The sequence below is a fragment of the Neomonachus schauinslandi genome, chromosome 2 (assembly GCF_002201575.2).
Source record: "Neomonachus schauinslandi chromosome 2, ASM220157v2, whole genome shotgun sequence".
NCBI classification, from domain to species: Eukaryota; Metazoa; Chordata; class Mammalia; order Carnivora; family Phocidae; genus Neomonachus; species Neomonachus schauinslandi.
The window spans coordinates 167,479,085-167,551,173 of NC_058404.1; the positions used below are offsets into that span (position 1 = coordinate 167,479,085).

Genomic DNA, 72,089 nt, shown 5'->3' on the forward strand with positions numbered 1-72,089 from the left:
CTCCAGAACCTCCCAGACCTTCCTTATGCATCTGTTCATCTGGCTTTCATCTGTTTCCTTTATCATATCCTTTAATAATCTGATAAATATAAGTGTTTCCCTGAGTTCTGTGAGCCTCTCTGGCAAATAGTTGACTCCAAGGGGGAGGTCATGCGAACCTCTAATTTGTAGCCAAGTCAGACAAAAGTTGTGGGTAACCAGGGACCTACTACTCTTGATTGGCATCAGAAGTGGGGGGAAGTCTTGTGGGACTGAGCCCTTAACCTGTGGGATCTGACACTCTCTCCAAGTGGGCAGTGTCAAAACTGAGTTCAGTTGTAGGACTCTCAGCTGGTGTCAGAGAATTTCTTGGCTAGGGAAGGCTCCCATATACTTGGTGACCAGAGTGTCAGAAGTGAAGTATTCTGTGTAAAAGTAAAGGAGAAAGACACAGGACGAAGACCGAGGTTTTTTTCTAACTCAGGAAGAGATTACTGAAATTTTCTAACTCAATAAAGGAGCATATTAGTTCTCAATTGCAGTTTTAACAAATTACCCTAAAATTAGTGGCATGCAGCATATTCTCTTAGCGTTCTGCAGGTTAGAAATCTAACTTAGGTCTCACTGGGCTAAGCCAAGGAGTTGACAGGCTGCATTCCTTTCTGTAGGCTCTGGATAGGATCTATTTCCTTGTCTTTTCCAGATTCCAGCACCCGCACTCCTTGGATCATGGCCCAATTTCATCCATCTTCAAAGCCAGCAACATCAGGCCAAATCCTTTTCACATAATACCACTCTGAATGCCTCTTCTGACACCTTCTTCCAGGCTTATTCTTATGATTAAATTGGGCAATCACAGATAATCCAGGATAATTTCTCTACTTTAAGGTCAGCTGATTAGTGACCTTAATTCCATCAGCAATATTATTTCCTGTTTTGTATTTCATAACAATTTCATGAATTCCAGGGATTAGAGTATGGACATCATTGGATGACCATTATTCTACATACTACAGGGAAGACGGTTTTATATAGTGTGTGTGTGTGTGTGTGTGTGTGTGTGTGTGTGTTATTTCTTCTATTTATATCCTTTACTTTGAGATGTTTCTCTTTTTTATTGATTTGCCACTGATGATATGATATTTGCATGTAAAATCATCTTAAAATTTGATACCTAGTATGAAATTAATTCCTATCAAATAAAATATATAGTCTGAACACCTTGAAATAATATCCAGTGTTAGTGAAACAGAAGTACCTTTCCAAACCAAACATTCACTGTGTGTGCATGTGTTTAATTCAATTTAACCCTCTAAGCTCAGAAGGAGGCAGTGCAGTAAAGTTTAGAATTAACTCAGTTCTCATTTACCATGTGATTAGATGTCTTTATAGATTCTTTACAGATTCAAGCACATAGACCATATTACATCTTCTTTTAATTTTTATTGTATTTAGGATAATTGGTTAGTTAGTTGATTATGACATGTATTTTCTCAGTGTAAACTACTTATTTGATTCTGTCACTCTAACTACTGGTTAGCCACCAAGATGGCCCCAACTATCTGAGTCTCCTGGAATTCACACCTTTGGGTAGTCCCTTCCCATATTTTACAAGAGTTGGTTTGTGCAATCAACAGAAAATGGCAAAAGTGATTGTCACTTTTTTTAAAAAAAGATTTATTTTATTTTATTTTATTTTATTTTAGAGAGAGAGAAAGAGCACAAGAGTGGGTGGAGGAGCAGAGGGACAGAATCTTCAATCAGACTCCCTGTTGAGTGCGGAGCTAGACATGGGGCTGGATCCCACCACCCATGAGATCATGACCTGTTGCAAAGCCAAGAGTCCCACACTCAACCAGCTGAGCCACACAGGTACCCCTGTATGTCACTTTTGAGATTAGGTTACAGATACTACTTTGGTTTCTGTCACTCTTTCATATTTTTTCTCTCTTTCAGATCACTTTCTCTGAAGGAAACCAGCTGCTCTACCTTGAGGACACTTGGACGTAACTGTGGAAAGACCCACATGATAAGAAACTAAAGCTTCCAGCCAAAAGCAAGCAAGGAATTGAACTCTTGGTAATAGCTATGTGAGAGGACCTTCTTTTTTTTTTTTTTTTTTTAAGATTTTTTTTATTTATTTGAGAGAGAGAGTGAGAGAAAGAGCACAAGAGGGGGGAGGGTCAGAGGGAGAAGCAGACTCCCTGCTGAGCAGGGAGCCCGATGCGGGACTCGGTCCTGGGACTCCAGGATCATGACCTGAGCCGAAGGCAGTCGCTTAACCAACTGAGCCACCCAGGCGCCCCGAGAGGACCTTCTTGAAGGTAGATTCTCAAACCTCAGCCACAACCTTAGCTAATGCAACCTAGTTGAAAAGTTGACTTCAATCTCAGGAGACACTCTCAAAAAGACCCACTTGGCTAAATTACTCCAGGATTCTGACTCTCAGAAACAGAGATGATAAATGATTATTGTTTTTAGCCATTAAGTCCTGGAATAATTTATTGTACAGCAATAGATGACTACCACAATCACTGTCATTATAAAGTAACAATCACCATGGACTGTGTTTTTAATCTTTAAAATGGGAATGATAGAACCAGGCAATACAGTATTTGAAGATCAATAGACCTTTTTAATTAGAATATATATATATTTTAATTTCAGCCCACACTGTTTGCTTACTTTATTAGCATCCAGTATATTTCAAAAATATTAAAGGAAGAATTTGAACCAAAAGTTACTTGACTAAATGATTTGCATTTTTTAAGTTTTGGGGTATATTTTGATCATTTGACCTCCTTATACTTACTGGCATAAGAGATCAGCCTGTGGCAAGTCCACAAAATATTATCTTTTGCTGTCACCCCAAGAGTCTGGCAGGTCAGGCTACTGAAGTCATCTTGGGAAGTTCCCAGCACAGATCGGTGATAACACGACTTTTCCATTTCTGTATTTTCTCGATCTTACCACTGTCATATCAGTCTCTTTATTGTTTGCCTTCACCAACTTTAAGTACTATTCCGGTTTGTGCTGGGGCTCAGACAGGTTTTAACTGTCTTCTACATTTTGTTGATTTATCATTGGTTGAGTGTTCCGACCTCTGTAGTATCAGAATGAAATCCAGGTTCATACATTTATTGACCATAAAGACCCTCTTTCATATAACAACCCCTACAGTTGTTGTTTTTTTCCTAATGATCTTTATATGCATAAGATCCAACTCCTAAAATTCATTTTCAAAGACTAGCAAACAGATGGAAAAATACCATGTTGGGTGATAGTAATTGAGTAATCCAGATTTAGTCTAAAAAAACTCACCTAGTTAAATTTTGGGTCTGTAGCCAAACTAATAATTTGACAATCTTTAAATTTTGTGTCTGTAAGTGGTGAGTGACTTTGTCACTGAAGCTGTAAAGCATAGCTTTCAAATTTCACCATCCTCTATCCTCTGAGTTTGGTTATGCATTTATATTACCATAAACCTCTAGGATTTAGGAGTGATCTTTGGGGTTAATCTAAATTCATAGTGATTAATTTACTATATTATTTATCTTCATATTCAAGAGAATGCACAAGATCCATGGGTTTATCAACAGCTTTGTATGTACAAGTACCTAATTCTGTCAGAGGAGATTTTTGAGAAAAAATATAAAGGAAATTTAGAAACACAAAGCCATTCACTATGCTCCAGCGGCTGTATATAGGAATTTAAAATTAGGCTGCAATGTACCCTTCAATGTCAAAAATTCATTTGTTTATAAGTTTTGTCTCTCAGAGACCTTTGATCTGAATCCTATTTTCCATCTTGCAACTTCAATATGTACAATGTTGATTCATTATTTTCTGACATTTTGCTTCCTAGTGAGCAGGTAGAATTCTAAAATGGCATATAAAAGCAATTTCTAATGGTGTTTCCAACACGTAAGAGGCAATCAGATTTTCAGTGGCTCATTTGAATGAAGAATCTCAGGTTTTGAGGCTCTGAATTGAAGTTTTCAGAAAAATGTACATATTTTTTTACCTTACCACTCAAAAGGGCTTTCCTGATTTAAAAAAAGATCTAAGTGTGTGTATGTACATTTTTACTATGAGAATTGGAAGCTATACATAAATAATCATGTTAGCTGACATGAAGTTTGGGAAACCACTACTGTTACCCTAAGCATGTTTATTACTTTATAGTAAACAATCCTGAATTTTTTTATAATATTGTCCATATTTCACTGATTGCAGAGAATATGAAATATATGGCAAATCACACTTGATTCAATATAAAATTAAAAATATTGATTATTATTTAATATGGTTAAGAAAAAAAATACTTAGAACTTGGAAATAATGAAAGGGATAGCAGCATGTACTTCTAATGTCATACTGGGGGGTCCTTGTTTATCAGGTCTCACTAAAGGCTTATTCAGCTTTCTGGGGTAATGTATCTGTATTTGATTTAGCCATTTACTCCTGGCTAGAGCTCTGTGGAATTATAAGCTAATTTGTACATTTTTGTCTGATAGTTATGCAAATGGTTTCTTTCTGATAGAAATAATAACCTCAAAGGTTATGGTTATGAATTTATTGCCTTGTAGGTTATTAACTAGTTTTATATATAATGTACCAATTTTATCCTTGTGTTTATTTTTCACTGCTTATAAATTACTCATTTCAGCAAATAATATTTGAATAAGCTTTACCATCTTACTGGTTTCATACATAAATTAAATAAATTTTTGACAGGTTTATGAATTAAGTTCAGCGTGATTCACTAAAAATTTATAGACATTCTTCAGATCATGCTACATTTATATAAGAATCTTAAAAAATTTTTTTTTGAAAATTATAATTGGCATTTTCAATCACATTCCAGTAATTAAATCTGTTTGAATTTGATGCAGCCTTTCAGAACTTATTTCACTATGGAAACTTTTCATGTAATATGCATGAAATTCCATAGTATTAGTAGTGTAAAAATTGCCTGGAATACAGCTGAAAATGGCAGCCTCTTGGCTCTACAATCTTTGTGACATCATTGTCACCATGATGACTAAATGCCTTGGTAGTCACAATTATTTCCTAATGCCTTGTTCACAACCTGCCCTCATCCAATGCCATCCTACTAATAATTGTTATAATTGTTCCTCCACGTGCAAGGATTCAGTGCCTCATTTTCTTCTGGAAGCAAGTTTCAAGCAATCTTCAAATATGTAAGGTTGCTAGAAATTACTGGAAATATTTAGTACTCCTGGTATTAATTACTTTTTTAAGTTTCCTAGCAGGGAAAAGATAGATGTTTAAATGAGATAATAAGGAGAGAGAAAATTAATTGACTATTTGCAGAAGTATAATCAGAATTAAAGGAAACCAGTAAGGACTGTTGAAGCACTCCAGGATTGGCAATAGCAGGAGCCATTACCAATCCTGGGCCTGAAAGAACAGTGACCGTGTGCACCTGGAGAGAGCTAAAGCTGTAGCTAAAAGGACTAACCTGTGGCTTTTGATAGAAAAACACAGGGATTGTCCACCACCTAAAGCCCAGTAGTGAGGAAGGCAGGGAGGTGAACCCCTATTTCCTCCTGGTGCCTCCTACTGGAAGTCAAAAGTCAAGAAGACCCAGTTGATGCAGCCCATAGAGGTCAGCTTCATAGGACATGGAAAAGTGTACAGCGTGGAGCTCTAAGGACAAATGGAATATCCAGGACGATTCTCTATTACCTAAAATTTGCACAAATTTCCCTTGTCAGACACCAGGTCTTAACTTTTATGTCAGATCATCATTACTAGAGAAGACCATTGAAGCTAAAGCTACAATTTGATATCCCTGACATTTGAACTATGACTCCATGATTCACAAGCATCCTGTCAATTCCAGGATGAATAATATAGGCATATCTTAATTAAGGCTCTTTTGGTAATATATAATAGAAAGCCATTCCAGCTATTTGTTTTTTACAGCTTTATTAAAGTATTTATGAAGTACCTACCATAAACCTCCTCCATTGTAAGGTACAATTGACTATGTTTCAGTAAATTTATAGGGCTCTGCCATCCTCACTGCAATCAGTTTTATAACATTTCTATCATCCCCACAACATTTCTAAGAGCTCTTTTACAGTTAATCCTCACTCCCAATCCAGGCTCCTGGCAATTGCTGATTTGATTTCGGTCTCCATCAATTTGTATCTCCTGGATATTTCTTATCAGTGGGCTCCTTTTTATCTGGTTTCTTTCACTTCACATACTGTTTTTGAGGCTCATCCATATGGAAGCACGCATCACTATCTCATTACTTTTTAATTGCATTTTAGTGGTTCATTCTCATGAACAGGGAAATGAGCTATAATTTCCCCAGTCTTAAAAAACACACAAGCAAAACTCTCTCTTGATACCACATTCTGTTGAACTACTGTTCTCCTCACACAAGTCTTCAAAAGAGTTATCTATACCATCACCTCCACTTTTCCTTTTTTTCTCTTGAAACACTTCCAATGAGACTGTTCCACCTGTCTAAAAAACTGCTGTTTCCACAGTCCACGATGAGTTAAATCTCAATTTTTACTTTATTTTACAAGTCTATTCTCAGTATAGCAACTAGGGGGAAAAAAAGCTTTTTAAATGTAAGTTTGATCTCTTCACTCCTCTACTTAAATTCCCCCAATTCTTTACCACTCTGCTCAGAATAAAAGTCAAAACCCTCATGATGGCCTACAATGTCCCATCTGGTATGATGAGCTTGTGTTAGCTCTCTGTTCCCACCCCCTCCTCCTGGCCCCTTTGAGCAGCCATAAGAGCCACAATGGTCTTCTTGCAACTTTTGGAGGACATCATTAATACTTCCACTTTTCAACTTTCTATTTCTTCTTTCTGGAAAAAAAAAAAAATCATAGAGATACTCTTATGGCTTACTCCTCTCTTTCTTTTTATCTATGAAGATTTCCCTGAATGCATACTTAAAATAGTTCATCAACACCTTCTTCATTTTTCTCTTTAGCACTTATCTGATTATATATTTTACTTATTTATGTCTTGTTCTTTGCCGGACTCACCCTTAGAATGAACATTCTATGTTGGAACATATTACTAGGTATTTAATGAACACACATTGATTGAACAACTAAATTCAATCACTTTCTTTCTTTCCCAGTAAAAAGGTATTATTGAGGAAGAAAAGAAGAAATTAAAATCCTGTGGGAAAATAATAATAGGACTGTGGAAGATTGTTTTCATTAATGACATTGATTTTTCATGTTTTCCCATATCTTCTCCCTTTGGTGGTTGCCATGCTGAGGTGATTTTGTGCTTTGCCATGTGAGTAGCTCTGGCTGATGGGATAGCAGACCACTTGGTATAAGAAGATACTAGAAAAGTGTTTTCATGCTCCCATCTTTTCTCTTGTTCCATTGCTTTCTCCACCAGAATATCCTCAGGCTAGTCTATTGGAAGATTAAATATAGAAAGCAGAGCCAAGTTGCCTCAAAAGATCCAACTAAGGCAACAGAGTTGTGACAGAGCCCAGCAAGTTCTACAAATCGATCTAGTCAAACAGCACCTGACAGCAATTGCATGAGTGAGCCAAACTGAGCCCAATTCAGATACAAACACCTGGCCAGACAATCCACAGATTGAGGAGTAAAGATAAACATTTATTGTCATGTTTACTCTACCCTAGGGCTTAATGATTGTTTGTTACACATCACTATAATGGCAACAGATAACTGATACAAGAATAATTTTATACTAGAGTACTTGAGCTGTAACTGGATACACCAAATACTGATGTAATGATGCTGACTCACTACATATGAGGATGTAAAGAATAGAAATAAAATTAAGTTGAAACATATAAAGCACAACACTTAAAGCTTTGAGGGCCATGTGCTGATAAAGTAGGAACACACTGTAGCATGATCTTTAAAACTCAAATTTAAAAACTGAAGTATCGGGTACGTGCACCCCGATGTTTATAGCAGCAATGTCTCCAATAGCCAAACTGTGGAAAGAGCCAAGATGTCCATCAACAGATGAATGGATAAAGAAGATGTGGTATATATATACAATGGAATATTATGCAGCCATCAAAAGGAATGAGATCTTGCCATTGCAACGACGTGGATGGAACTGGAGGGTATTATGTTGAGTGAAATAAGTCAAACAGAGAAAGACATGTATCATATGATCTCACTGATATGAGGAATTCTTAATCGCAGGAAACAAACTGAGGGTTGCTGGAGTGGGGGGTGGGGTGGGAAGGATGGGGTGACTGGGTGATAGACACTGGGGAGGGTATGTGCTCTGGTAAGCGCTGTGAATTGTGCAAGACTGTTGAATCTCAGATCTGTACCTCTGAAACAAATAATGCAATATATGTTAAGAAAAAAAAAAAGAAGAAGAAGAAGGTAGAGGGAGGGGAAGAATGAAGCGGGGGAAATCGGAGGGGTAGACGAACCATGAGAGACGATGGACTCTGAAAAACAAACAGGGTTCTAGAGGGGAGGGGGGTGGGAAGATGGGTTAGCCTGGTGGTGGGTTTTGAGGAGGGCACATTCTGCATGGAGCACTGGGTGTTATGCACAAACAATGAATCATGGAACACTTCATCTAAAACTAATGATGTAATGTATGGGGATTAACATAAGAATAAAAATAAAATAAAAAAATAAAAACTGAAGTATCTATCTTTGAACATAATTTGTCCCAAACTGTGTGTGCATGTGTGTGTGTGTGTGTGTGTGTATAATGCTAGGAGATATATAATAGATGTGAAATTGACTACAATGTTAATATATCAAATTAACAACACAAATACATTTTTCTTCAAAAAAACAAACAGGTATCCAGACTTCAATTTAAGCATTTTTCATACTATTTATATATTTTTTAAAGATTTTATTAATTTATTTGAGAGAGAGAAAAAGAGAGAGAGAGCTTAAGCAGGGTGAGGGGCAGAGGGAAAAGCAGGCTCTGCACTGAGCAGGGGGCCTAACGTGGGGCCGGATTCCAGAACCCTGGGATCAGGACCTGAGCCGAAGGCAGACCCTTAACCAACTGAGCCACCCAAGTGCCCCTTTTTCATACTATTTAATATTAAGAATAAAAACTGAGAAATTTCTTTATAAAACAAAGGAAAACTGCAACAGATAATAGGACTTTAAACTTGAATTGCTGATGGATTTCTTAGTTGAGGAAAATGCATATATCCAATTCCAAATGTTTTAAAACAGTAACACAAATAGAGAATTGTGAACATAATAGTGACATATGGGTAATGTCTTAACTAGAAATACCTGCCAACAGAATCCTAATCTATACCAAAATGGCCAGATAATGAGCCATCAACCATGGAGAGAAAAACACAAACTTGTGCTTTAGTTGATTAACCTTTTTCACATGTAAAGAAAAAGAACCTCAAGCTAATCAAGTACATTTCTGTTTAATAGAATAGATTACTCATTTTTCATAGCAGTATCCTGCTAATGGATGACAAGAGATGAATGCTTATCCATGACCTAACCCAACATGTTAGCTAAATTAGAAAGATATCACAATTAGTATGATTTGATCTCCATATGAAAGTTAAATAACACAGGAGACAAATGAGGAAGAAATACAGAAATTTGGATCTGTGGAGTTGCTTTGAAGTCTGCTCACTAGCTCATTATCTTTTTGTCAATAAAGCCTTTACAGTTGAAGATTCAGGAAACTGTGTGAAACCAAGATCTTCAGAGCAGCAGGTAGGCATAGTTTTCTGCTTTTATGGCTTTGGCATCCGCTTCCTTAATTGTAATGTCTATGACTCATACTTAGCATTAAGTATCAGAACACATTAAAAAATCCATGAAGGTCCTATATTTTGATCAATTTACCATTTCCAATCAAAATGGTGATATAGGTAAGATTTGCCTGTAGGACTCATTTAGAGTTCTCCAACTCTTCCTTGGTATAGCTTTTGTTTTTCTATTTTTATCTCCATAATAGTTATTTTATGACCTTTTTTTTAATGTCCTATACATTTCAATAGCCTGATTTAAAAAAAAATGAGGGGCATCTGGGTGGCTCAGTCATTAAACTTCTGCCTTCAGCTCAGGTCATGATCCTAGGGTTCTGGGATCGAGCACCACATTGGACTCACTGCTCCACGGGAAGCCTGCTTCTCTCTCTCCCACTCCCCCTGCTTGTGTTCCCTCTCTCGCTGTGTCTCTCTCTGTCAAATAAATAAATAAATCTTTAAAAAAATAAATAAATAAAAATTGAAACTAGTATGTTCAGGGTTGACAAAGGACAAGCATGGTACTTTTCTAGATGGTTATTTTTCTTTTTAATATATTTGCATTTTGTTATTGGGCTCTGATGGATTAACCTGAAGCATAAGTATTTTGGAACATATAGGTACTTTGGTGAGGATAACCACTTGGTGGCTGGGGGATGTTTTTTGTCCACTAATTAGAATGAGTAGCCATTTTGGAGATTGGGTGATTCTAGGCAATAGACTAGCAGCTGTAACTCATTCCCAGTAAACAATGTAATGCCTTATATGAAGAAAGTGCTTTAGAAGTAAGAATAGCACTGTTATAATAATAACATCATTCTAATACTTTTAGAAAACAACAAATGATATTTAACTTGTCCTTCCTTCATTTTTTTAATTTCAATTTCCCCCTTATTAAATTCACATTTATTTCACTTATTAACTTTAATCATTTTGCTTAGGAGAGAAATATTTTAATATCTAACTTTTAATATATTTTTAATACAAGCTCTTAGAGTTGCCATAACTTCCATGTAACTAAATCATTTTATTACCAAAATAAAATCATTTCCAATATATACCACTTATTTCAGAGGTTGCTATTTAAAAAATAACCCCTCCCTCCACAAAATAAAAAATAAACCCCCAGAACAAATTTGGATATATAAACAGTAAAACATAAATAAATAAATAATGAACTGATGAATATACCTATATATATATATACATATATATATAAGTGTATATATATATGTATATATATATGTCAGTCAATAGAAAACTTATTGAGATTTGTAATTTACTTATTTTTGCATAATGAAAAACACTCTGGTGATCTAAAAATGTATGGTAGTTTATAAGCATGAATTATGATTTATAAATACATAATTATGATATTGTGTCTACATATAGCACATTATTAAAACTGATATTCATTTCTGGGTTTCTACATAATATGATGCAATCAACATTTTTTAAAAAGATTTATTTATTTATTTTAGAAAGAGAGAGATAGAGAGTGTGGTGGGAGGGGCAGAAAGAGAGGGAGAAAATATCTCAAGCAGACTCCCCTGGAGCTCAGAGCCCACGTGGGGCTTGAACCCATGACCCTGAGATTATGACCTGAGCCAAAATCAAGAGTCGGATACTCAACTGACTGAGCCACCCAGGCACCCCACGATCAACTTTTTATAATTCAGCACAATGTGCTTATGTAGATTCTTTTTTTTTAATTTAATCCTTTTTCTTTTTTTTTAAATTTATATAGTGTAGTATTGGTTTCAGGAGTAAAATTTAGTGATTCGTCACATACATATAACACCCCGTGCTCATCCCAAGTGTTCTTCTTAATGTTCATCACCCATTTAGCTCATCTCCCCTCCCACCTCCCCACAACAACCCTCAGTTTGTTCTCTATAGTTAAGAGTCTCTTATGGTTTGTTTCCCTCTCTCTTTTTATCTTATTTTTCCTTCCCTTCCACTATGTTCATCTGTTTTGTTTCTTAAATTCCACAATAAGTGAAATCAGATGGTATTCGTCTTTCTCTGACTGACTTATTTCGCTTAACATAATACCCTCTAGTTCCAACCACGTTGTTGCAAATGGCAAGATTTCATTCTTTTTTTTTTAAAAGATTTTATTTATTTATTTGACAGAAAGACACACAGCGAGACAGGGAACACAAGCAGGAGGAGTGGGAGAGGGAGAAGCAGGCTTCCCGCTGAGCAGGGAGCCCAATGCGGGGCTTGATCCCAGGACCCCGGGATCACGACCTGAGCGGAAGGCAGACGCCTAATGACTGAGCCACCCAGGTGCCCCAATATACCACATCTTCTTTATCCATTCATCAGTCGATGGACATTTGGACTCTTTCCATAGTTTGGCTATAGTTGATAGGGCTGCCATAATCATAGGGGTGCATGTGCTCCTTTGAATCAGCATTTTTTTATCCTTTGGGTAAATACCTAGTAGTGCAATTGCTGACTCATAGGGTAACTCTATTTTTAACTTTTTGAGGAACCCCCATACTGTTTTCCAGAGTGGCTGCACCAGTTTGCATTCTCACCAACAGTGTGATAGGGTTCCCCTTTCTCCACATATTTGCCAACATCTGTTGTTTCCTGAGTTGTTAATTTTAGCCATTCTGACAAGTGTGAGGTGGTATCTCATTGTGGTTTTGATTTTTATTTCCCTGATGATGAGTGATGCTGAGCGTTTTTTCATGTGTCTGTTGGCCATTTGTATGTTTTCTTCGCAGAAATGTCTGTTCATGTCTTCTGCCATTTCTTAACTGGATTATTGAGACATTATGTCTACATATAACACATTATTGAAACTGATGTTCATTTCTCGAATTCTGCATAATATGATGCAATCAACTTTTTATAATTCATCACAATGTGCTTACATAGATTCTTAAAATGGATAATGTCTTACAGAAAAAAATAATCTTAATAAAATGGAGATGTTCATATAATAAAAAGTTGTTTTGCAGTACCTTCACTACTGTTTAGAAGATTGTATCTTACCACTTCTTTAAAACTTTCTCCCAACATTCTTCATTTTTAATAAGTAAACTCTCATTTTTGAAGTAATTAAAATACATCAGTTTGTGTGAATGTATATTTAAAAACTTAGAAATATGTCCCCCAAGTCAGCCACTTTTAAAGATAATTTCTATAGTTACTTCAGCCATACAAGTAAGTGCACACTTACTTAAACTCACTGTTGGAATGTTCCAGAAGTACAGAGTATACATAAATTAAATGGAAATATGTTCTAATCTGAAAGTATAAAAAAAAGGGAATTCCTTCTGTCAAGAGAAATTAATATTTTAACCCACTTTTTAAAAAAATATTTATTTATTTATTTTAGAGAGAGGAGTGTGTGGAGTGAAAGGGAGAGAGAGAAGCTCAAGCAGGCTCCACACTGAGTTTGGAGCCTGACATGGGTCTGAATCCCACGACCCTGAGATCATGACCTGAGGCAAAATCAAGAGTCAGACACTCAACTGACTGAGCCATCCAGGTGCCCCCTACTGCACTTAAGAAACAAAAACAAAAACAACTTTTTTTGGGGAATAACTTCAAACTTAAAAGTCAGATCAATAGAAATATTTCATATACTCTTTACCTAGATTCACTGCTGTAGACATTGTATACTATTTGGTTTTAACTGAGACTTCTTTCCTCATTTTCATTTGTCTGGTGTTGGGCCATGATTAAACTCAGTTTATATGTTCCTGGCCAAAATATTATAGACCAAAGCTGTGTGCTTTGTGGCTATTACATCTAGAGGCTCTGTATCCATCCGGCCTTTACTGATGATGTTTAATTGGTCAAGGTGTTGTCTGATTTCTCCATGCACAGGTACTATTTTTTCCCTTGTAATTAGTAAGCAATCTATAGGGAGACAAATATCCTTCTCATCAAAATTTTACCCTAGGTTTGTCATCCATCCATGATTCTTTTCTAAAAGAATTTTTTAAATGATTGTTGCAAAATGATGATTTGCCAATCCCATTTCTTTCTTGTTGGCATCTATTATCAAGAGGTCTCCCTTTTTCTTTTATCTATCATCCAAGTGTGTAAGTGTGTATCTATCTGTCTGTCTCTCCGTATAAACTCATGGAAACCAATTTTTCCAACTGTTTATAATTAATTTCCCTACTTAATGATTTTGGTGTTTAATTTGGTGTCTTGGATTTGGCTAAAGGAGCTCCTCTGAGCAAGCTCCTTTGGTCGTGTGACATGTGCCCATCATTTTTGAGCACTTCTTTTATTTTTGGTATCACAAAATACCCCAGGTACTTTTGTACTTACCCTGCTGAAAACAGCAAATTTTTCAAGAAGCCTTGGTTCCTGGGGCGCCTGGGTGGCTCAGTCATTAAGCGTCTGCCTTCGGCTCAGGTCATGATCCCGGGGTCCTGGGATCGAGCCCCGCATCGGGCTCCCTGCTCCACGGGAAGCCTGCTTCTCCCTCTCCCATTCCCCCTGCTTGTGTTCCCTGTCTCGCTGTGTGTCTTTCTGTCAAATAAATAAATAAAATCTTTAAAAAAAAAAAAAGAAGCCTTGGTTCCTTTTAGTTGGAAATAATATTAGAGACCTAGATCTGAGCGTTAGATCTGTTCATTATACTGCAAGAATGTGCCCATTCAGTGGACAGAGCAAGGAAATAAATGTATGTGTATTAATGTAAATTATATACATACCTATACATACACACATTATTAAAGAATTGTTTTTTTTCCAAAAGGCAAATTCATGCTTCTTTTCAAACATAAAAAGAATACATTAATTGATGAGGACAAAGTACTACATTACAATTCGTTCAAAAAGGAATTCAAAGAGCAGACACATACAGGTATCCTCTGGCTTTCTGAAAGTTTGCATTATACTACCTTACTTTCATGAAAGACTGAAGTTTTTGCCAGTGGAAAGAAATCTGAAGAGGATTTTCATTTTTACAAAACAGTTCTTACCTTATTAATGTAGGTTTTTTAATAAAAGCAAAGTGGCCAAATGTGAACTTTTGGGAAATGGGGTGGGGAGATGAACACAAAGTTTGTTAGATATTTCCATTTGCCAAATTTGCCTCCATAAAAGTTGAATTATTTTGCATTCTACCCGCAACGTGTAGATGGCCTGTTTTCACACAACCAAATCAACATAGTGGATTGTAAAGTTTTATTTTTTTTTAATCCTTGTCAAGCTGATGGACAAAAAGTGATAGTTCTCTACAGTATAACTTGCATTTCTCATTATGAGTGAAATCAACATCATATAACATTTAAGGATCATTCTTAAATCTCTTTTTATAAATTTTTTGTGTATTTTGTCCATTTCTATAGAGTTTTTGGCCATTATTTTATCAATTTTTAGTTTCTGTAAATTAAGGATATCAGCTCTTTATCTCGTATATGTTGTGGATATTTTTTCAGTTTATCATTTCTTTTTACTTTCCTTATATATTTTTTGTCATTAAATTTTGTAGTCAAATTTAGCAATCTTCTTTTTAAATTGCATGTGGTATTTGAGTCATAATTAGAAAGACTTTTCCTCACTCAACTTGCTTTTAAATTATTTGTCTTCTTATTTTGTAAAAGCAGGTATCACCAGTTTATAAATTAGAGGACTGAAAGCAAGAATTATTAACATCAAGGAGAAACAGTTGTTTGGAAGAATGGACCAAAGAAGAATTTAAGGTACCCTAAAGTTCTCTTATTTAGAATAGATGATCTCCAAATATTTAAATCCTCAATTCTTAGAGGATCATATTAGTTCTGAGCTGGACCTCAGAGTAAACCAAGAAAATTTCTATTATAGATCATTAGGCATAATTTCCTAAGTTCTCAGCTTCCTATTCTATCCTCCATTAATTAATTAATTAAAGATTCCTTGGCATAGAATAACATTGAAATTGAGTCTCAATCTATTTTGCTTCTTAACTCCTACTCTGCTCAAATTATCAACCCACCGCTCAAGTTGAATTAGTTTATACCCTCTCCTCCAACACAATCTTTATTCCTGCTAAATTGTCACTTTCAATTTTGTTCCTTCTCTTCTTCACCAATTTAATGTCCCATAAGAACCAAGTTATCTTTATCTATAAAAGCTTTCCTTTTTTTTAATATAGAAATTTCTTCTTTTTTTTTTTAAAGATTTTATTTATTTATTTGAGAGAGAGAATGAGAGAGAGAGAGCACATGAGAGGGGGGAGGGTCAGAGGGAGAAGCAGACTCCCTGCTCGATGTGGGACTCCATCCTGGGACTCCAGGATCATGACCTGAGCTGACAGCTGTTGCTAAACCAACTGAGCCACCCAGGCGCCCTATAAAAGCTTTCCTAATGAGAACGTGGCAAGAATGAGGTTATCTAATTTCATTTACTTGATGAATTGCTATGAATGCACGCATGACTTAACATTGTACTACAGATATTGATGCTTAAACCTATACTGATTTGTATTGGCATTTCAGTATTTTATTCTGCACTATTAAAACCATCCAAAATAGAGAATTTCTTAAAGGAAGAGTTAGAGAGTGTTTTATGTTTCCTTTGGGATAGTGGACATTTGCTAATTTTGACTACTTAGGAATAAGTACTCTCCAAGCTCTCCCTGCACTTCACTGGAAGCTGACCTTCATCTTGAGGTAGGCATGACAGTCTGGCCTCAACTAATGGAGTAATCTCTCTCTTAGGCCACGGAAATAGGTGGAGAATGTCATAGAAACCCTAAATCCAGGATTTCCGTTTAAAAATTGGTGGTAAAATCATGCTCTTTCTCTTAGACAAGAATGAGGAACAATTTACGAGTCATTGACAGTCAACTTGGGTTCAAAAGTACAGATATTCGGAAAGAAAAAAAGAAGTATAGATATTTGATGTGTGTGGATTCTATACTAAGACAGAGGAGTCAAAATAGAAGAGTTTTGGTCCAAAGCTACTTCTGGAGGTTCCATCTCCACTTCTAACCACTCACTTTAAGAGAATTAGACACTGGGTTAATACAAAAAGACTTTTATTTATATTGAAGTAAAAGTTTTCTCCAACCAGGATTAGTAGGTGTTGCTATTGTTAGAATACTATGATATATTAAAATACTGGGCTATGATTTTCTTTTATATTTTTTTAGTTTTATTTATTTATTCCAGAGGGGGTGAATGGAGGGGGGCAGAGAGAGAGAGAGAGAGAGAGAATCCTAAGCAGATTTCCCACTGAGCATGGAGTTGGATGCAGGGCTCAGTCCCACGACCTTGAGATCATGATCTGAGCCAAAACCAAGAGTCAGACACTCAACAAACTAAGCCACCCAGGTGCCCCTGGGCTATGATTTTCTAACGCATAATTTCAGTCAATGCATAACATTTCCTTTGAAGCTTTGTGAAATAAAAATCTATTCCAAAAAATCAATGGACATAGGAAAAAAGATATTTTTGAAGGTGCTTAATGGGGAAGTAAGCTCTTTAATTTAATTGTTAATTAATTGAGAATATAGCATTGAAATTCTTCCCCCTTCTGTCACCATAAATATACTTAGAGAACTTAAAAAGAAATAGCATACTAGTATCCATGTTATCAAATTTATATCATTTTTAAAAATCTCCCAATTATCCATCAACGTACAGGAAATCATTGATAAATCAAGACTCTTATTTACTGAGACAATGCCACCTAATTTTTGTTCTCAGAAATTTTTTAGAGTTGATTTAAGATTCACTGGCAGCAGAATATTAGCAAGAGACTTAATATCCGTTACTTCTAATATGATCTAATGTTTTTCAAAAGAGAATTGTGCTAATTATGATTACCATACTTTTGCTCCAGTTAAGGCCAATCTTTGCTTTTTCTCTTCTCTATGTACTTTACACAAGGCACAAGCCCCCAAAGAAAATCTTACTTATAACTAGGGCTGGTTTCCTCGCAGAAATTAGTGTCATTCTTGGTTTGAAGAATTCAAATTATTGTATCTAATTTATTGCAAAGCTTCAAGCTGATTAACTGGTAAGAGAAAATGTGTCATGGCCTTAAGGGAAATTCTTTGATCCAAACTGTTTCTTTACACTCTACCTGTGCTGCAAATGTTTCAGTAGAGAGTAATGGACGATAGTGTTGACATTATGCATGTCTCATAAACAAATGCATGATTAAAAATTCAAGTAAACCACTGAACTTAAAACTTCAGAAACACAAGATGATGCTCAACAAGAACAGAAAACTCAAAAATAGTACAACAGAATCAGAAGATTAATTTTGTAAAGCTCAAATACTGATATATATATATCTTTAGTATTGTGGTAAAGTAGGAGCCTGGAATAGAGTCTGGCTTTCTGCCAAATGAGCTTTTTAATGCTCTTGAAGTGATTAATTTTCATACATAAAAAAAGCAAAGAGAACACGATTTCCAGCTTTGGAAAGATACCATCAGTGCCTAGTAGTTTCTACACTTTTTAAATTAAAGTTTGTAGGAGGCTGACACAAAAATGTATCAGTAACGAAAGTCTAATCTTTTAGAAGAATTTTGGATGGCATGGAAAAGAAGTCTGGTTAAAGTGGTAATTCACTGAAAGGGGATTACTATTGTAATTTTAATTTCCTTTTGTCTAGAAATGTACATTTTAGTTGCCAAGTGATATTGACATCTTTTGTTAACACCCAGGATAGACTTGTGGCTAGGTCTTCTTATTTCTGTTCTTGTTTTCTTTTTGTCTGCTGAATTCCTAAAGAAACCGTGAAAACAATCACCTCACTTAAAAACGAAAAAACAAAAACTAAAAGCAAAACAAATAAACAAACCTAAACTTTATTTATATACGATGTTTGGAAAAGTTAACCAGCCTTAAGTCTGGCAAAATACCTTCTTAGAAATAGCCCAGCTGGGGGCGCCTGGGTGGCTCAGTTGGTTAAGCGACTGCCTTCGGCTCAGGTCATGATCCTGGAGTCCCGGGATCGAGTCCCACATCGGGCTCCCTGCTCGGCGGGGAGTCTGCTTCTCCCTCTGATCCCCTTCCCTCTCGTGCTCTCTGTCTCTCATTCTCTCTCTCTCAAATAAATAAATAAAATCTTTAAAAAAAAAAAAAAGAAAGAAATAGCCCAGCTGAAAAAAATAAGGACAGTTTTTATGGCATAATTTCTATTTATTGTATTGAACTTTTAAAAAAAGAAAGCCTGTAAAACATTAAAAAATGTTGTTAGTCTTGGGCCACCTGGCTGGCTCAGTTGGAAGAGCATGTGACTCTTCATCTCATGGTTGTGAGTTTGAGCCCCACATTGGGTGTAGAGCTTACTTACAAAAATAAACTTTACAAAGAACAAAAATATAAAATTAAAAAATAATATTATTAGTTTTGTTGTCATAGATATCACTGGAGTTATGCTTAATTCCTTTAGATACCTAATGCCATGTCAGAATTTAATATAACCTCAACTCTTTCTTACTAAGTAGGTTTTTAATTTGTGTGTGTGTGTCTCCAAACCCTAAGACCTTTATTCCCTCACCTGCAAGTATATTAAATCAATGTTTTCAGCACAGAGATTTATTATTGCCCTTTTGCTTCTCAAAGTTCTGATTCATCAGCTAGTTGTTTAGACATTGAAGAGGATATATACACTCATCATTTCTTTTAAACGAGCCATGCTTTAATGGCCTTCATTTTATAAAGTTTTGATTTTCTCCTCATATTTTTTTGAAACAGTCTGGCTATAGCCTCTCTCAGTTTCAGATTGTTTCTCTGTAAAATAAATATAATAACTCCCCACAGGGCTGATGTAAGTTTCACATAAGATACATAAATTACCTAGCACAATGCCAAGCACAAAGTAAGTATTCTATAAAAATATATACTATTATTTTTAATATCATATTTTGGAACATTATTTGAGATCTGTATCTGTAATCAAAATGTGTAGTAACATCTGGTACTCCAAGCAAATGAGCTTATCTGCTTACATTTTTTTTTTAAGATTTTTATTTATTTATTTAACAGAGATAGAGAGCACAAGTAGACAGAGCGGCAGGCAGAGGGAGAGGGAGAAGCAGGCTCTCCGCCGAGCAGGGAGCCAGATGCGGGGATCGATCCCAGGACCCTGGGATCACGACCTGAGCCGAAGGCAGACGCTTAACCGACTGAGCCACTCAGACGCCCCAATCTGCTTACATTTTAAATAACCAAACCTGAGTTTTGAGTTAATTCTTAAAAAGGTCTTTTAAATTCGAAACTTTCTGAAATGTGCCACTATATTTTTCCCTTTCTAAGTCAGTCAAGATATACAATAAAATAATTACAATTGTTCTTGATGATTAAGTCTTTTATGAAGAGTAGACATTATGGATCTCTTAGTAGCTGCCTACTCTATACCATGCTTTATGCTAAACACTTTGCACTAGTTGTCTCATTTATCCTCCTCAAAAAGATACAAGTTGGATATTAATAATACACCTATAGGCAACATAGCTGAAGGTCAGAAAGGTTAAAAAACTTGCTTAAGATCAAATAGAATAAATAATACAGCTACATTTTAAATCCAGACTTGTCTAATCTGAAAATTTGTTAGCTTACTTACTATTAATAACATTTGTTAAAACTTGAAATAAATAGTAAACACTATTATTTTTGTGATTTTTTCCACAAAGGGCTTTCATGCATGTGATTTTTATGGATAGGCAAATTAATTGGGCCTACATTCTTTGCATCACAGAAAAATTGCAGTTAAAAGAGAGTATATGTCTTGCCAAGTTTATGCAACAATTGGTAGAGATATTGTCACTTTTTCCCAGTATATTATGAGGTCTAAATGAGAGACAGAGTGTATGAGGATATGTGGGTCCAGTTTTCACTGAAGCTAACGAGAAGCAGTATAGTTCTGAATTAAACTGAATCTTACTTGATGCTTACTTGGTGTAAAAACTAATTGTAAACTTGGACTGTATTGATATGTGCATAGTGTTTGGGTTAAGGAAGTCCGTTGCCCCAATGTGTAGAAGTAATATTTACTGCTGTTGGTACACTTTTCAATAGGACACAGACAGTGAAGACAGACTAAGAGCAGTGTGAACAATATAATAAAGTGTAGCTCCTGTCATTGAGAAACATTTACAGGTGCAGAAGATATTCAGCCCTAGAGGAGTTGGCAGCTCCATTTGTGCTTTCAAGTATTTGAAAATCTGAAACCTGGAAGGGGAATTGGAATTTATGTTCCACAGAGCTACAGGAATGAGAACAATTGAATGGAGACAGATTTTGATTTCAATAAAAGGAAGAGTTGCCTGGCAGAGCTGTTCAGCAATGTAATGAGTCGCTTATATGATTGGGAGGGTCTTGTCCCTAAAATGTTTTGTCTTCTCAATAAAATATATAAAATTTAATAGTGTGTAAAATGTATTCTTTGGTGACAGTTTTTTTCCCCACCCTGAATATCAAATATGTACTCATTACTCTCAACTCTTCATTCCCTGTAGAAATGGAAGGTAGATACAGCACATTAATGAAATCTAGAGCAAATCCCAAATTTCATTTGAGCAAATTCCAACCTTCTTCCCTTATCAAATCTTCCTGACATTGTTAACAAGCTGGCCTACCGAACTGATTTACATTTCAGACCTTTTACATTTATTTGGTTTAAGCAAGGACTGGGGACAGGGGAAAATAAGCAGCAGGAAAATAAACAAACAAAACCTGACGAGATCTGAAGTTTGTGGAAGATATTTGTGAAGGGTTAATTTGCTTGAACATTGACTTTCCATATATAAAATATATATCTTTTATTTTATTTATAAAATACGTAAAATCTATATTTTAATGTTTTCTCTGTCGATATATGTTTGAAAAGATTAATTGGAATTACTTTACTTGCTTTCTTCTTTGAAAACAACTCTCATTTTATTTCCTCTTTCCCTATTCTGAATATTTTCTAGTTTTCCATGTCACTATTCCTCAGCAGATGACCCCATGTAACTTAATGAGGAAATTGTCAATTCTTTCATAAAAACAATGTTCATTTCCACGCTTTAATTTAATCTTTGCTTATATACCTGTGTCTCGAGTTGATTGCCTCTCAGTGAGTGGTGCCAGGACCAGCAGCTTTGCCATCACCTGGAACTTGTTAGAAATGCAGAACTTCAAGTCCCATCTCAGAAACTACCAAATCAAAAATCTGGATTCTAACGAGATTCCAAAATGACCCCATTTTACACTAAAGTGTAGAGTCACATGCTTTCAAGCTTTCCAAATTCACTGTTTCCACCTCTATTCTGATTTGTTAGTTCATTCAGTCATTCCTTCATTAAAGAAATATTTCTTGAGGACCTATTATGTGCAGAGCACTATTTTAGTTGTTAGGCACACAGCCCTTAAAATTATAATCAAGACCCTGGACCCATGAAAAAAAAAACAAACAAAAAATAGTTTCAAATATATGTTGTGCAAGTATTTGTCCCAGTCTGTGAATGTCTTTTCATTCTCTTAATTTTTTTTTGAAGAGCAGCAAAGCTTCTAATTTTGATGAAGCTCAGCTTACCAAATTATTCTTTTATGGTTTTATAGATTGTGTTATATCTAAGAAATCTTTGCCTAATCCAAGGTAACAAAATTTTATTTCTTTTAAAAATTGTGTAGTTTCAGATTTTATATTTAGATGCATGATTCAGATTGTGTTATATCTAAGAAATCTTTGCCTAATCCAAGGTAACAAAATTTTATTTCTTTTAGAAATTGTATAGTTTCAAATTTTATATTTAGATGCATGATTCATTTTGAGTTATTTTTGTTTATTATCGAAGGATGCATGGAGGCTCATGCTTTGTTTTGTATATGAATATCCAATTAATTCAACACCATTTGTTGAAAAGATCCTTCCTACACTGAATTAATTGCTTTTGCACTTTTGTCAGAAACTAGTTGTCCATAAATGTGTGGGTCTACATTTGGCCTCCATATTCTGTTCCTTTGATCTATTTCACTACTTTTACACCAATACTGGATTCTTTTGATCACTGCAGCTTTACAATAACCACATCACTACTCATGGAATCAGGAATCAGGTAGCGCTAGCCCTCCAACTTTGTTCTTCTTTTTCAAGGGAATGGTATTTTTCTTTTTTGCATTCCAGACCCTGAGCATTTTGAATTTTAGAATCGGTTTGTTGATTTCTATGAAAAAACAAAACCAAAACAAACTGTAAGAATTTTAATTGGAATTGTGGTGAATCTATCCATCAGTTTGGGGAGAATTTATATTGTAGCACTAATGAGTCTGTTGACTCATGAACAAACTGTATTTATTTAAGATTTCTTTAATTTCTCCCAGCAATAATTTTTAGTTTTTGGCATATATGTCTTATACAGATGTGGTTGATGTATATATAAATATTTCATATACTTGATGTCAGTGTAAATGGCATTGTGTTTTTACTTTCAATTTCCAATTGTTGCTGGTATATAAAATACACTTCATTTTTTTTAAAAGATTTTATTTATTTATTTGACAGAGAGAGAGCGAGAGCAGGAACACAGGAGTGGGAGAGGGAGAAGCAGGCTTCCTGCCAAGCAGGGAGCCCGATGTGGGACTCGATCCCAGGACCCTGGGATCATGACCTGAGCCGAAGGCAGACGCTTAATGACTGAGCCACCCAGGTGCCCCAAATACACTTCATTTTTATATCAATCTTGTATTCTGCAATGCTGCTAAACTCATTCATTAGTTCCATGAGCTTTGTTATTAGGTTCCACAACATTTTCTACACAGATGATCATGGTCTCTTCAATTAAAAGCAGTTTCGCTTCTTCTTTCCCCATCTGAATGCCTTCTATTTTTTTCATTTTTGCCTGATGACATTGACTAGGACCTCCAGTACATTGTTAAATATATATATCTTATATATTCTATTAAATATAACCTATAACAGATATATATTATATATTATTTATAGTCTACATATATTCTAAAAACTCACCAATAACAATCAATACAATTAAAAAAGGGCAGAAGATTTAAAAAATTTGCTAAAGTGATATATGGGTGACATATAAAGCTTATGAGAACAAGCTCAATATCATTAGTCATTAGGGAAATGCAAATTGAGACTACAGTGAACTCTCTACAGACTTACTAGAATGGCTGCAGTTGAAATGACTGGCCACACTTTGTGTTGGCAAGGATGTAGACGAAGTGGATACGTCACTGTTGGGAATACAAAATGGTACAGTCACTTTGGAAAATTTGACATTTTGTTAAAAAGCTCAAATACACCCACCATGTAATTCAGACATACTGCTTATAAGAATTTCCCAAAGGAGTAGTAAGCATGCAAATACTTTCACACGAATATTCAGAACAGCTTTATTTGTAATAGTCCCCAAATGGAAAGAACCAAATGTTCGTGAACAAATGAAAGAATAAACAAATTTTGATGTATTGATACAATGAAATAACTACTCAGCAAAAAAGTAATAAACTCTTGATGCATGCAAGAACCTCTTGAATCTCAAAGTATTTATGCCAATTGAAGGAAGCCCCAGACAAAAGAGAATGTGCACTGTGTGATTCTATGTATATAAAACTAATCTGTGCTGACAGGAAGCAGTTACAGTTGTTGCCTGGTAAGAGGGGCCAGAGCAGGGATTAGAAAGTAGTAGGAAGAAACTTTTGGGTGAGACAGTTGTGTGCATTATCTTGATTGTGGTGATGCTTTTCACCTATATACATGCTGTCCACATTTGAAGTATACAACTTGATGTTTGACATATATAAAACTATATATATGATATATATATAATTATATATGAAACTATATATGCATATATATTTTTGTATACATATATACATGTCTACACACATACATATTTGCATATATGCATGCATATAGTTTCATGTGTATACATAGTGTGGTTTAATTTATGTCAAACATCAAATTGTAAGCTTCAAATGTGGGCAGCTTTATCATAAAAAAGGCTCTTATCATTAGCTGACATAATACAGAATAAAGTAACACTGGGTCAATAATTAACTACTTTGCTGAAGTCTGAGGGGGTAAATCTGACCTAATGTTTTGTTAGAGTTCATTTGGTCCCCTGAGCCTCAGAGCTATTACTTACTGGATATGTCTTTTTTGACATAACCCCATGTATCTATAACTGTGTTCAAATCTAAACTTGTCATCTTTTCCCAGGAAACTGGTTTCTCCATATTATCTCATTTAGAGTTATGTCTATCTTTCTAATTGCTCACACCTTCATGTTGCTGTAATGTAATTAGGCTAGGCAGTAAATGATATTTGAGTTGGGGCTTGAGAGAAGAGTTAAGTGAGCCTGGAATTTTCTCACTCTGTCTAATCCCACATCAAATCAGGCACTAAGTTCTGTTGGTTCTACTCTGCAAAGTCCTTCAAATTTGTACACCATTTCCCAATGCCACTTTTTACTCCTTTAGTTCAGAACACTTTCCTTCCTATGTTATAGGACCAGCTTCCTAACTCATATCCCTGTGTCTTATGTTTTAGTCTCTACAATCAGTTTTCTGCCCTGAAGCCAGAGTAATCTTTTCTAAACTGCAAATCTATTTATTCCAAGAGCCAGGAACAGTGCCTGCTATGTGGTAGGCACTCAATAATTATTTGTTGTATTGGAGAACAGATGAGTACCACTCTCCAGACTAAAATTCCTCATTAGCTCAGCATTGCACTCAGGTTCAAATTAAAATTGTCAGTCGTAGCCCAAAAGGTCTTCCCAATCTAATTTCGCCTACCACTCACAACTAAAGGTGAACACTATTTTTGAACTAAAGCATTTCCCTGAAAGTACCCACTCTCCTTTGCCTCTGGACCTTGCACTTACTACTCGAACTCCCTGCCTTATGCTTTCTCTCCTCTTTAATGTCTTGTTCTACTTATATTCCAGAACTAGCCAAAACTCTTTTTTCAGGAAAATGTCTCTGCTGCTGCCAGCTCCTCAGGCTGCTCTATGTTCCTTGAACACTCTGTGAATGGAGAGTCCTAGCCTGATGACACATAAATCCCTGATTACGCACATCTACAAAGTGCAGAGATTATGCCTTATTTAATGTCCCTTTGGTATTACATAGACCCTGAACCATAGTAGGCATTCTATTAAAACTATTTTAATAAAACATTGATTCTTTTAGCTCATTTTATAATCTATCTAGTAAGACTGGTAGTAGAGAACAAGACCCCCCACTATGGAATCAGAATCCTTGCAGTTATAAATGGAAGGGAGCATCTCCTAGTCCAATATCCTAATTGTGAAGGTGAGGCAACTAAGATGTAGAAAATAAATTGAAGTAGACTTGGAACTGAATCTGTTGCATAGTATTGTTCATTTCATTGCCTTAAACTATTATCCATTCATTCATTCAATCATTCATTCATAGATATATTCATATATTCAATCAGTGTAGTGCACACTCCTTTAATTATTTGGTAATTCCTTGTAGAATGATTAACAACATAGCTGCTGGACCCAGACTCTCCTAGTTTTACTGCATATGTAATACTGTGGGAGGTTGTTTAACCTCTCAGCTTCCTCTTTGTTTATAACAGAGCCAATAGCTGTAGGTACCTCCTCAAGACTGTGTTAGTCTCTAAAGGGCATTAAATGCCTTTAATATATGTTAAGCATCTCATGTGCCAGTTATTATTTGAGTAAAAGATTCTGCTGTTTATGTATTTAGTACTTAGGAGCAGGCTTTGCCCTTCACAACTTTTACACTCTGTTCCATTCCTTCCTTTTATTTTCTCTCTAGATTTAAAAATTTAGGCACCTAGATGGCTCACAAAACATGTGTCTAGGACCTTCAGGGAGGCATTTTCAGATGAACGAATTCAAATTCTCTGTAAGCACTAGGTGTAGAATGATATAATCAAATGGGAAAGAATTTTAGTAGAAAAGCTCATCCAGCCTTTTCTCCATAAAAACCTATGAATATAATAAATGATGCCTTCACAGCTGAAAATCAGCAGGCATTGTAAACACTTACAAAGTGGGTTAAGAAAATGTTTTTCTTCTTATGGGAACAGCAGTTTAAAAGGCCTAATGATGCTTAATTATAATAAGTAGCTGGTAAATGTTTCATCAGAAACACTGACCCACAGTCTTAGCAGGTGCTCATTAAATGTGGTAGATTTTATTCTTAATAACCATTTACTCCCTTGTAATATCTACATTTGTAGTCAAGAAAAAGAAAGCAATAAACATTTTGTTGGGGAGACTCATGAGGCTGTGAAAAATAGCATGAATGCTATAGTAAAACGTTTTAATTTATCAGGCATGAATACTCAAAGTTAAGTCTTATAAATGCATACTTTTGAACCACAAAATGACTTTAAGAGAATGCCATTTTTAGGTAAGGTATTTAAAGCTCTGGCATTCTGTAATTTTAAAAACTCTATTAATGAATATTTGATTAGACAAGAGACATCCTGGAAGCAACCAATATCTCAGCTCTCGTTTTATCTTATTTATTTAAGATTTATAGCACAAATTCTTTTTTAAAAAAAGAAGCAGCCTGGGTTAAAATTCATCATGCATAATATGTACAAAAATAAAGTGGTTTTTAAAACAAGTAATGCATTCACCTGGTTAAAGAAATGAAATAATATGTAAAGTTCACAATGAAAATCCTCATTCTTACCCCATCCCCTCCTACTTCACTACTCTAAGTAACTAATTTTATTAATGTTTCTATTTCCAAGAAAATACAACCATACAAAATCATAAATTTTCTCACTTCTTTCACAAAAGTTAGCATAACGTGCATTTTCTGTATCTTGGTTCTCATTTGCTTGTTTTACAATTAGTAATACGATCCACATAAAACTGCCTGAGAACTACTACGTTATTACATTTCATCAATTTCATGTGATCTGACATATCTTGGAAATCTACTCACATTAGGGCATGAAGAATGTCCTTATTTTTTCTTTCCCTCATGTTCTCAATAGTTGCAGAGCATTTCATTGTGTGGATATTTGGGGATATTTCAGTCCCGTAGTGTTGAACACTGGGCTGTTATCTACGTTTTGGAATTCTGAGTAAGAGTCAATTAATAAACTCTCAAATGCATTTTAATCATATGCAACAATATCTGCAGATATATTCTTAAAGTGGAGTTATTGGGTCCATGAGTAAATGCACTCATAATTTTGATGGAAACAAGTAAGATTATTTTGTTTCTCTATCAGTTATTAACTGTAGAGTTAAAAACTGAAGCTGCAACATAATCTTAGCAGCATTCCCCTGGCCAGCATTTCCAACTTTTGTGCAAGTGTCTTCAGGATGGACTGGAAGTCTCTATGTTATACTTTATCATGAGAACTTTTTCTTGAAAAGTACTTAAAATTTCTGATAGTTCTTTCTTTTCATGTATTTGGTTTAAAATGAAACTTTTCTAAACTACTGAAACATTTTCACCAGGGAATAGCTCATAAGAAACTGAGTTTTCTTCTTAACCAGGCCACACAGGAACTCAAGCATAAACAAGCAATGCCTAAATTAGGTGTTTGGGGACCTACTTTTAGCAGATGAGGGAAATTAGAAATTAGAATATCTTTGTTTACATATAAAATAGTGCACCAAAATCTCTTAACAATGTTTATATTGTCAATTTTAAAGTAAAGCTATTCTCCCTAGGTAATGATGAGTTCTTTTCAAATTTATCACAAATTCTGACTAAGTGGGATTCAAATTAACAACTTTTATTCAAGGATCAGTCAAATGATATACCACCCACACTATTCCCAAACTGACTTCTGAAGGATGTCTTCAACTTATAAATCCTATTGTATAAGATTCCAATGGTTATTTTTATTTGTAATGGTGACTTTTTCTTTCATCTAATAATGGGTGGGTATTTTATTTATTTGTATTCCCTATTATCTTCCACACAAGGATTTACTGCTGATATATTGTTATTAAATGGTAAGTAATTTATAAAGTCTTAAATTATAATTCCAGAAATTGAGTATGAAACCTCTTCATATTCTGAGAAGTCAAGAAATAAAGCATCTTCAATTTTGTTGTTCCATGATGTTCCACTAACTTAGTTCAGGAAGGTGGCAATTACATTCCAGGCACCCATGTTCTGAGCAGTGGGATGGAAGAATTAAAAATAAAAATTTAAAATTTATGCTCTTAAAAAAGTTCCCTGGAATCTGCTACATGGCAATTTTCACCTGCCTTCCATTGACCAGAACATCATCTTTTGGCCATACTAACAAAAAGGCAGTCTGGGAAACAGAGATCTTTTGCTGAGCAGCCAGTTTCCAAGATAAATATGAATACGACAATAAAAGAGGTAAACTGATATTGGGGACAGCCAGCTATTTCTTTCTCATGTCCTTATATAGTTCTTGAGAAAATATCACACATATGTAATAGGATATTAGGGCCAGGTTTAATCCCAGAAGATGATACCTCAAAGCAGTCATAAAATCCTAAACAAATCATGTATAACTTCTAAAATAAAATGTCAAATGGCTAGCAGCCTCTGAAGTTCTAGCAAAACAGGGAGGAGGGAAAAAAGTGAAACATGAAGACATTAAAAAGATAGAAATTCATGACAGTACCAAAAATCAACGTTTGGTTAGTAAATTCTTCAAATATGGGAAGATCTCCCATTAATTAAAGAGCATAACTGGAACACAGATGTGGCAAGCTTAAGCACTTTTTCTTGTTTGATTCCTGCCACCCTGAACCATCCAGGAAAACTTGCCATCGATATATAAGGTTTTGAGTATTTGAGTTCTCCTCTGGCCTCCAAATTTTCAGACTACAATTCCCACAAAAATCAAAGTGGTAAACCTGTCTATGATACAATGTATGCAGGGAAATGAAATCCTCACAAGTAAAGCCCTTTGGAATTCAGTAAAAGCCTTACTAGAACTACATAGTATAGATTGGTGTGTGTGTGTGTGTGTGTGTGTGTGTGTGTATAGAGGGTGATTGCTTTTGTTTAACTTCACATGGTCATAGAATTATGCAGTGGAAAAAGGGGGAAAGTCTACCTCAAATCAGTGAAGATGAATGCCTGATAGATACTGTTAATTGGACCTCAAATCAGTGAAGATGAATGCCTGATAGATACTGTTAATTGGACCAGAAGCTGTGTATATCAACTGATTCTTCAGTTAACTAAGAATGAAATTTTATGATTCATCCATTCAAGAATACACTAAGTACATAGGATGGAAACCGTGATGACCAAAATAGCTGTGGTCCCTGACCAAGTAGAGGTGTCATTTATTTTGTTGGGCAAGAGATAACTTACCTACTTCCTCCTCTTCGTTGTTTTACAATAATGGCAAACTCGTATATTAGATAAAATAATGTTAATTTGAAAAAAATAAACCACTATGGGGTCTATGTCACAAACAATATCTTATGCATGACGATATAGTTAACGTATACATGAGGATATGGATAAAAAGAAAAACTATTGGTGAATTTTACTGAAAACATGAGAAAGTTGTAGAAAGTTCTGTGATGATTTCACTAGGGTGAATAAAAAGATATAAAAGCAATAAAGAGAGAATAGACTGAAAATCAAGTCTGAAATAGAAAATATTGAGTTCAGAAAAGTGTTTAAGACTGCTCAAAATGCACTAGGTACATAAAATATAAATTGCGAATTGTAGAAATAATTAACACCAAAGAAAATGAAACAATAAAGATGTAGGATTATGGGTGTTAAGGAAGGCACTTGTAATGAGCACTGAGTGTTGTATGTATGTTATGAATCAGAAAATTCTACTACTGAAACTAATACTACACTGTATGTTAACTAACTGGAATTTAAATAGAAACTTGGAAAAGAAAAAAATTATGAAATTTTTTACAAAAGTAGTGGTAAAGGAAATATTAAAGAAAATAATTAGACAAGAGATACCCAAAAAAGACAGAGAGGTCAAAGTCAAGATAATACTTACATGACTAAATGGGTTGTAGTTTGCAAAAAACTTTGGCAGCTAAAATAGACCAGAGTATATTGTATTTTGGATAAAATTAGTAAAAGAGACTTAATCATCATTTTCAGGCAGCATTACTTGATCCATAAAAAGTCAGTGGAAATCAATGGGAAAAATATTTAGAACTATTAAAAGTTTACTAAAGTGTCTAGTAATAAGATAAACACAAACACACGCCAAATGATGACAACAAAGAGCTTTCTTATATACAAATAATAGAATAGTGAAAATAATAGTTCCATTTACAGTAGAAAAAAATAAACATTATTAAATAGCTATAAGTATCTAATAAGGAATGTATGGGTCTTACATGAAGAAAATTATGAAACATTAATGAACTGTCTACAAGAATATTTTAATAAGTGGAAGGATATTGCTGCCTACAGAAATCTATGGCCATGAACCACCCTTCCAGAATGGCTCATGTAGATACCATTTTAGAGCCCACACTGGTTTGCTGCCCTCCTTTGACTTTTGAGCAGGTTGTAGTCACCAAATTAAATCTCCTAATCCCATCTGCCTTTGGCCTAAGGCCTAATTCTCTTTTACTCATTCTTTTACTGTTGCAATTCAGGTTTTTCATCGCTAAGCCCACATGAATGAAGTATATACTTCACTAAATATTTACCTAAAAAGATGCATTTCTCCCTCTGAAAACAACTTCCTCTAAGTACATGCAAAACAATGTGGATGTGAGGAGTCTAAAATTAGAATTAGACAGACCTTTGCTGGAATCATGGCTCATCATTTAATAATTTGATTATTTTTAACATTTTACACAGGCCTCTAAGCCTTGGTTCTTCCTCTATAAAATGTGAACAACATATTAAAATTATTACCTAGAATTGCTGCTATTAAATGTCACAATTATTAGTACTTAGCTTTTTTGATAAAAATAGATCTATGTAACACAAAAATCTTTGTGTTCACTGTTCTTGATTTCTTACTACCAATTTTGTGATATTTTCTAATTTTTCAGAGGTAAGTTTTAAATCTTAAAAAAAAAAAAAGGTAGAAATGGAAGAGTCAAATGTAACCCAAATTCATCAACATTGTAAAAGAATCCATTTGCTCTGTAAATATTGGACAGGCCAAACTTTATGTGATAAAGCAAGGATAAAATAGTTCTAGTTGGTAATTTTACAGTCCTATCAAAATATGACAGAATCTATATAGTCCTGTGTTTAGAATATGTGGTACCAGCCCAACTTCAACCTGTTCATATAAAAGACTTTTATCAAGCTTTAATTCCAGAGGTATTTATGTCTTTCATAGTGATTGGTTTAATTAGGACCAAGATTTATAGATTTAGTTGTACATTTTTATATAATATGAGCTCTGTTACATCTAGAACTACTTGAAGCAAAGTTTGTGGTAAATAAATGGTTAAGATATGTTATGAATCTCACCTAAGCAGAATAGGGTAAGATAATAGACAGAGGATTGACATCAGATACATTACCAGAAGAAAATGGTTTATGAGGGCAAAGAAGTGAGAATATTAATTGTTCAATGATTTAAAAAGAGCAACAACTGTCTCTGATAAGGAATTACTATATATTTCTCAGATTTCCTTAGGGTCTAGAACGCTACACTTATATAGGAGTGGGAATCAAGCATAGAGAATAAAAACAGTTAAAAACGGTACATTGAGGGTTTTGGCATTTGAAATTTTTAAATTAAACTTGAAAATCTGTATTGCTAACAAACCGAATTGATTACATTGTGGCTCCTGATTAAGCAATCTGTGATCAATTGAAGGTTAAATAGGGATTATCATGGTTATATGATTTTGATTTACAGTTGTATAGTGGTTAGATAGATAGCATACTTTTAAAGCATATATATATATATTTTTAATTTTTTATTGTTATGTTAATCACCATACAGTACATCATTAGTTTTAGATGAAGTGTTCCATGATTCATTGTTTGTGCATAACACCCAGTGCTCCATGCAGAATGTGCCCTCCTCAATACCCACCACCAGGCTAACCCATCCTCCCACCCCCCTCCCCTCTAGAACCCTCAGTTTGTTTCTCAGAGTCCATCGTCTCTCATGGTTCGTCTCCCCCTCCGATTTCCTCCCCTTCATTCTTCCCCTCCCGCTACCTTCTTCTTCTTCTTCTTTTTTTTTTTCTTAACATATATTGCATTATTTGTTTCAGAGGTACAGATCTGAGATTCAACAGTCTTAAAGCATATATATTTTTAAAGGAAGACTAAAATCAATGAAAACATTTCTCCCTGTAACCACATCCTCTGTATCTCACACTAGAATGTGAGTGTCTTGATGGCAGGGGCAGTGCAAGTCAATTCATCTTTGGGTCTGCAACACCAGGCGCATTGAGAGTGCTCAATAAAGGTTTGATTGATAAGCCTGTGAATGAATGAAAAGCAACTGAAAGCAGTTATTTATGCCACACCAGAGCTTGACATTTCTCCTTTAAAAGGAATCAATCATTCCACTTTTTAACCATGAACCACCTTTCTTCTAGATTTCTCACTACGTTACTACTACCACAACGCCAATCCTTTCACACCCCCTCTTCATTTATATATATATTTAATTCCTTACTTATTGAAGATCCTTACTTACTTATTGATGACCTTTCCGTATCCATTATTCTTTTATGGATACCTTAAATTCTCTTACCTGCTGCTCTTGATTCCGAGACCCTTGATCCAAGCCCTCCCTCGATCTAACTAAATGTAGTTAAACCCAAGTACCTTTTCCTGTCTTACCCCCAGATTAAACTTATCAGAGAAAATTCCTCACCTATACAGATTTATGGTTATAGTCTCCAGCTAGAATCTCTGTACCTGCCCATCCAGACTACCTTTTATGTTCTAGATTCTGTTCAGTTGGTAGAACACAGGAAGAAGGGTAAGAATTTTCCTGCAAGGTGTTTTTAATATAGAATGAGAGACAGCTAGCTAATGAACATACAACCAAATACATGCAGAGGGCAATGATAGGTATTAATGAATGCCATGAAGAAGATGAAATGAGAGGTTCACAGTAACTATCAGAGTTGGTGGCCAAGGAAAAGCTCTAAGGGGAGGTCTCATTTGAATTGAGACCTGGACTAGAAAATCAAGGCAGCCTTGTGGAAAGAGCTTGAGAAAGAGGAGAAGCAAATTTGTAGATCCTGAGATGGCAATATGCTTTTCATGATTAAGGGGCAAAAAATAACAGCTAAATTTGTTGAAGTGTAACGACTGGTGGCAAGAGAGGAAGAAGATGAAGTTAGAGAAGCTGTCAGAGATGAAGTTCCGGCCATCGTTAGGGAGTTGGAGCTTATTTTAGGAACAATGAGAAGACTTGTGAGGGTGTTCAGTGGAGCTGTGTCAAGCTCTGATTTCTATTTTAGAACAATCGTGCTGGCTCACATTCGAAGAGACAATAATGGTAGCAGGGAGATTAAGCCATAGGCTATTTTTATGTTAGCTGTTAGGATGGTGATTTGAACTGTAAAATTAGTAGCTGAGAGTTTGAGAAATGGATATATTTTGAAGATATAAATAGCATGACTTGCTGATACATTAAGAAAAATACAAAAAATATTTGTGAGAAAAGTAGAAACCTCAAGGATGAATCATCTAGATAAATGATGGTATCATTTACTGAGCCCGAGAAGACGTAAGGTAGAGAATAGTTTCAACGGGAAGAGATGAAGACTTCAGTTTCCATAATATTTAGAGATGCTTATTAAGTATTAAAATGGAGTTTTCAAGTATAATTATGTGTATACAATTACATATATGTAACTGCAGTATACATGTTTCAGTTCAAGGCTCGGGCGAGAGGCCAGGATGGAGAATCATATTTGAAGCTGTTGAACTGGATAAAATAATTTAGAAGGCAGGAAATAAAATAAAACACAGCTAAAAAGAGGTAGAGGCCAAATATAGTGTCCTGGTTGCTGTAATATTTAGAGACCTGTTAAGGACAAAAAGCCAACAGTGAAAACCATGTTCAAGAAGGAACCCCATGGGGGAAAAAGAAAAAGAAGGAACCCTAGCACAAAGTGATATCCTGGAATTCAAGAGGGGGAAGTATTTTAACGAAGGCATTGTCATCTGTGTCAAATGTTGAGGAGGGTGTGAGCAAGATAAAGTCAGAGAATTGACTGCTGGCTTTTGCAAGAAGGAATGATGTCCAGAATGAAAAAAGGAAGACAGAAACACTTCTTGCATTATAATAAGAGGGAAGATAGAATATGTGATACAGGTATCAATGACTTGCTGGAATTAATGAGAAGTCAACTCATCTGATACTTATATTTTCCTATGAAAAAGTAGAAAATGTCATTACCTGAGATTTAAGGAAGCAGGAAGTAATGAAGAGTTAAGAATATGAGATTGTGTAAATAACAGTCATAGATTGTGGGAAAATAAAATTTTAACAGAAAAGCAGTAATATTTTCTGGTAGTATAGATCATTTGATATTTACAATCATAACTGAAGTGATTTCAGTCAAAACTTTGTTAGGGCACCTGGGTGGCTCAGTTGGTTAAGCAACTGCCTTCGGCTCAGGTCATGATCCTGGAGTCCCTGGATCGAGTCCCGCATCGGGCTCCCTGCTCGGCAGGGAGTCTGCTTCTCCCTCTGACCCTCCCCCCTCTCATGTGCTCTCTCTCATTCTCTCTCTCTCAAATAAATAAATAAAATCTTGAAAAAAAAAAACAACTTTGTTATACCTTTCTACAGCAACTTTTGGCTACACAGAAGTGAGAACCTGAATTTAACTAGGGTTGGAATTTTGTCAGGTGAGAAAAAAAAAGGAGAGATAAGGAAAGAGTTGTAAAGTGTTTGCAAAGGAATGAACGTAGTACAGGATCATAGAGGTTACAATAGGTTCAAGGGAATTGAGGATATGAGATTCTAATGTTCATTATAAATGTCATTGTGTTTGCACTTATCAGAGTAGCCCAGGGAGATGAAGGATGAAAATGATGGCCAAAAAATGGTATGTTTCAAAATGAGACTTTGATATAGTTACAGAGGATAACAGTAAAGTAATTAGATGATTAACTGAAGATATTAAGGAACTGTGGGTTATGTTGAATGAATCTTCAGTGGACTTCAATGTTCAAAGCACCATGGGGGTTGATCTTAATCGCAGGGCAGTGAAGGGAGAGTGTCAGCATCCCGGGGCAGGAGTATTCCCTGAAGGATGGAAAAGGACTGGAATGTCAGTAATGCCAGTCTTCAGGAAAAGAAGAGGCTTATCTGGGGTGGGTCTAGGGAACTGGGTGCTAAATTCCTGCCTCATTCTGAAAAATGTGGGTCTCACATTTTCAGAAAAAATTAAATACCTAAACCAATGTCTATTTTTACTTATAAAATGATGATACATTTTAACAAAATATGTAGAATTTCACATAAATGAAGTTAGCATTTAACTTTTATTTTAATCTAAGTCTAAGTAAACATTGAGGCTACTCAGGAATTCAGACTCTATTTTCTTGATGTTTTCTTGTTAACTGGTTATTATGCAGGTATCACTGTGATTTCTACCCTCACTGGAAAGCTCTCTAAAATATATAAATGTACCTCTCTGTCTTAGGGAGCATGGAACATTAAAATGTATCTTTAATAGTTGAGGATGTTGCCATGTCTGAGATAATCATGTTCTGAGTATGAATTTATTTATATAAATGTATCATCATGAATTTATTTGTATAAGTATTTATATAAGCATGATAATGAATCTGAATCAATATAACTTCAAAATTGTTTTCCTCAAAATATATGCTTATATAACCTTAGAATATTAAAAAAAAAACAAAAAATGACTTATTATTGAGTGATTCTCAAACTAAACCAATGAGTTCTGCTGCATTGTCTTTAGAAATAGAAGCTTTACAAAGACAAGTCTTTTAAAATTCTGTGCAAACTACCTAAACTTCAAGTGTATTCAAATAAAATGTACCAATCACAGCACTTAAGGATATAGAGTTATTTTCAACTCTAATTTTATGACATTTTGATTTGAAGTAACTTAAGTTATCAATATATTATTTTAAGGATTTTATTTATTTATTTGAGAGAGAGAGAGCATGAGCGAGTAGAAGAGCAGAGGGAGAGAGAGAGAGAGAGAGAATCTCAAGCAGACTCTGTGCTGAGCACGGAGCCCAACACAGAGCTTGATCTCACAACCCTGAGAGTATAACCTGAGCCAAAATCAAAAGTCGGATGCTTAACTGACTGAGCCACCCAGGTGCCCCAAAATATTATTATATTTTAATATGATAACAAAATAACTTTAATTCTGAAAGATGGTGGTGGTTGGAGTGTGATGCCGCTGTTTACGCATGGGAAGTGTTAGTCTCAATATGGTGGGAGAAACCGGAAAAATCCATAAGAGACTCACAAACCAATTTCCTATTAAAATATAGAAACTGTCTTCAGTTTGGCTAATTTGACAGGTTGAAAAAAATACTATCTTTAAAGAGATTTTCAGTAGGTTCAATTTTAATGCTTTTTTTGTTCCTTCATTCAATTTCATTCATTCATTAATGCATTTTTCTCTATCTTTAGACCTCTCACTGAATTGACACCATAGTAACACATTATATTGTAACTACATTTCTTAGTGAGTTCTTTTTTCATTGGAATATGTTTAAAATTCTGGTTTGTTAAAAACTTTCTCTTGATTAATTTTTCTTCTTCTTATATGAACTTGAACAGAATGAACCTCTGAAATCTTTTATGTGGAGAGTTAACTTTACCCTTTTCTTACTAATCAATTTGATGTGCATAAAATAAGAGCTTTCCAAAAATAATTGAATTTTTTCACAAAAAGTAAAAATTAATTTACTTTATTATTTTTTATTAAGATATAATGTATTATTTGTTTCAGGGGTACAGGTCTGTGATTCATCAGTCTTACACAATTTACAGAGCTCACCATAGCACATACCCTCCCCAGTGTCCATCACCCAGTCACCCCATCCCTCCTGCCCCCCTCCACTCCAGGAACCCTCAGTTTGTTTCTGGAGATTAAGAGTCTCTTGTGGTTTGTCTCCCTCTCTGGTTTCATCTTGTTTCATTTTTCCTTCCTTTCCCCTATGATCCTCTGTCTTGTTTCTCAAATTCCTCGTATCAGTGAGATCATATGATACTTGTCTTTCTCTGATTGATTTATTTCACTTAGCATAATTTACCTTATTATTAAACTTGACTTTTTTTTTTTAATTTGACGAGAGAGACACAGCAAGAGAGGGAACACAAGCAGGGGGAGTGGGAGAGGGAGAGGCAGGCTTCCCGCTGAGCAGGGAGCCCGATGCAGGGCTTGATCCCAGGACCCTGGGATCATGACCTGAGCCAAAGGCAGACGCTTAACGACTGAGCCACCCAGCCGCCCCTGAACTTGACTTCTTAATCACAACCCACATATTGATTCTTGCGACGTGTCAAGCACTGTATCAAGCACTTCACTTTGCATAATTGTAAACGTGTTCTTTGTGGCTACTGTAAATCAAGAAAAAGTTTTAAATTACCCATTAGGAGCTTGTATTAAATAGTTATGTTGTAGATTAGGGAAAGAATGTCATGAGTATTCTTTAAAATAATTTGAAAGTGCTTTCTTTTCATTAAGAAAAACAGTAAAAACTAGGCAAATCAGGACATTACTGTGTCTTAAAAAAATAACAATAGTTCTTTATTCAATTAATAAGAATGCTTCAGAAACAGTGGAGTGATTACTTCAAAATCCTGAATGTGAAAAAACTACTCAGAAAAGAAATAATTAAGGTGGAGAATGTGTCACACCTCTTAACTCCAGCATAGTTCTCTGGATAACTTATACATCAGATGTATCCAAATATTGTTAGACGCTAATCAAATACTTATCTCTCACCAATTTTAGAAAGCATGTATCTCAAAAAGAAGAAATAACCACCCAAGGGAGTAAGTCTCTATTACCTGAAACAGGTAAATTGAGAGTGAATATAACATACATGGAAATCTCAAGTAGTGTTAAACATCTCAAAATACAAAATCACATTAAAGTATACATAAATACAAGGTAGTCAGTGCATTGATTTTTTTTTCAGGATGACAATTCATGTATCTTTACATAAAACCTCAAGTAAGCCTGCCTAGTGGGTTGCTGCAGTGTATTAATTAGCCCCCCCTTCTCTGTAGCCTGCCCCTTGCCCTACACTTAGCAAGTCAATCTCCTGAAGCAGAAGATAAAGGAACGGAATGAATGAAGCCAAGACCTTTTCTCTCTGCTTCCATGTTGTTTATTCAAAGCCAAGAGAGCACCCTCAGCACAGCATTCACTGATGCCTCATTTCTTGATTTCTTAGAATTCACTGGATTTTTGATTTTCAAATTCTTTAATTTATAATGTTAGACTTTATTTCAGTAGATCCTCATTATTTACCGATTCCATATTTGCAAATTTGCCAGCTTGCTAATGTTTATCTGTTACCCCCAAATCAATCTGCGTGGTGCTTTGGGGTCATTTGTGAACATGCACAGAGTGGTGAGAATGTTTCGTCGTCTGATGTTCATGTGCCCAGCCAAGGTCGAACAAGGCAAGACTTTGCCTTGTTTTAAGTCTCAGAATGAAGACAAGCACCCTTTTCAGGATCTATTTAATGCCATGACTTCCACATTTGTGTGCTTTTTTGTTGGTGATTCTGCTGTTTACGATGGCCCCTAAGCATAGTGTTGAAGTGCAGCCTAGAAGTGCTAAAATCTATGATAAAACTTCCTGAGAAAATATGTGTGTTACATAAACTTCGTTTTGGTAGGAGTTATATTGCTGTTGGCTCTGAGTCTGATGAATCAGCAATATCTATTGAATAAGGTATCTTTAAACAAAAGTTAAAAAAAGAAAGTTATATATTGATCGGTTAACAAAAATGTAATTACAGACTCCAGAATTCTAACTCTATTTTTCCCCTAGGAACAGTTGTTCTTTTTCATTAATTTAGAGTTCATGGTGACTCTATAGAATCTGGAACTCTATAGAACCTACATAATGAGAATCGGCTTTGTATTGTTTTTATATATCGTTGTTAATAAATGATACTTCCCTTTATTTTACTTTTTAATTTTTTTAAATGATTAGTTCTTACATTTTTGTCTGCTGTCAATTAACCATTCAATGTATTTGTTCTTTTATTGCTGTGATTTACTCTCATTGCTGTAAATGTTTATTTTCATATTTGAATTTTTATCTATTTAAAATTATTTGTGCAATGGAAAGAGGCTGAGTTTTGGACTGAAAATAAGACCTCGGTATTGAACTGGGCTTAATTCTGACAACAGCATGAACAAGTGGAGATTTATAGCCAAGGAGCATGGTGAGGGTCAGTGGATGCAGAATTACTAAGAGGAAATATCAGGAGGCAAGGGGGATTTCTGGCTAAACCAATTGATAGGATTCTGAATGAAGGTGGGCCAGGGCTATCAGATATTCACTTGGGCATATGGAGACAAAAAAGTATGATCAGGTATAGAGGGCAATCAGATACCGAGAGTGGGGAATTCTCCCTCAGCTGATTTAGCAAGATTTTTGCTCTTGAGGTCAAAGCCCAAAATGAGACCTAGTTGAAAAAGGGCTTGGAAGAACCTGACTCAAGTTTGGTTAAAAGGAGAGTCTTTGCAGGGTAAAGGCTTGGAATACCTTGGGACCCTGGCTGGACCTTGTATTTTTCAACCTAGAAATGAGGGGAGGTGGGGAAATATTTCTCAATGGGCTGCAACTGTGAACAATAGAAAATAGGAATTGGTGGATATATTTACTATCCCATGTCTCCATACCATCATCACTGTGAGCTGTTCTGAAATACAGCTGATGTGGTATTTTAACTTCTGAGAAGAAGCAAAGTTAGTAGAATCGGTCACTCCCAGGGGTCTCAGGTTGGCTCTCTCTCTTTTCCTGTCATTTCTTTTATTCCTCACTCTTGCTTTCCTGAGTTGCAGGCCTAATGAGAGTGTAGCAAATGAGCATTTGCCTCAGAACTGGCTTTCTAAGAATCACAGATTAAGATACTCAGAACTTTTTTGTTACAATTACATAATACCTAAACCAGAACTATCGGGTGGTGTGTAGGCTTCAAAAATGACTCAGTTCGGGGCTCCAAAATTATCATCAGACAAGATTTCTTTCCAATTCTTGTTTCTGTTTTGAAATTTCTTGTTTTTATTCTTGAGCACCATGTGCAATACAATGAGAGTGTTTATTTGGTTCTGAAATCCGAGGTCCCGTAGAAAAATCAAGAGACCCTTTCATATAACATTCTGCCAAAAAATTTTATATTTCATTGTCCTGATTGAGTCACAGTTCCGTCACAAAACCAAACACTTCTGTAATACTAGCTTAAGTTCAGCCCTGTTCTCGTTCTGTGAGTTCACAGTGAACCCTGATGGCCTGTAAGTGGAGTGAATTGTGTTTCCTAGAAGAAAATGGAAGCTTGTTTGTGAATGGATGCTGTGAAGCCAACATTTGTCCTCTACCCAGGAGACACAAGTACAAGAGATAGAAAAGGCATTTTCCTAGTTCAAACAGCTTTGGGCACAGGAGCATCTAGAGATGTAGCTCTAATTGGTGAAGCACAGAAAACAAAATACTTCTAGGTGAATTAAAATCAGGGTGGACCATTGTTACTGCATGCAGAGCTGAACAAGAGCGTGGGGACGGAGTGGCTGGGGGCATTAAAAAAAATGAGAAAAGAAACGTCTGTGGACAGTCAAGAGAAGTGTTGGAAGCAGCAACTGCACCAAGTGTGAATAGAGGCAATGCCACCAATATGAATTACATGTTTTAGTAATCCCATTGACTCACAGAGATTAAAAAAAAAAAGTAGATGAGCTTCAATTTTGTTATTTGGAAGGTGGGAGCTGTTGATTAGTGGATTTAGGCATAAACTCCTAAATGCCTCTATCTACACTCTTAGTATCACCAGTTTCAATTCGTCTTGAATTGAACTTAGCAAAGACTGAGTTTTCATTTATTTTTATTTTACATTTATTCTTACTAATTTGCATTTCACACGTTCTTCTGTGTATTATTTTTACAGGATTTGGATTCCAGCTCTGCCCTTATCTATACTTATGAGAAAATTATTTATTCTCTACCTCAGTTTCCACATCTGTAAAATGAGACTACTAGTACCCACCTTAGAAGATTGCTTGGTTAAGAGAAAGTACTCAGGAGGCAGATTACCTGCCAAATCTCAGCTGTATTATTGATCACACTAGCTGTGTGATCTTGGACAAATTACTCTCAAATGTTCAGGTTTTATTTTTCCATAAAACAAGAAACAGAAAAGTATCTGCTTTGTAGGTTGTTATGGGAATTAAGTAAATTGGTATTAGTAAAATGTTTAGGAGAGTCCCTGGCATACATAAGTACTATTTTGCTTAAAAAATGGTCAATACACATTTTCTTCCATTTATCACAAATTATGTAAATTGGAAAGTTCAATTAATGGAATCATCTTCTTTTAAAAGTGCACCAATTAATTGGAGAGGTTTTTTTTTTTATAGATACTGTTTTTGTAACTTATCTGTGCACTATAGACAATCCTAGAATGTAATATTTCTATTATATATCATCTGAGATCAAGTGGAAAAACTGGTAAAATAATGTAGACTAAAAATGAAGGCATTACTTTGCATTATGAAATGAGTGTGTCTCTGTACTATGCAAAAATGTTAGGTTTGTTCTGGATGGCTACATATAGAAAAATTTAGTAATCATTGACATTTAAAAGGATCCAAAGTAGAGGTGTGATCTTTCTTTAAACCTGAGTATCCAATGATGCTGTTTTCCTTGACAAATAGTGAATTTGATTGGATACCAGGTTTAAAGAAACTTCTTTAGAGAAGTTTATGTAGTTATTATTGTGGAGTCCATTTAAGAAACTGTTGGAGATTGGTTCAATAACTGTTTTTAATCTTTTCTATCTTGGAATATTATAATGTACGTTCATTCTCTCCAAATTTAAATAAGTTACACCTTTGAAGGGAAAAATAAAAAATGAGGGCAAATAGCAATGTTTAACAAAGGAACTGAATCTAAAACTAATTCTCAAGGACTGATGTCAAGGCAAGTTCTCATCTGTTTTTTGAAACTTTTGAGAGATCTGAGCTATACTTTATGGCAAATGAAGCATTTAGACACTTTAGAAGGACATCTGTGTCAATCAGATGCTCTACTTACCACTGAAAGCTTTTTTCTTATGAATTTCTAAACATGTCTCACATTACCCAGCTCTAGTGATTTAAACCTGTTTCTCTGTGACATACAAGTAAGGAAAGCCATTTATTTTTTCTTTAAACAGAGCTGTTCACAGGGTGGGAAAGGTCTCACACTTTTAATTTTCTTTTCCTCGTTTACATGGAGCCATAGTCTGCCTGGAGACTTGTAGCGTTTCCCATGGGCTCCAGACATAGCTAGATAATAAAAGCAGCTTTATGTTGGACCACTGCACAGTTATTTTAAAGAAAATCCATGAAAATCTCCTCTTCTATTCTTAATGCATTTTACTTTTCCTATTGAATTTTGTATTATTTAAGATCCAGTGACAATACACAACTGTAAAATAAATTTTAAGTATAACAAATATAATATGCTTATCCATAAAGATAATTAGTATTGTCCAAAAAATGCTAACAATTTCAGCAAGATACCACCACCTTCAACAAAATGATAAAATGTTTATAACAAAATTGTGAAAGTGAAAAACTTGAAAAGACCAACTCAAATTGGTAAGAGGGAAATATGTGCTAATATTAAGTGCCTACAAATGTGCCAATTAATTAACATATCAATCTTCAGGACTACTCTCCACATTTATTATTTATTAAATAAATATTTATTAAGCTCCATTTATCTGCTGAGTGTTGGACTCTATCAATTAGTGAAAGAAGCATGATCTCTGCTCCCATGGAGGTTCTAGGCTAATAGTCTCAGTTTTCCCTTGATGAAATATGTAGTCTTAACAAATTTGAACCATTATCCTCATTTTCAAAATAAGGAAACTAAGACTCAGAAAGGTGTTGTTATTGTCCCTACTTAACACAGCTATTGAGTGGCAGATATCAGAGGTGGGATTTATACTCCTTTTCAAGGGAGTCTTCAGAGTCCAGCTCCTTCCATTTTTCCATTAGTTTGGGATTTGTACCTCAGCATCAACATTTTCCTTTATAATGTCTTCCTTTTTAACTCTGGATTTAAAAGAAAATATGATTCTTTTGAAATTTCAGGAGAAAAAGTGCCTACAACTTTGATTGTTAATGAAGATTTTGCCCTGAAAAATAGGAAACTACTATTCAAGCCAATTTTAGATAAATTAATAATTAAAGACAAAGATGAGGAAGAGAAGTTGAGTTTGGTATGTACTGACCTACACTGAAAAATCATAAACATAGACATGTAAACTATGGCCACCGTAGAATAAAACAGACCTATGTAAAGTCAAAAAAGTGAAATACCTCTATTTAGTGAAAAAATTCTGATCCCTTAGAGGGAGGTTTTCTACTCTAGCTTATAAACTGTAAATTGGGCTCACATTCAACAAGTGAGTTCTGAAATACAGAATGTAATTCTATCTGTTCATGGATTTGCAAAGTTCAAAAATAAGTCAGCAAAAAAAAGCCTAAAAACTCTATCATGAAGAAAATTGTATGTGTGTGTATGAATGGATGCACTAAAGAAATTTGAAGTTATTTTTATTTCTGTTTAGTTAATAAAAAATTTCTTTACTACATTCAGTTGAGTCATGTATTTTTTTTAAAGAGTGGCGGAATGTGTAACTGCCAAATATGCTAATTAGGCCTAATAATTATTTTGAGCTGAAGGCTATTGAGAAGAAGCAGATACAAGGAAAGCTCCCCCACCTTCCTCCTATTTCCCTAAAAGCAGGACATAAATTTTCAAAGATGTCCCTGCTCCCCTCTCTACCAGGAAGAACAAAAGTTAATCACCAGAGAAAACTTGAAATCCCTATCACCCTGAAAGGGCACCAGGAAAATCTACCGAAGAAATGTTACTAACTTGTCTTTATCTACCATTAGTTTCCCATATATTTGCATTCCCACAATTTGCTGCCCCTAGAAACTCAAGGGCTTTTCCTTTGTCTTGTGACTTCTCTAAAAATGTATTGTCCCTAAGCTAAGATACCGTATAAACTCAAGTTTTAACCAAACCTTTGACTTACTCATTTTTCCATGGGCATCTCTCATGTGTACATAAGTATGCATGTAAATAAACTGTTTTTCTCTTGTTAATCTGTCTTTTGTTATAGGGGTCTCAAATGAGAACTTAGAAGAAAATTTACTTTTCCCCTTCTACACTTATTTATATTTAACTGACAGCTATTCCCAAGAGTCTTCAGTGCTGTGTCAATATGACTACCACAATTTCTCCAAAATCTGCCATGAGCTCTATGGTGCCTTCCAACTCCAGATACTGGTTAAGCAAAGATATTTTCAATATAAACTGAAAAATAAGCAATATCCTCATGAGTGCATGCTCACATTGCTATTACCTCTGAGATTCTAAAAGATGAATTGAAATATTTGTTAGCATCTGGTGTAGTTTTCTCTCTTAGTGCATATTTTCATATTTTAGCTTATTCACTCTTTACTGACTCATGCATGCATAGAAACATTTGTTCAACATGTTAATGAGTCCCTCCTATCTACTAAGCACTGTTCTTTTGTTATAGACAGGAAATAACAACAACTAACATTTATACAATGCTTATTATGTTTCAAGAATTATACATTTAAAATTAATTTCCAAGCCCTGAAGGATTCCACTGTTTACAAAAGGAACAGACAAACCATTGTGATTCAACATGGCATGTTAAAATAGGTATCTTTGGACGGGAAGTGTTTGAAGCAAAGAATTGAGTGATTAGCTCTGTTTTGGAGGCTGATTTAGTGAAGGTTACATGAACTGTGTGTTTGTTTATTTGTTTGTTGTCTTACAAGGAAAATGAAAACATTCTCAGACTTCAAGCAGAAAAATAACATAATGCGTTTGAAGAGCATCATGTAGTTCAGTGTATTCGTTGCAGAGAATGTGGTGAGGTTATAGAAGGGAGAGAAGCTTTGTAGCTCTACCTAAGTCATTCAGTTTTTTTCCAAAACTGGTATAGCAAAAATGCCATTGGATGATCCTATAGGAATACGCCATATTCAAACTGGCATTTTAGAAAGAGCATTCTACTAGTAATATGGTAAATTTAGGTGAAAACTGGCGCATGAAATCAAATGTCAACTGTTTAACCAGATATGAGCCGAAAATCATCTGAACAAAGGAAGTAGTAATAACAGGTGAGAGAAGTTGTGTAAATTTTAAAGGGTTAATGAGTTATATCTGAAGGAATTAATGATTGTTTGGAAATAGGAATGGACAAGAGTTGAATGCCAACTATGTGCCATGCACTGTTTTTAGCAGGAAAGGGAAAACAGATGAACAAAGAAGCAATAGTACAAAAAGAAAGCAAAGAGGAATATGGTAGACAGACCATATCAATAATTTTACTGAATGCAAATATACCGAACATTCCAATTAAAAGACAGTTTATCAGGCAGAGTACAAACAAAACATAGGCTGTATGTATGAGACTTATTTTAAATCCAAAGACACTGCCAGAAACTGGGATATTTAGATTTCATAGGTGGAAGCGATTGAGATGAAGCCAAGTTCCATAGTAAAAGTACTTAAAAGGAGAATGATCAGTATAAGAAGGATGTATTTTTTTTGAAATGTATACTTGTAACTTTCTTTTAATTATTTCCTTCTATATGACTTCTTATTCAACTGGAGGCTTTGGTTGCTTTGAGGATGATTAGTAATCTAACAATAAAGGAAGAGAAGAAAGAACAGTTGTTGTTCAAATATAAGATTAGGTAAAGAGTTGAAATCCATATATCTCAATCAGAGACAAGCAGAAGCCACAAGGACAGCAACTACAAAGGATCAAACCAGACTATGGCATCTTTCAATGAGGCTTGTGTCCCCTTCCCCCCATGCCTTTATCAGAGACCTTATGGAATTAATTACGTTAGAAACTTTGAAGTCCCTCACAACAACCTGATTGACACTCTTGAAATATTTACTCACTAGCCAAAGTAATGTATCATTATATTGTTAATATAAATTGAAATTTAGGGGCGCCTGGGTGGCTCAGTTGGTTAAGCGACTGCCTTCGGCTCAGGTCATGATCCTGGAGTCCTGGGATCGAGTCCCGCATCGGGCTCCCTGCTCGGCAGGGAGTCTGCTTCTCCCTCTGACCTTCCTCCCTCTCATGCTCTCTGTCTCTCATTGTCTCTCTCACAAATAAATAAAATCTTAAAAAATAAATAAATAAATAAATAAATAAATAAATTGAAATTTAATTTCTAAAATATAAATAAATGATAGCACCATGTCATCAAAATAAAAATAAATTTTTTAACAACAGAATTCTGATTAAAAAATGGGCAGGGCTGGAAGTCAAAAAACATTGATTCCTGTCTTAGCCATGGTAAATGAATTCTAGAAAGTCTCTAGGCCTAAACATTCTCATTTATAATTAAGAGAATCAGATAAGAAATCCAAGGAAAGACTTTAAGTGAGCTGATTATTTATAATAAAAATTAAATGATCTAAAACACCTATGTAAATACAGTCAACTGATCTTAGACAAAGGAACAAATGGAATACAATGAAGAAAACATAGTTTTTGAACAAATGGTGCTGGAACAATGGATTTCTACCTGCAAAAAAACCTAAATCTAGACACAGTTTTTATACCTCTCACAAAAATTAGCTCAAAATGTATCATAGATAAACCTAATTGTAAAAACACAAAACTTTAAAACTCCTAGAAGATAACATAGAAAATCTAGAGGACCTTGGGTTTGGCAATGACTTTTTAGATAAAACACCAAGTCAGGATCCATGAAAGAAATAATTAATAAGATGGACTTCACTAAAATTAAAAACTTCTGCTCTACAAAGACATTGTCAATAGAATGAAAAGACAAGTCACACATTGGGAGAAAATATTTGCAAAAGACATATCTGCTTAAGGACTCTTATCCAAAGTATATAAAGAACATTTAAAACTCAATAAAATAAACAACTCAATTAAATAATAGACCATAGATCAGAAGGGACAGCTCACCAAATAAGATAACAGATGACAAATAAGCATATGAAAAGGTGCTCCATATTGTATATCATCAGAGAAATGCAAATTAAAACAACAATGAGATATGTATTAGGATAGCCCAAACTCAAAACACGGACCTCACCAAATACTGGCAAGGATTTGAAAAAACAAGAACTCAAATTCATTGCTGGTTGGAATGCAAAATGGTACAGCCACTTTAGAAGACAATTTGGTAGCTTCTTATAAAAGTAAACATATTCTTACTATATGATCCCACAATCTCATCCCTTGGTATTTAAAACCAAAGGAGTTGAAAACTTATGTCCACACAACAACCCACAAACAGATGTTTATAGCAGCTTTATTCATTATTGCTAAAACATGGAAGCAACCAAGATGTCCTTCAGTAGGTGAAGAGATAAACTGTGGTACAACCAGATTATGGAATATCATTCAGTATGAAAAAGAAATGAGGTATGAAGCCATGAAAGACATGGAGGACACTTTTTTCCCTCCAAATTTTTATTTAAATTCCGGTTAGTTAACATAGAGTATAATATTAGTGTCAGGTGTAGAATCCAGCGATTCATCACTTACATAACAATAATCAGTGCTCATCACAAATGCCCTCCTCAATACCCATCACCCATTTAACCCATTCCCCACCCCCACCTCTTGTCCATCAACAAACAGTTTGGTCTCTACAGTTGGGAGTCTGTTTCTTGGTTTGCCTCTTTTTCCCCCCCATGTTCATTTGTTTTGTTTCTTAAATTCCACATATGATTGAAATCATATGGTATTTGCCTTTTTCTGACTTATTTCACTTAGCATAATACCCTTTAGCTCCATTCACATTACTGCAAATGGCAAGATTTCATTCTTTTTTATGGCTGAGTAATATTCCAGTGTGTGTGTGTGTGTGTGTGTGTGTGTATACATACACCACTTATTCTTTATCTATTCATCAGTCAGTAGACATTTGGTCTTTTTCCATAGTTTGGCTATTGTTGATAATGCTGCTATAAACATTGGGGTCCATGTATCCCTTCAAATCAGTATTTTTGTATCCTTTGGTAAATACTGAATAGTGCAAATGTTGGATTGTAGGGTAGTTCTATTTTTAACTTTTTGAGGAACCTCTGTAATGTTTTCCAGAGTGCCTACACCAGTTTGCATTCCCACCAACAGTGTAAGAGGGTTCACCTTTCTCCACCTCCTCCCCAATACCTGTTGTTTCCTGTATTATTAATTTTATCCATTCTGACAGATGTGAGGTAATAGCTCATTGTGGTTTTGATTTGTATTTCCCTAATGAAATGAGTGATGTTGATCATCTTTTCATGTGTCTGTTATGGTCATCTTTATGTATTCTTTGGAAAAATGTCTATTCAAAGGCATGGAAGAAACTTAAATTCTAGTAATGCATATTTCTTAAACTTAGTAATGCATATTACTAAGTGAAAGAAGTCTATCTGAAAAGGCTACATACTACATAATTCTAACTCAAAGACATTCTGGAAAAGGCAAAACTATGGAGAGAGTAAAAGACCCAATAGTTACCACGGGTGAAGGGGAAGAATTGATGGATAGTCAGAATACAGGAGATTTTTAAGGCAGTGAAACTATTCTATATTATACTACAATGGTGGATATATGCCATCATACTTTTGTAAATCCATAGAATGTACAACAGCAAGAGTAAACTTAGTGTGAATTGTGTTCTTGGGTGCTAATGATGAGCCAATGTGGGTTCATTGATTGTATCAAATGTACCACTCTGGTATAGGATGTGCATAAGGAGTGAGGCTATGCATGGGTAGGAATAGGCAGTATATGGGAAATCTCTAACTTTCTGCTCAATTTTTGTGTGAATGTAAAATTGCTCAAAAAAAGTCTATTAAAAATATAAAATGGTATAAATATTCTTACAAAATAGATTTGCCAGTGTATAATTGCTTCCATTCTTTAAATTTAGAGCCTGGCATTATGTATAAATTTTGCTGTCTTTGACTATGGTTTGTCTCACTCAAATTCAGCTAGCAAACCAGAAGCCTCAACATCTTACCATTATACACAGTGCAATGATATATTTTCAATTAAATATAATTAAAACTAAGGGAGAACTTTTTATTTATAGAATATTTATAGAATAAAATATTTATAGAATATTTTAAATTTTATTGAGATTAGTATTATTCTGAAAAACAATTTAAAACAGAAGAGGTTTGCAAATAAATAAAACTGGGAATTTATCTAAAGAGTGCTAGAAAATCTTTTGTTTTGCTTTGTCGGGTTCATTCACATGATACTACCTCTTCATTCTCGGGTATTTTTTTATGCTAATTCCAAATATTATGACAAAGTATTATTTAAAAAAACTTATTTTCCTTACTGCCTTATATTTTAATTTCCATTTAATCACCAAATAATCCTGCTGTGTCTATAGAATATATTTCTCTTCTTCACTTTCAGGTTAGGGAAGAGAAGCTCAGAGACTGTCAATGATTTTCTCAAAGCCATATAATGACTACACAGAATACAAATCCAGATTTTTACACAATTTGACTTTGTCTCTGCTGAGTTCCTTCTGCTTCAGGGCTACGCTTAGGAGCTTGAGTAGACTTTCTTGTTAGGATTCCTGCCTGTATGTTAAATGTCATTTCACCATTTCTTCTTCATTTGTAATTCCTTAATGGGAAAAAGAGAGGGTGGCAGTAGGGAAAGAGGATAAAATTACTTGCAGTTGAAAGACAATAGTATTCCTTTTCCTTCTGAAATTTAGATTCAAGCCTTTTACCTTTTATTGTTCCACCAAAAAAAAAAGGAAGTAGATTAAACAATCCAAACATATTATCATCTTTTTAGAAGTTCAACCCCTCACCCTTATCATGTATTATATTCTAGAACAAGAGTTTCCAAATATTTTATGATTCTGTAACCATTTCAGTAAAAAAAATCTGAGTACACACCTCAAATACATGTGTAATTGTCTATTTATAAATATTATACATGTCCTATTAAAATAAATGTTATGTATTATAAAACAAAATATCTATCTTAAAAGCTAATATTAAGTTACAGGCAAATATAAGAATCTGATAGTGAATAATTCTTAAATAATGAGTGAAATGTGAATATAGATATAAATTTATAAATGCATCTGTATGTTGCTTGCTACTCAGTTGTAAACCGATAGTCTGGGAAAATGAAACAAGGCGGTGGCAGTCAAACCTAGAGACATGTTAACTATTTAATAAAAATAAACACAGACTTGTTCATTGCTTACACGTTAGAAAGCAACAGCTACAGAATTCTAGGGGAAATAACCAAACCTTTTCTTCAAGAGCTCACACCTAAGGGTGTTAAGTCAAGAACGTATGTATCTATTATAGGAATATATGATAAGCGCATATGAAAGAATCAAACATCATGCTGTGGAGATATAAAGGAATCCCAGGCTGGGAGGGGATTCTCATTCTCTCCTTTTGCCATCTCAGGTGGTGATAAGGAAATTGCTCTTTTCTTGAGGATGAAAATGCAAACTACATCAAAAACACACAAGACTCCTTTAGAAGGAAAGGCTGTGTTGAGAGCAATCATGGCCATTTCAAAATTAGAAAGGGAACAGGAAGATGGGCTAACCTGCAGAGGAAAATATTTCTCTACACTGACTTCTCAAAGTGTGTGCCAGGAGCCAGGGAAGGAATGGGATTAAATGCATGCAACATCACTGTTTTCCCCCTTCATTTACCATACCTCTGTTAAAGCGCCCAACATGCACCTGACCCATGCTGTTGAGGGTACTTAGGGGTTTCAAAAACTCACGTATTTCTGACTTAAAGATGGATTTATATTTTTATGTAATAAATGAATGAATATTGACATTAAAATTTTTGTACGTCTTAAAAATGAGTGTTATATTCCCTGACACAGAGATTTTGACATTTTGGCCAGGTCTGTGGTGAAAGCCGTGAATTGCCAGATGGATGAATGCATAACATCTTGACTGACAGATAATCTTTACGATCTAGATAAAATTTAACATTGAGAAAGAGAACAAGGTGCTTCTAGTTTCCTATTGATCTGGAAAAACCACTAGAGAAATCAAATTGTGAAATACTTGTAAAGATCAGAAAAGGTCTGAAAAAGTCAGAACGCTGCTCATGGGAGGTTTCAACTACCTAAATATTGACTGTGTAACAGCTATGCAGAAAATGTAACAATGTGTTTTTTAAAGAAAATTCCACTTGTTCATAATTTAGTTTGATGAACAGCTAATCTGGCAGAAGAGAAAGAACCAGTTTGCTATATATTGTAAGGTTCACAGCCAGGAATTACTGATAAATAAATATGAAACCAGGAACTTTGATTGCATGATAATAACCATGATACAGTTTGCAATAAAGAAAAAAAAATCAGTTACAAACTTGCAGATTATAAACACTGTTTCATTTTCTCCCGTTCTTAGACTAAATTTGCTGCCCAGGAAAGACTACGGCCAACTAAGCTCCTCAGTCAATTGTCTCTTTTTCCTAGTTTTGGGTGAAGTACAATGTGGAGTGGGTTAGAAAGGAAGAGGAGACAGACAAAGAGAGATTTCAAATCAAGATCTTTAGGTATGAAGTCAGTTGAATATAAAATAGAGGCAGTCTTATTAATAATTTTCCTTGGGCAGAGGTTTGTCTTGGTGCTCTCAAGCATCTTTTCTATGTTCTTCTTTCCATCTTCTCTCCAGATGCAAGCCTGATACTCCTGGCTTTTCACATTTAGAATCTTATTTAAAAAGATACCAATGGATTGATTTATTTTGTACAAAACTGATTTGTTGTTAAGTACCCTCCTGTAAGGACATTTATATTCTAGTTTGTCAACAAAGCATTAAGCCAAAGGAAGAAAAATGTAGAAATAGATATTAGAAATTAGAACCAGAGAGCGGAATTTAGAATAATAGCAACAAGTGAAAGAAAGGAGAAATTGAATTGGAACAGAGCTTGATTCAGGGCTGACTTGCTTAGCGTGTATCCCGGGCACCAACAAACAGAGGGTTTACTACATTGTGGGGAGTCATAAGCAACGTTACTTCTGATAAGAATGATGTAAATTGAAGCTATGCTGAGATGCCATTATTCACTTACCAGATTTGTAAATATTCCTAAATTTGGTAATATACTTTCGTCAAGGCAGTGAGGGAATCAAAGACGTCAATATATTGCTGGTGGGAGCATAAATTACATTAATCTCTGTGATCAGAAATGTAGGAATACCTATTAAAATTTCAAACACACATGTTTTTGACCAGGCAATTCTTTTTCTGGGAATTTAGTCTACATATGTGGTTGTATGTATGCAAAATGACATAAATACAAGTTTCTTTGTTGCAGCGTTGTTTGTAATAGCCAAAGAATCGAACCACCCAAAACACCATCAAAAGCAAAGGGTTTAAATGAATTATGATACATCCATCTAATGAATGATATGTGGATAAAAACCAGCAAGTAAGCTACCTGTACACTGATAAGAGCCATCCTCCAAGATATATTCTAAGTGAAAAATCATGTGCAGAACCACCTGCATAATTTACCACCTTTTGTGTACCCTGAGAGAAAATCAGGATCTGTATCTATGTTTCTTTGGCTATAAAGAAACTGAAAAGATACATAAGAATCTGTAACAGTGGTTTCCGTTTCAGGGTGGGAGGGGGAGGGATAGACAGAGGAGCAAGCAGAAAGGGAGGGGAGTTTTCAGTGTGCACCATTTTATACTTACATATGCATATTACCTCTTGGAAAATTAAATAAAGCTTTTACCAAGTATTACTGGAATAAAATCAGAAATGTAGAACCACTTAACTTTTGCATCTGCACAAAATGTAAATTGATGCAACTCCCACTGACTAAACAGTACATTTTAGTTAAAAAAAAAAAAAGTGTCCAAAGAAGAAGATACATTGCATTAGTCAGAGTAGACTAGGTTATGTTGTGGTAATTAACAACCACAAAATCTTAGTATTTTACAAAACATGTTTGTATTGAGGGTCTGTTTCAGCTCTTCCCCATATTGTCTGCATCCCAGCCCAATGTCGATGAAACTGCTCCCATCTAGGAGTCTCATGCCAGAAGCAAAAGAGTGAGATGGTGAATCATAATCTCCTAAAGCTTTCTTAAAAGTGATACATATTACTTACTACTTAGCAATATTTTATTGGCCAGTGCAAATCATAGAGCCTCTCCTAAATTCAACAAGACAGGAACTATCATCTTCCCACGAAGGAGGGGTGCATCTCAAGTCACATAATCAAGCCAAAATTTAATGGCATAAGGAACTATAAATCCCCACACAGGAAATATTTTGAAAAATAATAGTAATTACTATATGTCCTTTGTTATTAAAAGATCTTCATTTTCTCTTTTCCCCATTCAATGCATACTGAACCAATCCTAACACTAATGTTAATTCTAACCTTGTGCAATAAATATAAACTTTAAGGAATTTGCCTAAATTTCCTACATATCTCATTGCTCTCTAGACAGGAACAGACCTTGGAATTGTCAAAATTGTCAGGAAAGGGTTTACTTTGATGGTAAGTGAATTGGTCCTGTTTTTAAAGCCAGTTTCTAATGTTTTCTTTTTCTTTCTTTCTTTTTTTTTTTTGGCAAAATAATAAATCAATTACATATGATCGGCAGATAGTTGTTGCTGATATATTATTCTCTTGATGTTTGCGGAAAATTTCGAAATAAAAAATAATTTTATACACCATACAATCACAGGGGTCCTTGAGGGTCTCTATTTTTTGAGCTGGCTGACTTTCAGCTGTGAGACCTGGTCCGAGCCTTGAAGCTGCAGGGGTTTGTTCAGTTTGCCACCCAAGGTGGCTGGGATTTTCTTGGCCATAAGGACGAGGTTCTACTTCAGAGATGAGCGGCCTTCTCTAAAGGGACTGATAAAGCTCCCCGAAAGCAGAAAGGAGAGGAGACAGGCCAGATGGGACTGGGGCTGAATCAGAGGGCCTCTGGAGGGAGGACTGCCCTATAACAGCAGTAGGTAACTTTGACATAAGAACTTTCTTCTAGTAGTTTCTAGAACCTGAAGAGGGGGCCTGGCAGAACCCTGGAAGGGATCCTGGAGTACCCAGGATGCCAGGGAGGTACGTGCCCTTGGTTAATGAGAAGTCCTGGCCCTTGGTCCCCAGTCCTGGAAGGCACCAGTCAGGTTGTTGTGCAAGGACAGCCCTCGACTAAGACAACCAGGCCCGCAGGACCACCCTGGAGTTGGTCACACGGGCTCCATAGTGACCAGCCCAGAACTGCGTGTCCTGGCCCCAGTGTTCGAAAGACACAAAGCGGATACCCATCTTGATGTTGGAGAACACGTGGGTGATCTGAAAGCAGACATTGTTGTTCCACTGTTGGACGGAACGGGCATAGCAGAGAATTTATCCAGGACAGTCTGGCTGGCATCTAGAAGTTGGACAACGAGTCAGTACATACAGCCACTGTCGTGTCGGGCTCCCCACCAGAGACACAAATCTCAATCTTGTCACTATCTAGCAGCTCTGGCCACAAACCTTCCTCCTCCAGGTCCAACACCTGCTTTTTGGGACACCTTGACCTTACTCTCCCGCAGTCACCGCCGAACCTGTCGCAGGCTGGCGGGGGGTCGGCGGGGACCATGGGCGCCTCGGCCTCCCGGGGCCGGCCTGCCCGGGTCCCCACGCCGGAGCCCGAACCCGAGGAGGCGCTGGACCTGAGCCAACTGCCACCGGAGCGGCTCCTGGTGGTGCTGAGCCACGTGCCCCCGCGCACCCTGCTGGGCTGCTGCCGCCCGGTGTGCCAGGCCTGGAGCGCCCTGGTGGACTTCCAGGCCCTGTGGCTGCTCATCCTGGCCCGGGACCACGGCGTCCTGCCGCCACTCGCCCACAGCTGCCTGCCCCCAGCCCGCAACTGCAGGCCCAGCCTCCGGGGCCGCCTCTGAGAGCGCCGCCCAATCGGACGCAACCTCATCCGCAACCCCTGCGGCCGGGAAGGCCTCCGGAAATGGATGGTGCAGCACGGTGGGGACGGCTGGGTAGTGGAGGGAAACAGGTCTCATGTTTTCTAATGGATCACATCACATAGTTACGTCCTCCAAAGTACAGAAGCATCAGTAGGAATTTATGCCTTTGAAGAAAGTGAGATCTATGCAAAAGATTATTTTTAATTGTGGATGAGCAGAGATTTCTTTAACCTACTGAATGAATAAAAGAAACTTGCATTTTAATAATCATCCCCAAATATGCAACTTTTTCTCATGCTGAAATAGCTGAATGAATATAATCTATAGAATATACCTCATTAAAATTTTAAACTCCATCTTCAGTTATTATCAGCCACTCTATACCTTATTCTGATAAGTAGCATATAACATCTAGTGTAAAAATTGAATATCATTTGAATTCTGGATCTTCCTACAAAATTATATTATCTCTGACTCTTAATCAGGTAGCATCTATGTGGACTTTATTACCAATAAAAAGCAGAAACCAATTTGACTCAGATAAAATCTTCTTGGGGACCAAAAAAAAAAAAAAAATCCTAAACAAAAAGAATATTTTTCATTTAAAATCGTCATCTAGGAAGGGCTACTTGATCATGATTTGAAAGTGGCTGAAGACTTGAATTTCATTTTAATGCCACTTCTTAAGTTGTCTATGCTGCTGTGATTGAAAGTGAGAAGTGAATGAAATTACATGACTGAAGGAGAATAAAGGTGGGGAAATGGTATGAGTTCAGGTTTAGAGGGGAGATCTAAGAAGGGATATTGAATAATGAGAAAAGCAGTCTGGCTGAAATAGAGGGATTATGATAGTAAGTATTGAGAGGCAGTTTTGGAAAAGTAAATTAGGATAAATTGTAGAGGACCTGGAAATCCAGCTAAGGATCCTGATGGAAAGGAGCAGATATGACAGGTTTTCAAATCGGAGGCTGGGAGAATAAATGGAACAAAGCAGATTGGAAGCACATGATCGGAAACAGAGAAACCATTGCCTTTATGAGCAATATTCAGGGATGACAAGCAATCTGAGTTAGACAATGTCATTATGAGGAGATACGAGAGAAGGATCAGAAGTAATGAAAACTACAAACTAACAGAACTTGCATAAATTAATATGAAATGAAAAGTAGAAAGGAATCTGACTGTGAAGCTGGGAAAATTGGAGGATGGGTGGCTAGGAGAAGCAGAATCCATAGGGGGAAGAAATTGAAGATCAGGCTTGAAGTAGAAAAGGTGTGTGTAGGTATAAGTTTATGTGTAGAGAGAGACTTAGAAAGTTACTTTTACTAGGATTGAAATTAGATATGAGATTATACAACTTAAAATGTCAACTAGGTATTTCAAGTGTGAAATTCAAATTTGAGAAAGAAAACCAAAGAAAAATTTCGCCTCCTTCCTTCTCTCTTTCCTTTCCTCCTTCCTTCCTTCCTTCCTTCCTTCCTTCCTTCCTTCCTTCCTCTCTCCCTCCCTTCCTTTCTCCCCTCCCATCCTTTCCCCCCTCCCTTCTCCCCTCCTTTATTTTCCCCCCCTTATTATTCTGGCTGTTCTGTGTACACTTGAAAATAGTGTCATACTGCTCTTGTTGGATGAAATATTCTATACGTGTAAATTAGGTTGACTTGGTTGATAGTGATGTTCATACCCTTTATTTCTCTTGAATTGTTTGTGTGAGTGTGCGCATGCAAAAAAAAATGTTATAAGGATATTAGGTACAGAAATGGGTAGGTTTATAATACCTTGATTAATTCCTGCTTTATTAATATGAAATGACCTTGTTTATGCTGTTATATTCTTTGCCCTGAAATCTACTTTGTCTGATATTAATGTAACCACTTCAGCTTTTTTAAAAATTAGTATTAGCATAATTTATCTTTTTCCATCCTTTCCCTTTTAATTGATTTGTGTCTTTATTTTTGACATGATTTTTTTAAGGCAGCATATGGTTGAGTCTTGCCTTTTTTTTTTTTTAAAGATTTATTTATTTGAGAGGGGCAGTGGAGGGACAGAGGGAGACACAGAATCCTGGAACAGACTTCCCGCTGATCATGGAGCCAGACAGGGTCTCTATCTCACCCCTCTGGGCATGACCTGAGCCAAAACCAAGAGTTGGCTGTTTAACCTACAGAGCCACCCAGGTGCCCAATTCTTGCCTTTTTTTATTCAGTCTGACAAACATAATTGGTATGTTTAGTTTATTTACTTTTAGTGTGGTTATTGATATTTTGATACTGTCAGATTGTCAGATTTAAATTTAACACTTCAGTACTTGTTTTATATTTGTCTTTTCTGTTCATTTTTCTTTTTCTTCTTTTTCATCCTTCTTTTAGATTATATTTTTATGATTCCAGTGGTTACTTAAGGGTTTAAAGTATATACGTTTAACTTATAATCTATTTTCCTTGTATACCATATCACTTCAATTAACATCTACAAATTTCTAATAGTATACTATCATTTTTCTCATTCTAGCAATTATGATATTTTTGTGTATATTATAAACCTCAGATTCTATTGTTATTTCCTGTTATTAAATAGTGAATTCTTTAAAGAGCTTTTTGGAAAGAAAAAAATATATATGTTTACTCACATACTTAACATTTCAAGTGCTCTTCATTGCCTGGTGTAGTTCCAGATTTCTATCTGCTACCATATTTCTTCTGCATTAAGTACTTATTTTAAGATTTCTTTTAAGGGCGCCTGGGTGGCTCAGTCAGTTAAGCCTTTGACTCTATTTTGGCTCAGGTCATGATCTCAGAGTTGTGAAATCAAACCCTGCATCTGGGTCTGCGTTCAGCAGGGAGTCTGCTTATGATTCTCTTTCTCCCTCCCTGTCTTCTCCTCCCCCCAATGTGCTCACACACACTCTTTCTCTCTCTAAAATGAATAAATAAATCTCTAAAAAAAAATTTCTTGTAATGTCCTCTGCTGGAGATGAATTATTTCAATTCTTGTATGTCTGAAAAAGTCTTGATTTCACCTTCATTTTTAAGAATATTTTCTCTGGATGTAGAATTATCATTTGATTCCTTTTGTTTGTATTTAATACTCTAAGGATGTTTTTCTCTCTTCTGTCCTACATTGTTTATCATGAGAAATCTTTTGTCATCTTTGCTTTCCTATATGTAACAATTTTTTTTCTTGGTTGTTCTTCAGATTATTTTTCTTTGTGATTGGTTTTAAGCAATTGATTAGAATGTGCCTTGGTATATTTCATTTTTCTTTTCATGTTTCTTATATTTGGAGCCTGTTGACTCTGATAAAATTTGAGGCTATTATTTCAACAAACATTTTTATAATTTTCTTTCCCTCTTTTGGAGACTCAAATTCCCTGTAGATTAAGTTATGCAGAGTTATACCATAGCTTCCTGATGCTCTGTTTATTGTTTTAAGTCTTTTTTCCCCCCCTGTATTTCAATTTTGGTAGTTTCTATTGCTATGATGTCAAGTTAACTAACTTAATTTTTGCAATATCTTATCCTTCTTTTATCCTATCCAGTGCACTTTTCATATCAGTTTTATATAGTTTCCATCTCTATTTGGCTCTTTTTAAAAAATATCTTCCATGTCTCTACTTAGGATATTTAATCATTCTCCTGGGTTTTTGAATGTGTGGAATATAGTTATAATAACTGTGTTATGATGCATTCCTGATAATTCTAACATTTCTTTCAGTTCTGAGTTGGTTTGGATTGACCAATTATTCTCCTCATTATGAGTCATATTTTCCTGCTTCTTTCCATGCTTGATAATTTTTTTTAGATGCAAGACATTGTTAATTTTGCCTTGTTGAGTGCAATACTGCCTGGCTGCTAAGTATTTTCGTAGTCATATACATTTTCTTGAACATTTTTCTTGGACTTAAGTTATTTGTAAATAATTTAAGTCTTTTTGTTCTTCTTTCATTTATTTATTTTTTAGGTGGGACAAGAATGGTAATTAGCCTAGGGCTCATTCCCCCCCTTGACTGACAAAAGGTCCTTCTGGGTATACAACCAGTTCTGCATGAAGTCTGATGTTATACCATCTGAGCTTTAGGTACTGTCTTTTAATCCGTTTGGGTGGTTCTTTACGTGGCCTCTCACAGTTTCTCACACATGTGCTGAACAGTGCTCTGCATAATACTGCAAAAAAGACTTGCTGCAGGTCTTCAGAGTTCTTTCTCTGTTCAGCTCTAAACTTATAAGTATTCTTCTAAGTATTCTTCCCTGCTGACTATAGTTGCCCTTGTCTCCTTGGCTATCAGTTCTGTCTCAGGGGATCCACCAGTCTCTCCTCGGTTTTCCCTTTCCTGCACCACAGCCTGGAAACGTTCTCAGAGAAACATACCTAGTAATTGTTGAGCTTATTTCATTTGTTTCTTATGAGAGTAAGATGTCTTTATTGCCCAATGCCCAGGGTCCTGAATACAGTTGCTCTATACATCTTGTCTGGTTGTTTGTTTTCTTCACATAGATTAGTAAAATCCTTGTATGATAAGTCTCTTTTATCTAGAAGTAGAAGCCTCTTGGTTTTAAGTAATGGAAACTCACAGAAGGAAACGATTAAAAACTGAATGCATAAGAACACAGAACAGACCTTGAAACTAGACTTCTTGATTTTAAATCCTAGCTCCACCTGTGTAACATTAGACAATTTTCTTCAATCTCTATGATTCATTCACCTCAGGTGTAAAATAAGAGTGATAAAAGTAACCACTTCACTAATTTAGTATGAGGACTAACTCAGTTAGTATATATGAAGTGCTTAGAACACTGCCTGTCTCATGGCAAACCCTCAATAAATACTCGTTATTATCATATTAGTTGTAGCAGTAAAGGAGCTTTTTTTATTAGTATTACCAGAAGAAGAGTGTCCAATAAGGCTCTTCAAGGAACTGGAGAGAGGAAATGGATATGCATCAGTAACCAAGGTTACTGTTCTTTTTTTCTCTCCAACAATGGATGTACCTCATCTATGTTTTTCTCAGTTTCTTCTTCATTCTGATCTTTCCCTCTATAAACCAACTTTCTCTGCTTCTCCTAGTGATTCTGGTTAAACACTCCTTACCTGAATCGCTGAGTTTCTATGTAGTAATGCCAAGATATTAACTAGCATTTTTGACTTTATTGGAAAAATACACATGGCTGACCAGGTAGGAAGAGAACTTTAGAAAATGCATTATTTGGGTTACAGAGGTATTTACTATAGGGACAAGGTTCCATTAAGAATCAAAGAACCCACTCACATGTCTGAGTTTGTGTGTAGGGGGCTGAAATAGGCTGAAATACTCATCTTCAGGGATTTTGGTTTCCTTCAGAGATATAGAGATCTCAAAGACATATGATTTAAGAGCTGTAAAAGAACAAGGTTTTGCAGGTGAATTGGGAATAATCTGTAAGCAAAGTTCCCAGAGGTGGGCTTTCTATCTAGTTAACAAATGCCTCCCTCCTTTTCGTTCTTCAGTAACTCTCACTTCAAATGAATAAGTGTCATTGCAGTAATGCTCTATTTCTAACTAGCTGTCTAATTTTTGAGAGAGATGAATGAAATAATTTCATGAGTAATAATTAACAAGTAGCAGAAGTTAGCTATGATTTTTTTTAATTATGAAGAGATAAAATTTTCTTCCATTATTTGTTTAAAAAAATTGTTAATTGCTCTTTTCAAAGAGAAATGAGCTGTCTTCAGTTAACATCTAAAAAAAATGATTTCAATGAGAGGATGTTAATATTAGTTCTCTCAGTGTTGTTTGTATTAAAGCCTACATTAAAAAAAAAGCCTATTTGGACAATTTACTTATAAGTACACATCAAAGTATTATTATAATCTTTCTGTAAGGCAAAAAGAAGCCTCTAACAGATCAACTCAAATATTTCTTTTTTGGTAGAATTATTTATGGGAGAGAATGTTCAGAAATAGAACTGTTAGAATAGATAGACAAAGCAAGAAATGATGTCTTTATTGCCCAATGCCCAGGGTCTTCTTGGTGGATAGTCCTCTTGGTGGATGGTTTATTGCTTTCTCAGAACAAGATTTAGACTCATTGTAGTTTAGAATAAACTCCTTACTCATTTTATCAAGATTACGATTTTCTTCCCATAAAAACTTGTGCATTTTCTCACCCAAGTAGCTCATTTTCCAAACCAAATTTTAAATGTTTTTTTTCCTTCTACAGATCCTACAGAAAGACATTACAGTTCCCCCAAAATCTAGCCTCTCGTCCAATTAACACTGGTAAATTTTTGTTATGTGTAGATGAAAAATATGATGTATTTTGTAACATGGAAACTGAATGCAGTTTCAAATGCAAGAGAGGAACTTATTAAACAAACTGAGGGTGATCCTTTTGAGAAAGCAAAATTCTTAGGTCATGTAAATAAACATTTTGGTAGGCCAGACAGGGTAGCACATTGGGATGGCTTATAAGACAAGTTATAAAATATTTAAATAAATGAAGATTTTGTTGTCATTGTTCATTTGTTTATTTTGTTGCTGCTTTTGTTTCAGTGGATTTTTTTCAATCTATCACAGCATGGGAACCGTGGTGTGTTCGTTAATTTAAATTAAATTATTTAAATATGTGTGCTCATACTTTCCAAATCAGAGACACTGAGTTCTTAAAGATAAATAGTGAAAATAGTATTCTAAGTCAGCTTATAGGGTCAGAAAGGAAACAGGAAAGCTATTATGCAAATGATCTCATACAAAGGCTTTCAGAGCTATTCTGTGGGAGGAGAAAATGTGCAATCTAGAGGAAAGGGGTGGTGGGCCCAGATGGTTTTGGTTTGTCTAAGTTCAAATCTAATTTTTTGTTAATATTCCTTTTCTATTAGATATCATTAATCACCCCGTCAATCATCTGTTTGTTAAATTTGTGTTTTTAGTCTTCTTTGTTATTTTTAAGCAAATAATTCTCTTTCTATGATAATATAAGTTCCATGAAGGCAGATATTTTTCACACTTGTGGTCACTGTTGTATCCCATAAGTCCAGAACAATATCTGACTCATAATAGACTTCCAATAAAATATTTGTTACTGAATGTTGAATGACTTTATACTACTTGGAAAGTCATGGAAACAGTCTCTCTGCTACACTTATGGGAAAAGGCAGGGAGAAAAGGAAGAGAATTTCCAGCAAGCTCATAAATGTCTTGAGTACTGAAAATCTATATGGTGTCCCTTTGTATATTCATAACATTTTTTCTTCACAGGTTTCTTTTATTTTTTTTATTTTTATTTTTTTTTAAGATTTTATTTATTTATTTGAGAGAGAGAGTGAGAGAGAGAAAGAGCACAAGAGGGGGGAGCAGGAGAGAAGAAGCAGACTCCCTGCTGAGCAGGTAGCCCGATGCGGGACTCGATCCCGGGACTCCAGGATCATGACCTGAGCCGAAGGCAGTTGCTTAACCAACTGAGCCACCCAGGCACCCACTTCTTCACAGGTTTCTAAAAGGGAATAAAACCATCCAGGAACTAGTAGCTTCACAGTGTGGTTTTGAAGATGATTGGTGTGGCATTTCACAGCTTTTGAAGGAATAAAAACCACTTTGAGTTTACTCCATTATGAAACAAAACTTCCCTTCACTTTTTGCATCACTCTCGCACAGTTTTTGCAAAAATAAAATGCTTGAGGGGCACCTAGGTGGCTCAGTCGGTTGAGCATCCAACTCTTGGTTTTGGCTCAGGTCATTATCTCAGGGTTGTGAGATTGAGCTCCACCTGGGGCTCCATGCCCAGCAGGGAGTCTGTTTGAGATTCTCTCTCTCCCTTACCCCTCCCTCACTCTCTCTTTCTCTCTCTAAAACAAATAAATAAATCCTTAAAATAAAACAAAATGCTTGAAAAATATTTATTGACTGAATGAATATTAATGGTAATTGTACAGCAATACTCACTGTAATGGACTGGAGGAATGGAATAGAAGGATGCATTCTTCACAGCTATAGATAATCCAAGTGTCACTTTTACTTAACTTGAGGTTGTCAGTTTGGGATCCCATTTAAGTATGAATAAACCTAAATTTTTGAGATAGTTTGACATAGTAGAAAGAGATCAGGAATCATTATCCTTCATTGCCTGATATATAATATCCTGAAAATAATTTTTTTCTCTTTTTTCTTTTTTTTAAATTATTTTCAGGAGGAAGGTTTTATCTGGCCCCTATTACTTCATGTTGGCTAGAAGCAGAAGTTGGAATGTCTTTTTGAAGACTCAGTTATGCACCAGATGGTAGAAACACCTTGCAAAGCTCGAGTAATGTCCTCCAACATATCAGCTACCAATATGGTGCTCTTTCTTCTGTAGCCAGTATTCATAAGTAAGGAAATCAAAATTTTGAAAGACAAGTGGTTCTTCTCACTATTATCTACACTGATGTTCTAGCAAACATTTTACTTCCTCTCCCTGCAACTTTAGGTTCTGCATGTACCAGGAAGGAAGGCTCCCACCAAATGAAACATCAATGGCTTCATTAAGCTGGATTTGAGACTGCCACTGGGACATTTTGAACTCTTCATGCTAGTGAATAAAGAAGCGAAGAAGGGGGATTACTGCACTGGATATGATGATTGATCTTTATAGCCATGGGGAGGGTTTATTTCTTCTACAACACAATGGTAAGAAGGAATATGTCCATAAGGCAAAAGATCCCCTGGGGTGTTTCCTAGTATGCCTATGTCCATGATTAAAGTCAAAAGAAAACCACAATAACCCAATACAAACAGGTCTGATGATGGTCCATACACTTTAACACTTGAAGAAGGAAGATTTGGATCACTCCTCATGAGACAAGGAACCTGGGTATTGTCTGGGAATTGAATAAAACCTGGCAAGCCAAGGTACCTAGGTAAAGCAGTTATAAAAATCAACTATGACCATGGAATTAGTTGTATGAAGGACTGTAAAAGATATGAATCTTACTTTTTCTGTCCATTCTCCTACCATCTGTCACAAGATCTGTTAATAATAGTTACCCTTAGATCTCAAAATTAAAATTACAAGATATGCAGGGAGTTGTATGTCAGCTAGATGAAGAATGAACATCACCCACAAACAGATAAAAGGACCTTATGTCCTTTACGGGGAGATAGTTGGTATATTTTCAGTTATACAAGGGAGAGCTGCCAAAGTTTGCCTAAAAGTTTGCTTAATTTACTTGTCTTTATTTTAATACTACCTAGTGGTAAAGAAGCTGCATATGAATTCATGTTGACCAAGGATGGACTACGGTGGATTTGTATTGTGTCAATTTAGCTAAGCTGGAACTCTGCTTCTCAGAATTTCTTTGTTCCCTGTCAGTGTGTACCATAAACAACATTCAGCACAGATTAGGAAGGCAGAAGGAGCCAACAGTCATCTTCCTGTTATGTGCAAGAGGTCAGGGAATGCACAAGGAGTTGTTGAAGCTTGCACAATGTGTTCACTACGTGCTGGTTCCCTTGTTGGTGTGGGGTAGTAGCCAGGCCTGCAGTGACTTCAGATCATGGCAGATCTTCTTCATTAGCTTCTTTGAGTCTTGGCTGAGGCATGCGGTTAATTAGGTGATGAAGGGTGGCCATCTTCTCCAGTTAAACACTGCCATCTTTGAACTTGGAGATTTGGAGATAGTGAAGCAGGTTGCAATTTGTCTTCATAGGTTCTAGTTCATCTTGTAGTTTCCAGCCCATCTCCACAGGTTCCAATTTGTTCTTGTTTCCTACACTTCACATCCATCTTTCCTTCCTAACTTCAGAATGTAACACCAGATACAGGAGCCAAAGCCCCATATGAATTTTTTAACCAATTGTGTAAGGCCAAATCCCCATAAAAATCATTTTGTTATAGAGATGTGTATGTATGTGCGTGTGTGTGTGTCCTACTAGTGATTTTGTTTCTCTCAATAAACCATGCCTGAAACATGTGGCTATCTTATTTGAGGTAACTAGAGAAGACTTCTCCAATACCATGAAATCCGAGTAAAGTAAGGAAATGAAGAATGGATATAATATACCATTTAATGCAGTTGTGTGCGATTTGAGGAACTCCAAGGAAGCCAAAATGGCATAGTATACTGATCAAGGAACAATAGATAAGATCAAAATGTGAACAGGGGAAAATTTATTTATTTACTTGTTGAACGTGTTCAGTAGTTTGGCTTTAACTGTAAGTGAAACTGGAAGTTATTGAATGATACTGAGCAAAAGGATGGCATTATCAGATACATTTAAAAAGATCACACAAAGGAGATTTCCACTTCTAGTTAATATGGAAATCCTTATAGTAGACAAAGTTTCCACCAAAAACAACTAGAAAATCAGTTTAAAAAAAAGCAGCAAGATTTCAGACAGAAATAAACCCTACAGTGTATTAGCCTTCTGTCATTTTCCACTAATAGTATTTGATAGATTGTTCAGTTGCATGGGGCAAGAATCTAAGAGCAAAGCATAAACTGTAGAAAAACAACAGAGTTTTTGACTGTCTTATGGTACTGAAGTCACAAAATTTAGAATTTTGGACTTCCCCAAAGAAGAGTTCTATTAAGCACCATTGTCTCTCTATCCATGAAGGAAAATAACATCATCCAGATTCTTAGAAATCTTCATGCACAATGCTCAGTGATCAGTCGAGAATTGTCAAACATACCCAGCAACAAAGTGAAGAAAAAAGCAGATAATAGGAAGAGATTTATAGATGACCCAGTTATTGGGGTTATAAAACATGGATTTTAAAATAACTGTGGATGCTATGTTCAAGAAAACAGATTATAAGAGAGAGAATTTCACAATTAAAAACAAAACTCTAGAAGGCGTACCTGCACCCCAATGTTTATAACAGCCATGTCCAAAACAGCCAAACTATGAAAAGAGCCCAGATGTCCATCAAAAAGTGAATGGATAAAGAAGATGTGGTATATATATACAAATGGAATACTACTCAGCCACCAAAAAATTGAAATCATGCCATTTGCAACAATGTGGATGGAACTAGAGGTTATTATGCTAAGCAAAATAAGTAAATCAGAGAAAGACAATTATCATATGATCTCACTAGTATGTGGAATTTAAGAAACAAAACAGAGGATCATAGGGAAAGGGAGGGAAAAAGAAAACAAGATGAAATCAGAGAGGGAGACAAACCATAAGAGACAATCATAGGAAACAAACAGGGTTGTTGGAGGCGAGGGGGCGGGGGTAACTGGATGATGGACATTAAGGAGGGCGTGTGATGTAATGAGCACTGGGTGTTACATAAGACTGATGAATCACTCAACTCAACCTTTGAAACTAATAGTACACTATATGGTAATTCATATTAATTCAATTTAATTCAATTTAAATAAAAAATAAAATTTTTAAAAATTCAATTTAAATAAAAAATTCAATTTAATTCAATTTAATAATTCAATTTAAATTCAATTTAAATAAAAAATAAAAAAACCTCTATTACCTATAAAAAATTTGAATGAAAATTCTGCAATGGAAAAAAAAAACACCATAATTAAAAATTAAGTTTCCAGTGAAGAGTTCAACAGAAAATTAGGCACAGTGTGAGAGGGTTAATGATCAGGATTGTAAGACAAAGTAACTGTCCAGATGGAAGTTTGAAGAACTAAGAGGATAGAAAATATTGAAAAGAGTATAAGAGACCTTTCAGACAAAGTGAAAATGTCTAACACATATATTTTGGAGTCAAAGAATTAAAGGATAGAAGCAATATTTGAAAAATATTGGCTCTGGGAGAATACTTCCCAAACTGATTATAACCATCAAGCCACAGATTAAAAGGATCATGTTCACAGTCATGTGCAGATTAGATTATGAAAGCAGGGAGACCAATTATCTATTACAAAGGTCTGGATGAAAGATTATGTAGCTAGGTCAGTTGTAATAGTGTGAAGGTGATGAAAAGTAGGCTGGATTGGGATATATTTCAAAGGAGAGCAGGAAGGATGTGCTGATAAATTAGAGTATTGGTGTAAAGAAGAGGATGACACCAGTCTGAACAACTGGAAAAATGAACTGCTTTTACTGAGATGGAGACTAAAATTACAGAGTGATCATGTTGGAATTGGAAAGGATGTGAGAATTTGTTACAAAATAGTCACAGATAAAAGGTAGGAACTCTATTAAGAATAGGCAGCACTAATCAGAACACACAGCCATACAGTATAACCATATTGAATAAAGGTTCAATTGTAACCATATTGAATAAAGTGTCAAACACCTGTGGCCACAAAAAAGTATCACAGAGATAGAGGGTTCAAAACTATATTCTAAAGCAATGAATTAAAAGCTGGCTGAAGAACCGTAATCCCTCATCTTCTAGAAGTCTATAAGTAAGTTTTAAATTGTGTTTGTTTAAAAATGCCATTGATTCTCCCTCATTCTTAGCTGGTCAGAGAATTTAGCGCATTGAAATGTATTTGGTAATAGAATTCGAGATTGAAAACTATTTACCCTTACCATTATTAAGACCTAAAAGAAAAAACAGTTTTGTCCTTTCTGTGTGTGTACACATGTGCAGTGTCTATGAAAATGAAAGTAACAGAGATAGAGAAACAGATTGAAAGACAGAAATTAGTAAGTATATGTATAGATTTTGATTTGGGGGGATACTGGTACTTTGGCCAGAGAATAAATATTTATATTTGGATGCATTAATATTAAAATTAATATTCATAAGAAATCTAACAGACATTTCAGAATGAAAGTCTAGAACTGTGCCATCCAATACAGTATCCAATAACTACAAATAACCATTTAAATTTAAATTTCAGTTTCTCATTCTTAAGAGAAGGAATCCAGCCACATCAAAAGGGCTCAATAGCCACATATGTCTAGTGGCTGCTGTTTGGGTAGTGTGGATAGAGAACATTTCCATCACTGTAGAAAGTTCATAGGATTGGAGATAGAATTCAGGAGAAAAGATTTACAATAGGATATCATTGACAGAGATCTACTGGGAACATTGAGAGTGAAATGAACAAACTGAGAATAGAGCAAAAGAAAAAGTAAAGAATAAAATTTTACAGGATGCCTTATTTTATAGGAGTTAGAAAAAATGCTTTGTAAAATTGTTAAAAAGCAATTCATATACTCATTATTTCTGTTACTCATGCTTAAAGGTTGTTAGAGGTAGAGGAGTCAGGAGGAGAAGAATCATGTACCTTTATCAATTTAGATCCAAAGAAAATAGACAGGATTTGATTTAAAAATGGAATCAAAATATTATTCTTAGAAGTCTAATTTTTAAAAGTTCAAATTCTGTACTTTTATTAAGGATATTCAGGGTAAACTCTGAACTCTCCTTTGACTGGAAAAAAAAAAACCCTCAAAATTTAACAGAGAGGAGGAGTCTGTCTAGGCTTTCAGAGTCTTCCTCTTTGTATATCCTTCTCTGCAATGTCGATAGAGATTTGAAACAAAATCTTGTCTAGATCTTGTATAAATTTAGTGATTAAGAGGTTACAACAATGCAACAAAGTTGATTTTCATGATTTTGTAACATCTTTTTCTACTAGGTGGTTATAAAAACACCAGTATAGATTTCAAAAATCTATTTTAAAATTATTGTTTTAGAATATACTAAGAGATTTTTATTTTTTAAAAATTTTTAAAGATTTTCTTTATTTATTTGGCAGAGCAAGAGAAGGAGAGAACACAAGCAGGGGCAAGTGGCAGAGGGAGAGGGAGAAGCAGACTCCCCACGGAGCAGGGAGCCTGACGTGGGGCTTGATTCCAGGACCCTGAGATCATGACCTGAGCTGAAGGTAGATGCTTAACCAATTGAGCCACACAGGCACCCCAGAATTCACTAAGAAATTTTTAAAAAAATATTTATAGTCCATCAACTGATAATTTATTACTTTATTAAAACATGTAAATATGACCAAAATGTACGTGTGTGTGTGTGTGTGTGTGCTGTTTTAGTTAGGAAATGAATTTGTATTGCTAAACCATATTTTAAACATAAATACTCAAAAAAGATTAGAAACAACAGAAATTATAATACGTGTTATCTCTGATGCCAAGATGAGAAATTGATATGCTCTCAATGGCATTTACTTTTCCTTCTCTGTCCTCCATCAGTTTTAAGTGTACAAAATGGTTTTTGCTATTTTTTTTAAAGATTTTATTTATTTATTTATTTGAGAGAGAGAGAGAGAAAGAGAGAAAATGCAGAGAAGTTTGGGAGGAGCAGAGGGGAGGGAGAGGGACAAGTAAATTCAGCCTAAGTTCAGAGACCAAAGCAGAGCTGATCTCCTGACCCTTCCTGACCTGAGCCAAAATCAACAGTTGGACGCTTAACTGACTGAGCCCCACCCAGGTGCCCCTTCTGCTATTTTTTTGATTGCCAAATTGGTCATGTAAGCCTTTTTTTTTTTTTTTGCACTGAATTCTTTTAATGCTGATTCTAGTTCTTTTTTCTTTTTTCTTTTCTTTTCTTCTCTTTCTTCCTTTCTTTCTTTCCTTCCTTCTTTCTTCCTTTCTTTCTTTCCTTCCTTCTTTCTTTCTTTCCTTCCTTCCTTCCTTCCTTCCTTCCTTCCTTCCTTTCTTTCTTTCTTTCTTTTCTTTCTTTTCCTTCTTTCTATCTATCTTTCTTTCTTTCTTTCCTGCTTTCTTTCTTTCTTTCAAGAGAATGAGTCCTGAAACCTTGGACCTCCTTAGGTAAAGTTCATGCCTTGACCTTCTTATATAAAGTTCTTTCCATTTGGTAGCTGAGGCTGCTGAAATCCTGCACAAGATGTAGTATGGTTATTGCTGTCAGCCCCATCTATATAGAGATTAGCTGAAATATTCATGCTTCATCAACCGTCATATTCCCTTAAGAAAGACTGCCTCAAAGCATAAGTTCACATATTATATGTGGCCTAATGATTCAGTCATCTCAATTACCCATTAGGGTCTTGACCTAAAATAGAGAATATAGAGTACTTTTTCCAACTATTCATTCACGTTTTGTATAGAATTAAGAAATCTATTTTAAATGAGCAGAACACATAAGAGACTCTTAATCTCAGGAAACAAACTGAGAGTTGCTGGAGTGGTGGAGGTTGGGGGGTTGGGGTGGCTGGGTGATAGACATTGGGGAGGGTATGTGCTATGGTGAGTGCTGTGAATTGTGTAAGACTGATGAATCACAGACCTGTTCCCCTGAAACAAATAATACATTATATGTTAATAAAAAAATAAATATCTAGTCAACCCCCCCAAAATAATAAATAAATGAGCAGCACGTACACTTCACAGAGTCCTTACGATTTGAACAAAAATTAGGATATAAAATATCTTGATAATTTTTTGAAGTGATCTTTGTATTTTCTTATTCTAACTCTGATTTTATCATGTATAATTAAATCAAATTCTTTATTTTTTTTTGGTAGGGGGAGTTTATTGGTGATAGTTCATGGTTCTGGGATCATAGCCTTTAACTTCTGGCATGAAAGAGATTTAGGCTTCTCCTTATGGTAACAGATGTAAAATAAACCACAGCTGTACATGTTCTCAAGAAACATGAATTTCCCTGAGTAGCTTTTTCCATTACCTGAGACTTTCATGAACTCTTGACTATTTCTCTTAAATTTAGTTTGTTGACTCTTAAAGCTAGGCTTAATATTACTCCTAATTTATTTTCAATAATGAAGTTTACTTAAGACAATCAATGCTCCAACAAATTTTTATAGCTAGTATTTGACATAACCTGCACTTTTAAAAAGAAATCATGGCTCTTTCCAGAGACATTAGCTTTTAAATTTATTTTAACCAAATATATCTACTTTAAATGAAAATAATATTAATTTCCACAATATTCAAAGTGCAACAAGAGTGATAAGGAAATTCTATTATAGATGTTTAGGAAAAGGGCATTTCTTGCTAGCAGAAGTATTAAGTACTTTGTCAACTGGTAGGTTAACAAAATAGCAAAGTGTTTAGATTCCTCCAAAACTATTCCTAAAAATATTCCCTTCCAACCAATAAAAATGATAGGCCTTATTTCCTTTCCCTAAATATTCCTATTTACCATTAACTAAAATAATTTAAATTTCTAGGTTTTCCAACCAGTATGTACCATTTATTACCTGAGTGACCTTACACAATCCTTATCAGGAAAATGGGGATAATTATACCCAACCCGCAGAATGATAGCTGAGAGGATTAAAAACGGCAAGTTTATAAGCTGCTTAACAAAATCTCTGAGGATATGAAGAGGGACATAATAAATGTCAACTCCCTGTCCTCACCATTAACACTCCAAATTCAGGGTG

The 72,089-nt window shown here is 35.4% G+C and overlaps 1 long non-coding RNA gene across 1 annotated transcript; it reads left to right on the top strand.

Moving 5' to 3' along the window:
* The first annotated feature begins 1,822 nt into the window (after window positions 1-1,822).
* Window positions 1,823-15,367, top strand: LOC110590853. The gene is made up of 3 exons (XR_002480981.1): window positions 1,823-1,851; window positions 1,936-2,058; window positions 15,331-15,367. It is a non-coding gene; the product is annotated as an uncharacterized LOC110590853 (long non-coding RNA).
* Window positions 15,368-72,089: the final 56,722 nt, after the last annotated feature.